At 38.9% G+C, this 72,089-nt stretch overlaps 2 protein-coding genes across 13 annotated transcripts; both read left to right on the top strand.

Moving 5' to 3' along the window:
- The first annotated feature begins 23,009 nt into the window (after positions 1–23,009).
- Positions 23,010–29,566, top strand: LOC104610967 (putative CRM domain-containing protein At3g25440, chloroplastic). 7 transcript variants are annotated; one of them, XM_010277839.3, is made up of 6 exons: positions 23,010–23,680; positions 23,778–23,997; positions 24,654–24,874; positions 26,134–26,449; positions 27,873–28,280; positions 28,727–29,566. In XM_010277839.3, exons 3-6 carry the CDS (start codon positions 24,663–24,665, stop codon positions 29,273–29,275), a joined length of 1,485 nt encoding a protein of 494 aa, XP_010276141.1. In that variant the 5' UTR covers positions 23,010–23,680; positions 23,778–23,997; positions 24,654–24,662; the 3' UTR covers positions 29,276–29,566. The 7 variants fall into 7 exon arrangements, with proteins under 7 accessions (XP_010276141.1, XP_010276140.1, XP_088748187.1 ...); XM_088892059.1 differs by having other exon boundaries at positions 23,012–23,680; positions 26,156–26,449; XM_010277838.3 differs by lacking the exon at positions 23,778–23,997.
- Positions 29,567–43,957: 14,391 nt separating this feature from the next.
- Positions 43,958–60,383, top strand: LOC104610968 (phosphatidylinositol-glycan biosynthesis class X-like protein). Of its 6 annotated transcripts, none has more exons than XM_088891273.1 (6): positions 43,958–44,827; positions 45,228–45,349; positions 55,612–55,732; positions 58,711–59,104; positions 59,185–59,351; positions 60,073–60,383. In XM_088891273.1, exons 3-6 carry the CDS (start codon positions 55,619–55,621, stop codon positions 60,346–60,348), a joined length of 951 nt encoding a protein of 316 aa, XP_088747399.1. In that variant the 5' UTR covers positions 43,958–44,827; positions 45,228–45,349; positions 55,612–55,618; the 3' UTR covers positions 60,349–60,383. The 6 variants fall into 6 exon arrangements, with proteins under 6 accessions (XP_088747399.1, XP_088747400.1, XP_088747398.1 ...); XM_088891274.1 differs by lacking the exon at positions 45,228–45,349 and having other exon boundaries at positions 43,958–44,571; positions 44,664–44,827; positions 55,267–55,732; XM_088891272.1 differs by lacking the exon at positions 45,228–45,349 and having other exon boundaries at positions 43,958–44,571; positions 44,664–44,827.
- Positions 60,384–72,089: the final 11,706 nt, after the last annotated feature.

A 72,089-nucleotide genomic window follows, 5' to 3' on the forward strand; every position in this document is an offset into this window, starting at 1 on the left:
TGTACTTGCTCTAGAATGACCAGTTGACATGGGCTCGCCGCAGGGCACTGACTAACATGATGAGACAGGCTTGCACAGATGGAACATGTTGGGCAAGATGACAAGGTTGGGAATGGGCTAAATTGTTGACGACATGGAAGGACTTGGTCAAGTCTTTGGGCCATCCCATTGATCTTGTCCAGTTGTCGAGACACATGGTTCCAATCTATTTGTGGCTTAGGTTGGAAGTAGTTTCTCATTCCACAAACTCCGGCTATTGAATTTTTTTATTATTTTATTATTTTTTAAATTTTTTATTTTCCCCTTTTTTAAATTTAAATTCAAATTTAGATTTTGAAATTTAAATTCCTGAAATTTAAATTCAAATTTGAATTTTTTAAATTTTTTTAAAAAATGCAAGCAATTCAACCACACAACTTAGGGCTGACTTGGGGTTTCCTAAACTAGTGGTCCAACCAACGTGAATCCTCTTAGGTTCACTTGGAATTACACCACTTCCTTTGGTTAGCCAGGTAAGAGGTGAGGATGTGGGAGGCTCCCCTTGCTCTCGCAAGGATGTAATTAAGTAACCATAAAACCCGCTTAGGTTTAGCCATTTAACATCTTTCCTTAGACACCAACCGTCGGTTATGGAAAGTAATCACAAGTTTCCCTAAGATTCAGCACACTTTTGAACCAAATGTGAGGCTCCCTAAAGGATATTGCTATCCAAATTTTAAATTAGGGTTTAGGGTGAACCGCACGTGAAGGGTGGTGGTTTTTGGGCCAAGGAAGGGTGATGAAATCCCCACCTTATCTTATTTAAGTTGGATTTTCCTTAAATGGATTAATGGAAAGAAAACAAAATAAACAAAGCAAATGCAACTAATTACAATCCATGAACAATTATTTCTAATATGCAATTCAGCAATTTAACAAAAAATAATAAAACAAACTAAGCAAAAGAAGCAATTAAAATAAAAAGAAAACTTAACACATTCACAACTAACAAAATAATTTCAGCAATTAAATAAACCTATATGATGCATGCGCTAGCATATCAAACCCTAAATGTTGGAATGCAAATGCAAAACTTTTAAAATATTAATTAATTTTTTTCTTTTTATTCTTTATATACTTTTTATTTTTTTTATTTTTATTTTTTTTATTTTTATTTTTTTTTTGAAATTTGAAATTCAAATTCAAATTCAAAATCGAATTAAAATTTAAACTTAAATTAAGATTTGAAATTTAAACTCAAATTCGAAAATTTGAACAATTTCCTATTTAACAATTGATTATTCAATTAAATAACTAATTAAGGAGAAACTAAATAAAGCAACAAATAATTATTGCAAACAGAAAATAAAAATTTAATTGTGCTAAAAAAATTAACAACTACCAAAATAAATTCTAAAAAATATAAATCGGATCTAAAAAAATTAACAACTACAAAAAATACAAAAAAAAGAAAGATTATGCTGCAATAAAAAAATAAAATAGAATAAACAAAATTTTTTATCTAAAAATAAAAAAAACAAACCTAATAAAACAAAAATTCGAACAAGAAATTAAAATAAAGAAAAAAAAAGATCTAGAAACAAAATGAAAGAAAAATAATACTAAAAAATATAAATCGGATCTAAAAAAATTAATTAAAAATTCAAAAATCACTATTCTACCAGAAAAAGAGAGTTCAAAAATAAAATGGGACGACTACACCTAAAACGCAATCCAATTAATTCTTCTCCTCTTTTCTTCCATAGTTCGGCAATGCTCCGGTACCCCACCTTTCGCTATTACGTCCTGCAAAATCAAAGAGAAACAATAATTAAAATAAGATTATAGATTAAGTAATCAAATGAAAATAAAAAAATATAATGAAAAAGATCCGAACAAAGAAAATAAAAAAAATTTCTCCGTTGCTTCCCCAGCAACGGTGCCAAAAACTTTGTGTAGCCGGAAGCGTGCCGTTAACCACTTCGGAACATCAGTTTTAATATTTATAAATTTCTTCATTTCTCATAACAATTACAAACGTAGTAAATGGTAAGAATGGGTTGTATCCACAGGGAAGCAAGGGAAAAATCGCTACAAACTTTAGCCCGAATAAAAGAACACAAAGGGAAGTTGCAAAATCACAAAACTTTAATTAATTAAATTGGAATTCATTAAAAATAAAATCCGGACACTATTGAAAGTGAAAAGTGCATAAAAATAAATAAATAATAGAAATAAATAAATAAAAGAAATTAGATAAAAAAGTTTGTAATCCGATGAGAGGTAGTAGCCTCTAGATCTCTCCTTTGACCCTCGAACTCCTCGAGCTAGGCCTTCCGTCTTACTTGGCCGAATTCCAGATCTGTAAAAAAGAAACAAAGCAAAAATTAAACTGGATAAAAGTAAATTTGTAGGAATGAAAAATTAGACTGGAAATTAAAGAACAAAAGTTAAATCTAAAATTGAATTAAAATGGTTGGGATCCGATTCCAGAGGTGGCAGTAGTGGCTTTGGTGAACTGCAAGCAGGAACCCCTCCTCTTTCTAGGGCATTCTCCTCTTCCTTTACCCTTGAACTTCTCAAGATCAGCCTTCTGTCTTACCTGGGGGCAGAATCCAACCCCTCTTCAGGAGCCCTTCGGTCCTTTTTACAAAGAAGGGCGAGTACAACTGGGATTAGAGAAAAAAAGGGGGAAGGCAGCTGAGTTTTAGCAAAGATCTGGGCACCCTAGGGTTTCTATTGAAGGGTGAGGATGGTTCTAAGGGGATTCTAAGGCTGAGACGAAAAGGAGAGGGTGCCCAATATTATGTAGGGCTGAGATTTGGGCGCCCAGAAATGGATGGTGGAGATTGAGGTGCCTAGGGTTGAAAGGTGGAGATTAAAAGGAGTGGGTGATACCCTAGAGTGGATGACTGAGATAGAGAATGGAATAGAGGGCTGAGATCTAGTGGCTAGGAGCTGAATGGTGAGGATTAGAAGTTAGGTGGCGCCTAGGGTTTAAAAAGCTAAAAAGAGAGTGCCCTAGAATGAATGGTGGAGATTAGAAGGGATGGAATGAGTTAGAAGGCGCCATTGGGTTTGCTAAGGAGAGGAGAGCATGCTAATACAGATGGATGGACGCCATTCTGGGTTTCGTAGATAGGAGGCGCCCTCCTATGCTTAGTTTTTCACAAAAATACCCCCTCTCTCAGTTAGATTTCACACCAACTTCTCAAAAACTGCATTTCAGCCATGAAACTTCCCCATTTTTCCATAAGATTTGCACAGAGACCCTTAGAGGTCATAGTATTGAATTTAACTGAGAAGATGGCACATTTTGAATATTCTAAAGCTGAAAATACCCCTGAAATGATGCTCTAGAGGCATCAAACTACAGAGTTATCAACTATCCCTCGACCTGTTGCTTCCTCATCGGGTACTCAGAAGAGATCATACAGTACGAAGAAGAAACCACATTAACATTTCATCAAGGCAATTGATAGGTTGAATCATACCATCAAAGACATGACAACTGCCCTCACAATTCAAACTGAGCAAGATATGGTTAATATGTTGTATCAAGAAGTTATGGACTTACACTTAGAGGGGTTTGATACTCAAGTCCTAAATGCAGTATTTGGGTACCAAGTGGAAAATGAGAAGGAAGCAAGGATGTTCATTGCTAGGGAGAAGATCCTACAAGCCCAGATGGTATACACAATCTTAACAAAGTTTCCTAGATTTAGAAAGATGCAACACCCTATTGAGTGAGAAAGTTGTTGAGTTTCAAACTGTCTACATTGGACAAACTTAATTTCTTTGATTTTCTAGTCTTTGAAACTACTCTTTTTGATACCATATTTGAAACTACTCTTTTTGACAAATACATATTTGTTGTGTTTCGAGATAAATATGTTAGCTTCAAGATAAATATTTGTTGTGTTTCAACCACTAAAATCATGAATTCCAAATCTATAAATTCAAAGAACTTCAAACTAACAATCTGGATTAAATATTATATATATGAAATCAAAGAACTTCAAATATCCCCCATTACAGTTAGAGTGCTTTTTACTTCTTGTTTAGCTAACCCATTAGTTAACTGTGTTAACTGATCTTTGGACCCAAGTGAATCTTGTAGCTATTAGCTTGTTGCCTCCCAAGCTTCTTACTTTTCTTAGTATGTATCAATACTGCCATAATCCTAAACTTCTATTTCTATGCTTTCCCATTACCACCTTTTTCCTACCTCAATGTTCCTGGGTCCTTTTTAGGAGGTAAGGAACTAATCAGGATTTTTCTTTCCTTTTTTTTTTGTAACTAGAAGAGAAAGAGAGGTTAACAAATTTAAAATCTACATCTATAGTACACTTTTAGAAGATTTGCAGAATGAGGCTATGGTTATATAAAGAAAAGATTTGAGTATATTATATTAATGAGGATTGGTTTCTAGATGATTAGGAATGACTCTCTCTTTCTTTCTTTCAATAAATTTGTTGTATTTATTTTACTATAAAAAATAATGTTGTACAAAAGGAGTATGCCTAGAATGGTAGCACCGAATGGAAATATATATCAGCCCATGTTGTCTACCCTTATTCCATAAATCAAATTTTCATTCTTTTACATTTATCAAACAGATGCTAGGGGAATAACTCCCCAATACAGTTGTTCCCTCTGTGTTCTTTGTTTTTAATTTTTTTAACTGTAAAGTATGGTATTGTATTAGATATTCCATAAAATATATGAAAGAACCATTGTACATTGAGAGACACATCAGGGATATAAAACCACCTGTGTACATCAATCCACCAATATCTATTCTTTATGATTATACAAAAAGATTTTCCAAAACAAAAGAAAAACTATATTTTCTTCCTTTAAAGATTCGTCAACCACGAAAATAGCATTTCCATAATCCTCTTAACCACCTCTTCAACTGAGCCTTGCTTTCCTTCAAATATTCTAGTAGTTCTTTCACCCCACACTGCCCAAAACACTTCTGCAAGTATGACACCCCATGCTACTCTTCCATTCTTACTTCAACCACTCAAATCCTAGCCTCCAAGAAAAGATTTTATGTCCTCCAGAAAGCACATCTCCACTGCTAACAGATCATTTTTATCCAAATACTGTAAGAGAAATTGCAATGGATCAATAAATGGTTGACTGTCTCCCTATTTCTGTTGCATAATACACAGCCTAAATTCCCCACCTGTATACCCCTCCTTGCCAAGTTATCTCTAGTCAAAATTTTATTCCAAGCTGAGGACCAAACAAAGAATGCCACTTTGGATGGAACAATCTCAATCCATAACTTGTTGTAAAAAAAAATTTCCCAAGTCCTGTTAACTAGTTGCAAAAAAAAAAATTCACAGTGAAATTCCCTGATTTTCCCAAGTCCAAACCCTCCTATCAATCCTTTCCCTGCTCATACCTGTGTAATATAATTTTCTGCAGTAACTCAATAAAGGGTGCCACTTTGCCATTTATTTAAATTTCTTTGAAACTGAAGATTCCATACCCTGCCAGTTTTGAATCCTTTCCCTACACATACCTCTGCGCTCCTAGCCCATCTGCTTGGCTGTTGCAAATCATTTAACCCAATTATTCGATATTCTTGCTTATCCAGCCAGGTTCCTTCTCTTTGATTGGTGACTATTTATCTTGTATTTTTTGAGAAAAGGTAACTTCTATTCAAATACCAAAAAAGGGAAAGGATGTACACAAGAAGATGTACAAGATAGAACCATGTAAAAGCAAAAAGCATGAGCCTATAATGGCAATTTTGCAATTTTGTACTATAAAAAAGATCTTTTCTCAATTCAGATTTAGCTATTCTATCTGCCAACTGATTCAATTCTCTTGGGATCCATCTGAAGCTACGGTTCAAAGAAGAGGAAATGTCATGGATTTCAAAAAGAAGGTGAGGTAGCTTCCAAGGGGTTGAGTCCTGTCTTTGAAATTATTATTTCTAATGATAAACTCTTTGAAATCACATGTTTCAAATTTATGCATTATTTGGTAGATTGAGCTGATAATATATCTTTTGCTTCATGTAGATATTGGCCTTTTTTTATATATTGGTATTTTATAGGATGTTTTTGTTGATTATTCTGGACTTGATTACAAAGTATGGAGAAATGGTAGATGACTTGATTATTTTTTGCAGTCCACATCAGTCCAGAAATGGTAGACACTTGGTATCTAAAGCCTAGCCTCAAATTATTTTTCTAAACTGTAAAAAATCCCTAATCAAATTCCTACGTCTACGTTAATGAGGATAGCATAGCCTCAGATTATAGACGCGTTGTATTTTTCCAGGCTGTAAATTTAATTGGTATTTTTGGCAGCATACAATGGATCTGTGTCTATGGTGCTTGATTATGTTTTATATCAGTGTTTTATATAATGCAAAGAAAAACAAAAGGCGAAATTAAGCAATAATCCTGAAACTATTCATCACCAAAATCTCCATGGATCTTTATATGGAGGTACAAAGCCTTTTGTGGGAGGAAGAAGTCAAAAAGAAGCCATCATTTTTTCTAGGAAAGGTTCCATCTGTACATTAATAGAAAGTTTACAGACTGTTTACATGTGAATTAGAGAGAGAGTTACAAAGTTCCACTGCTTGCTAAGAGTATAAGCATTCAATGAGTATAAGTAACCTACAGCCAAAGGTTTGAAATGAAAGAACCGCAATTAACAAGAAGCATTTAATGTGAAAGAAGCAATAACAAGTAAATGAAGCTAAGACTTTGAAGCATCTAAACATAGAGCTTACAGAAACCAACAAAGTTTGAATATATACCAAAAAAAAAAAGGTTTTGTAAAACTTCTAGCTACACATATAAAGTGGTTTAACTGCTAAAAAAGACAATAACAAAAGATGTGGTGACAGAGTATAATGGTTAAATAGGATTTGATAAGAGATCCAAACTAGTCGGGATAAGCCTTTTACTGAGTTGATAAAATGTGAAAAATGATATCTGACAAACATTTCGGGTAGAAGTATTGGAATAAGGACCTACCATCTCGTTCAACAGTAGAAGCTACAAGGTGTCGATAAATATTTGATTCTTGAGCCTGCATTTTTCTACAAGGATCAACAACAGCAACAAAGCATTCCATAAAGTAAAAGTTTTAAAATTCATGGAGAAAACACTAACAGATTTTGTGGGTGACTTGCAAACTAGATATTCAGAGTACAAATAGGGCTCACCATCAAATTGTTAAAATGAAAACAATGAAAGGGTTATAATTCTCAAATTAGTGTACTAACTATAAAACAAAACTAATTATTTGGGGGCAACGTACCACATTAAAGAACCATCATTCTCCAGTAAAACATTAAAAATCACTTGAAAAGCAAAAAGTAAATAATAGGGCAAACTTACTTCACTAGAATGTGTATCAAGAACAGATCTCTTAGCCAAATGTTGACCAGAGGTGACACACCGTAGAGTAGCATAGGCACAAGTTCAAACTTCTAGGTTGAGTGATAAACTTCAAGAAAGAAAATCAATTTAGATAAGCACCCTATAATATACTGTGAGTCAACTTTCTAACCATAAAAGGGGTAATCCCATAAATCTAGATCCAATTGATGAAGCATGCACATCAGTCCACCAGAGGATCTCAACAATCAAACAATGAGTTTTGTTGCTACCAAAGATGGGGCCGAGAGAAACAAAGGAATTTCACTGATGTCTGAGGCTGATGGGTCCAACGTGTGAGTAGGAGAAGAGAACACGTCAAAGGCCTCGGGTGTTATCCCAGGGGTGGAGACTCTAGCGGTCAAGTTAATCAAGTGCTAAAGAGGGGTCGGACCAGGCTTGAGACGAGGGCTTGGAGCTTTGTCCTTTAGAACTCAGAAGAGGTCTCGAGATTCTGAGTGCGAGAGAGAAAGAGTGAGCAAGATGCCTTTACCTTGACATGAGCACCCCCTTTTATAGCTGAACTTGCCTTGTAGTGGTTGAAGGCAGTTGGAGATGTGCGGCCAGGAATACATCTGGCCAATGCCACGTGGTGCAATCTGGGGCCTGCCATGTGCACCTACATCACTTGCCCCCCACTTTCAAGGCTGTAGTGATCGAGGTAGGGCAGTGCGTTGAGCAAAGACCTCAACCTCAGCCGAAGAGAGTACTTCATAGCAATGTAGAAACGTCGAATGGTGCATTGAGTAGAGACTTCGGCTTTGTGGAAGAGAGTGCCATGCAATTGTATGGAGGTGTAGGCCTCAACTGCTGAGAACTCATCTTGGAAATTGTTTGGCAACTGCTTCCTTGTTCCCTTCTCGTCTCTTTGGAGGATCTCGATGGGCCAAGATCGCAGGACCGTGGTTGGCACAAGTGTGAGGCATCCACATTTGTTGGTCATATTCTGTATGGGTGTCATCATCATTTGGCATGGACCCGTACGTGGAACGGGTGTCAGTGTTAACCAGTCATGACCATGCACAAGACAATGTGGTGGGTCACCCAATTTGGGTCACGCTTGACCCAAAGTTCATGGGTAGACCAGCTTATTCCTTCGACATCATTTTGTCTCCCCGAGATCGATGCCATGTGTAACGTATTGGCTCGGGCTGTCAAGTTGGTGATTCTACGACTATTAGATCAAAGTGATCTAAGTCATACATTTTCCTTTAAATAGAGTTACTGGTTGGGGAGGTTCTCACCATTCACTCGATACCGCTTGTGATCTAGAGACCTCAAACACACCACCAACCAGTCAATTCCTTAAGCTTCTCTTCTTTCATTCATACATTAGGTAAAGGACTTCTGTCTTAGAACTATGTCGTACTAAGACTTTGAACCTAAGTGTTACGACCTCCCAGACTTGAGTGACACCATCAGTCCCTCTTCCACCTCGTCTAGTAGTGGGGGCGAAAGTAGTGAATCCGAGAGCTCCCCTCGGGTGCTTGGTGTCCAAGTACTGAGAGAGAGGACCACCCCTGGAGGATCCGAACGCAACCAGTGGGGTAGGAATTCTCCCGATGAAAATACTATCTCTACAAGGCCAAGGGCCAACGCCATGGGGAATGCCCCAGTGCATCCTGAAGTAGTGGAGCTGGAGGAAGCTGAAGATCCTACCTCGGCAAGATGCTGATGTGTTTCCCATGCTCCAATCTAGACAGTGAGCTTGACTTGGAGAAAGTGAGGGCTTTTTCCGAGATGTACCATATACCCTGGGGCTATAGGTTAGAGTCCACATGTCAGTGACTGGGCATGGTGGCCAACCGAAGGGGAGGTGCGTGTGCACGAGCACTACATCCACTTTGGACTTCGTTTCCCTTTACCTCCTCTCATCCCAGAAATCCTCAATTACTATAACATATCCCTTAGTTAACTTTCTCCAAACGTGATTCGGACCATAGTTGTTGTGTTGGTGATGGCTCGCCTCCGAGGTGTGTTTGTGACCATGAAAACCTTCCAGGATCTGTTTGCCTTGAGGAAGCATCCCGTTAGGGATGGCTTGTGGTACTTCTAGGGTCGACGGAGTAGGGTAGTGGACAACCCATCGTTTTTCCACAATTGGAAAAAGAAAAAGTACTTCTTCATCTCCATTCCAGAGGGATAGTCCTTCCGGTCTGACTAAGGGACGCCAGATTTGTTGTCTGAGAGGATTAGGCCATAAAATAATGAGGGGAAGTCAGCTGTGATGACTCAGATACAACTGACGGGGATGATTCACGCCAAGCCCTTAGTAGCAGAGGAAGCCTTGGTGAGGGCTGGTCTTAGCCCTGCCCCCCTCGGTATGGGCACTCCAGTTGTCAGATAGTTACATCAACTCCTTTGTTTTCTTTTTACTTCTTCTAACATGTTCTTTGTTTGTTTGCAGATGGACGGTGGCATGAAGGAATGACTGGTGCAGTTGGCATGGGCGAACAATAAGAAGGGCCCGACTAAGGGACCCTCAAAGCAACCCATTGAGGAGCAACATTGAGCAAAAGCACCATCCGATGCCAAGAGGAAGAGGGCGGCCACACCCAAATGATCAGCCAACGCCCCTCAAGCTCAGAGGGAAAAGAGGCTGGCAGTGAGGGACTGCCCCACTGAGGGAATTGTTGAAGGCTCATGGCAGTTTGGATCTCACTTGTCCAACCCCCGTAAAGACGTGTCGTTGTCGGCACGCAGACCTTTCCGCCCTAACTAGAGCGTCAGGGAGGGTGACTCCCTCAACAACCACGGCATTGGCTGAGCTCTAGTGACAGGGATGCTCCTAGTAGGGGATTGACAGTCCTAGACTCAATTCTCCGTCCAAGGGGTTCGGGACACCCTGTTGGATATGTTGGTCGAGGTAGGACTTGATCTTCTTGTGCTTACTAGTTTGCTCCTTCTTACTTTGCTTTTTTCACCTAATAAACCTTTTCTCTTTGTGTCTTTGCAAACGTCTTCCTACATCATCAACCTCTATGACAAGGTGGAGGTTCCACTACAACAGCTTCGGTCTTTGCAAGAGGAGATCGAATAGCTAAAGTGTTAACTGGCTGAGGAGTGGGTCAGCCGAGAGGCCTCAACCAAGGTGGCTCGTGGGGAGCATGACCACCAAAAGAAGATCGAGGCCGAGGTGACATCCAAGAGGGAGAAGCTGAGTGCTGCAAGAATTTCCCCTAGACAAGGCAGGGGAAAAGCTGAAGGAGGTGAAGCATAAGCTGCAAGCGGTTAGGGCTCAAGCTGTAGAGGAATACAAGGCCTCCGAGACCTACAAGGACAAGGTGGCCTGGTTTGGTGTCACTTCTTACCTAGAGAGGATTGAAGATAAAAAAAAGCTTAAGTGTTGGCCCTCCTCCTAGACTTTGACGTCAGCCAACTAGGGGTTCAGACTTCGGGCCAACAAGCGACTGAGGCAATGGGCCCAACCTAGGGTGGTGACGAGCATCCTACACAACCAGAAGCAGCTGATGAGCGTGTTGACATCGAGGCCATGTGAAGACATTTGTGCAAGGCCAGAGCTCCCTTTGTATAGCTTTTTGCTTTTTCCTTCCCTTCGTACAACTTTTTTTTTCTTTTGATACCTTTTTGTAAGGGGCTTGGCATCCCCCATCAGAGGCAGATTTTTTGTAAAGAGTTTGAATGACAAATGAACATAATGAATGAATATACTTAAGTTTTTTGCCAAATCTTTGCCTTTTTTCTTTCTTTTTCTTTGTATTTTTCTTTTTTTGTAGGGTGTCGATGCCCCCTCTCGATGAGGCATGATTTGCAAAGAACTTGTCAACTTTTACCTAGCTACTTGCGAAGGCTTTCTCGTTAAAGTAGTTAAGCTGAGGCCGACCTTTGCCGCTAAGGTCTCAGGGGCCCCTTTCTTAGCGAGAAGGAAAGGGAGGCGATTGCCTTAGCCTTGTGAAGGCTTTTCTACTAAGGCAGTTAAGTCGATGTTGACCTTTGTCGCTGAGGTCTCGGGGCCTCTTTTCCTTATCGAGGAGGAAAGGGAGGCGATTGCTTTAGCCGGCCTGGCCTATTCTTTGTTTGGGACTTAGGGAACGGACTCGCGCACAGCCGAAGCCCAACGGATGGTGCATGTCCAAGGTCGCGGAGTGCCTTTACCTTAGTGGAATAGCACTACTCATTAAGTGTGTTTGTTCATCTTGTTTTGTCTTAGGTGATGGACCAATTTTAGCTCTTTTGACTTGCGTAGAGACTTACTTATTTTGAGGGTCTCCGAGGCTGGGGCCGATGTCATAGGCTGATGCCTTAGCCAAGGTCTCAAAAATTCTTGCCTTAGATAAAAGGCGAATAAGCATATGACTCTCTAAGAGTCGTGTGCCTTGGGCGGCTGTCCAGTCCAAGCGTATAACCTTAGTAAAGGTTGTGTGTTGTGAACAGTCATGCGGCTGAGGGGTCTTGGCGATTGGATGAAGCCAAAACATTTACAACAAAGATTCAAACCAAGGTGAGGGGAACTTGCATACTTTATTAGCAAAACTTTCACTAGCCATTTTACATCATTGATAGTACATCCAGAGGTTCTCGAAGTTCAAAGTAGGGGTGGATTCAAGCCGAGATGAGCCAAATACTTGGCTATTCAAGCTCAACTCATTGAAATTGAGTTAGGCTTGAGCTCGAGCTCGAGTTTGAGCTTGATTCGAGCTAGAGATTTGAGTTCAAGCTTGGCTCAGTTCAAAGCTCGCAAGTTCGAACTCGATTCCAAGGTAAGTTTTTCTTCTAAAAAAGTAAAAAGTATGCATATAAAAATATTTTTTATTTTACATACAAAAAATTAAGAATTATAAAAATCATTTATTATTATACATATAAAAAATAAAAAATATACATATAAATGATATTTTTATTTTACATAAAAAATAAGAATTAAAAAAATTATTTACCATTATACATAAAAAATAAAAATTATATATAAAATATTAATATATAATAAAAATTATTTATTATATATATTTATATATTTACATGTACATGTACATTTATGTATGTATGTATGTATGTATGTATGTATGTATGCATGTATGTATGTATGTATGTATGTATGTATGTATGTATGTATGTATGTATGTATGTATGTATGTATGTATGTATGTATGTATGTATGTATGTATGTATACATATAATAAAAAATCATTCATTTATTATACTAGACTCACAAGCCTCACGAGTCGAGCTTCATTAGGCTCGAGCTCGGCTCGATTAGCAAACGAGCCTATATATAAGGCTCGAATAGCTTGTGGCCATCCCTAGTTTTAGGTACGAGGTACTGGCCTTCCACTCATATACTCCAATCGAAAGGTGTTAGGGCCAACCACTTGCTTAACTCTGTAGGGCCCTTCCCAATTGGGGCCAAGTTTTCCAACACTGATCTCGAGTACCATGAGTTTCCTGAGGAGAAGGTCGCCTTCCTGAAGAAAGGGTTAGGGCCCATCATATGGATGGTCGAACCAGGCTAGATGGCTGGGTGAATTTTCAAAAATTTCCTAATCCTTTTGGAAATCAAATTTCCTATGTTTCGAAAAACTGCATTTTTCAGGATCGGTCTTGCACTGAACTGCACCAGATTTTAAACCAACCAAAGAGGGAGATGTGTGCCTAATATGGATACCACAAATAGTCTTAAAACCAGTCTCCATTAAAAATGGCGTAGTGTATACTTGAAGTCGGTTCAAAAACATAATTTTCAGTAAAACTGCAATCCAACTGCTTGGATGGAACTAGGGTGGTGAGAACGAAATTCCTCTGAATTTTTCTTGAAAAAATCAGAAGAAAACTGATCTATATCAGTTCCAAAATAGCTAAGGTTGAACTAGGATAAAAACTGGGAGACAGGGATTGATCAAACATTGCCTGACAGGGAATGACCTCTCCCTTGGATCCCGAGAATTAAAACTCAGGGAATGACCTCTCCCCTGACAGGGAATGGTCTCTCCCTTGACAGGGATAGTGTGACACTCTCTGTTCTGATGGATCCCGAGAATTAAAACATTTTCTAAACATTTTTCATAAAACAATAATGTACATTTATTCATTTATAGCCTTAGCAGGATAAACTCCACAAGTCTATCCAATAGCTGAGAATATTCTAAATTAAGAACGGTCTTATAAGTGTCTAGTTTAAGGAGTAATTTTACAAAAACATACCAATATCAACATGAAACTATAATGTACATTTATTCATTTACAGTTTTTAATTTTATGCTTTCTCACCTCACAGCAAATAGCTGAACTCACTCCATAAGATTATCTAATACTTGTTGGAAAATTAACTATTGCCGAAATTAAATAAAATCTATACATTGAATTGCTTTTATCACTGTTTTTAATGCTTTCCTTTATGGAAAATGTACCTTAATTCCGAAGGTTCTTGATACCTAGGAAGGGTCACTTTACCAAGAATAAAATGGCCTGAACATGATGAAATGATGTTGCATGAGAACTCCTTTTTATCTTACTCCTCCTTATTCATCTTGTCCCTCTTCCAAGCCTACCCTTCGCAAAAATCTTTGTGTGCTTCTTTTGGTTTTTGTTGTTCCGTAATTTCCTATCTCACAACAAAGAGGGGCAATTATCAACACCCGATTTTTGCTCGGTCCATCGCCTGAACCTCCAATTTACCTCAAACACCCAATCAGACACTCCCATTCTCTCTAAAACACTTAAAAACCCAAGAAACTTGAATTTCACCCCAAGAGCCCTCAAATCCACCGTTTAACTTATTTGATACCAATCCGATGGTCCCAATCAACCTCCATTTACACCTCAACCACTAAATTAGACACAACTGTCAGAACCAAAAGCTCCCATGACACCTACCCATGAAATTTGAACTCAAGATTCCTTCGTTCACCCATCCATCAAACAAAGATTTTATTTTGACCCTTCTTGCACCCACAACCCATATCCACTTGATCTGTACACATCTAAACCAATAAAACCTTGCCAATCACCCCAAAATGCCAGAAAACCCCTACATATGAAATTTCAACCTAAAATACCCCCGTTTACCCTTCAATTTCACTAAGATTCTATTTCAAGATCACATATTGACCGGATTCCAAATCCGCCCGATCCAGACCCATTTGGCCCAATCTAACCTTACCAATCACCTCAGACTACCTAGAAATCCTACCCTGTAAAATTTCATCCAAAATGGACCTTTTTTCCCCTCAATCACATAAAGATTATGTTTTAAGACCAAAATTAACCGAATCGAACCCTTTCCAAATCTGCTAAATTCAGGCCCATTTGGGCCAATCTAATCCTATCAATCAACCCAGAATACCCAAAAACTCCACCTTGCCAAATTTCAACCAAACATACCCTCATTTACCCTTCCATTTAAAAAGATCTCATCTCAGCCAATCTTACCAACCCATGCACACAAATCTACTCTCTGTGGTCAAACCCTAATTTAACTACCCTTCGACACGATTTGACCAGACTTTTCTAAAATTACAAAAATGCCCCAAAGATTCCACAAAATTATGAAATTCCCCTGCCTCAATTACAAAGACCCCCCTGTACTTTGTTTTGCGACAAAGACTCCCTTCCGTTAACCTTCCATTGAAGTCTGCTGTTGTAATATTTTTTAATCCCCATACTACCCTTGTAATAACTATTCGGACAATTGGGAGAAACATACTGTTCATCTTCCCCAACCTCATGATATACGAACAACAATGGTTGTAATCCCCTCTACCTCAAATTCCTTTACATTTTTCTCTCCCTCAATCTCTCTTCTTCCCCTTCCCCTTTCTTCTTCCCACCTTCCTTTGTTTTCCATTCCTCTCAGCCATAGCTTTTCTCTCATCCATGCTTTTCTCAAACAAAACCCTCATTATGACATCTGTCAGGTTCTCTCTATCTACTCTCAAATTTTCAGAGCTTTACATTGATCGTTTATTTTTTTTTCTTCCCTTTCTGTTATTGTAGGAGAGGCGTGCCTTTCTATTTAGTCAAGAGGACAAAGCGATTCTATGCAAAGAGTGTGACCTTCCCATTAACATGGCCAACGAATACACCAAAAAAACACAACAGGTTTCTCCTAACCGGCATGAAGCTTTCACCTTCCTCATCTCTCTATTCCACTACCAACTCATCCATCAATGATGTCTATAATTCTGTGAAGCTTTGCTTGAAAAAGAAATCGGTGCCTCTTTGTTCTAGGGCGGATGTTCATCCTACACCGCTAGTAGTTGAGAAACTATTACCTCCACCACCGCCACCACCACCAACAACTACTGCTACTATTACAACTTATAAGTTTGATGATCATCCGACAAGCGGGGGGGGGGATCGACTAGTAGCATATCAGAGTACTTGATAAAGATGTCGTCGAAATGGCAAGTCGAGGACTTTCTTGACTCCTACTCTGCTCCCCATGGTTTTTGTAAGGTTTGCGTTGTGTGCCATTTTTCTTTCCCCTCCAGAAGACCCAACAAGGTAAAAGAGAAAATAAATGAAATCTAAACCTTTTTTTTTGTTGATTGTCAGTTTCATTTCAGGGTGATGATCTATCTCCATTTCAAATTCAGGACATGGATCTCGAAAACAATTGGAGATTCGTTGCTCAAGGTATGATGATCTAGGTACCTCAAGTGCCATAAGCCTCAACTACTCCTTACTACCTACCCAATGAAATCAGCTTTGAAAATGGATTTAAGAAGCTAAAGGAGGCAAGCGATCAAAAGTCTGTTGCAAACAAATGGTGGAGAGACAACGGTGGTTTTACAGTCCCCCAAATTTGCCCACTGTCCTGCAAGAGATCTACACCTTTCCGGTAGAAATATCTATCAAATAATATAGTTTAATATATTGTTGCGCCATTTTGATGATCTCCTGAGTCCTGATGTTTCAAATTTCACTCCACTTTCTTGTTTCTTTTTTCCCTCCCCCTTGTGAAACTAGGTTAGATCCTCTGTTCCACTGCGTTTAGTGTGCTCTGTACCATGTGGGTTTATTTAGTTTCCCCTCTTTTCTTTGGATTTGGAATGGAACTTTGTAAATATCAACATGGAACAACTTTTCATCCCTTTATTAATTCCTTTATGTTTTGTTCGTGAGTATGAATCATGAATAAACACTTCTCACAGAGAGAAAAAAAAGGATGGGGCTTTGTTCCATGCTTGATCTAGTGAGCAATATTGATAGAGGGAATGCAAGTACGTTCTTTCAGTTGTAGTTCCAGGAATAGAAGGTGATGCAAGTGCACACGACCTGGACCTATGGCACGCACGCACGTGGCAGATGGTGGCATGTAGGACGGACCCAATGAGGGCGTTGTAGGGTAGAGGTTGGTTTGCAGCCCAAAACCAATGACATAGGCACATGCAGCAATCCCGAATGCCTATGCCCCTCAAGGCAGGACTGTGTCGTGGCTGTCCGCACCCACCTACCTCCAGGCGACCTCAAGTATAAATAGGGGCAACCTTCTCAAGGTAAATATCTAGAATCTAGACCAAAGAACTTTGAGAACTCTCCAGTTTCCTTGGGGCCTCGTCTGAGTGTTCTCCCCTCAGGCCTCGTCCACCTTGATCTAAGCCTGAACTAACTTGACCATCGGAGTCTTTGCCTCGGGTACTCACCCGAGGATTCTGATGTTCTCTCTTTTTTACTCATTGCAAGACAAGCCTACCAACTGTCGGCTAACCTAGGCCAAGGACTACTCAGCCATACCTCGGCTTAGGAGCAAATTGACAGTGTTTCCCCTAACCCACTCTAAGCCACAACAATTGGTGTCGTCTATGAGAACGTTGCTAAGACATCCCTTAACTTAACTCCCTCTAAGAAACTCAAGCAGTAACCCCTAAGCTTTAGCCGACATGGTAAGAAACACTAGGAACACTCAGAACTTGGTCACTATGGACCAGCTCCAAACAGTCCTCGATTGGCTTGACAACCTCGCATAGAGGACGAACGAGGTGGGGCACCCAGCAGGAGGCTGCCCTGAAGGCAACCGCCCCACTGGAAGCCTAGGACATTATGGCGAGCACGCATCTCCAAACCTGTTGGCTATCAGCCCACTCGGATCCAATAGGGCTGACCCCTAGAGTTCAATAGCATCCGACCTGCTAGCTAGCCACCGAGGAGCTCCCGACTCCTTAACCGAAGAGGGGGTGAATCAACTAAGTCTTGTGACCATATCTGAGACCAAGGACACCATTGTTGTCATCGAGAGAGCCCCGGGGACGAGAGTTGGCGGTCAGCCCACGACAGCCCCCCTTCGGGGGCTAAGGGCTAATGTCGCGCCTTTCTCTTTTGTGCCTTGGATCTCCGAGAACTCCTAAACAACAGGCAGGCTAGAAGAAGTGGACGCACAACCCCATCAGAGTACTCGGTGAACTGGGCTGGCGCGTACCATGTTTGGGAATGCCAGGATGAAGCCTGGGCCCCCATTGACCAAAAGATCGTCGACCTATAGGCGTAGCTCGATGCAGTCAAGGATGAACTTCGGCAAGTTAAGGACAGCCAAGGTGACACCTCGGCAAGCCAGAACCTCTCCTCCATCAGTAGGGCTATTTCATAAATAAATTCAAACTAACCAAACGACCAATCTGGCCCAACCCAACCCGATTTGGTTGGTTTTTCTTCACCACCAGTTGGTTTCAGGTTGGAAAGATGGGTAAACCGATAATTCGGCATGAAAACCAAAACCGAACCAAGTTATCTATAAACATATTCTCATTGAAATATTATATATAATATGTTTATTTCAATTTTAAATATATATATATATATATGCATATATTTTTGTTTTAAATATATATATATATTTATAAAATGTATATTCCAGTTTTAAATATATTTCCAGAAAATATATTCTAAAATATTATATATAATATGTATATTTTCTAAATATATATATAAAGCTGAAGTATATATTTCGGAAATGTATATATTTAAACCAAAACCGACCCAAACTGGCCAGGTCAGTTCTGCTTAATAAAGGGTTGATTTTGGTTTAATCCTTAGGTAACCTGACCAAGTCAAGTCAGTTGAAAAAAACTAGTAAACCGACCCAACCCGACCTGTAAGCAGCCCTATCCATTAGGACGGATGCCTTCACCGACACCATCACAACGGAACCCCTTCCACCTCACTTCAAAGCTCCTGTGCTAGAGATGTATGATGGTACCACGGATTCAGATGATCACCTAGAAAGCTTTCAGCTGCTCATGCTTCTTTATGGATATTTTGACACCCTGATGTTCCAGGCTTTCCAAGCGAACTTCAAGGGGGCAGCCCACTGATGGTTCTTTGGGCTCCCGCCTTGCTCCATTAGCTTGTAGAAGTAGTTCGCCAACCTTTTTCTCACCCGCTTCGTCAACAACTAACAATTCCAGAAGAGTGTTGTCTTGCTCATGGCCATCCAGCAGAAGCATGGCAAGACTCTGTGGTCCTACATCAACCATTTCAAGAAAGAAGAGCTTAAAATCCGAGACCTTGATCTCATGGTCTCCATGCACGCGACAATCCACAGCCTCCTACCCGGGTTGGCCCTCAAGCGCTCCGTTGCAAAGACACTACCCAAAACCAAAGCGGAATTTTTGAAAAAGGTTCAGAAGTACATCGCTTCCGAGGAGGCCTCGACGGCGAGAGCCATGGAGAGGCCAACCACAACCATAGGGGCATAGAGAAGAAGAAGAAGAACGGAGTCGGCCGCAGTAACGACAGCAATAGCAAGGATACTGACAAGAAGTCATCGACCCCATCCTATGACAAATACACACCACTCAACTCAACCCGAGCGCATATCCTCATGTAGGTTGGGAAGGAGGAGTATGTGAAGTGGCTTGGGAAGATGAAGAGGAACCCCAAGAGGGGTAACCCAAGTAAATACTAAAAATACCACCATGGAGTCGGGCGATCTGCCATAGCTATCTAAAAGAATGCGTTGAAAGCGACGTCACCACCTTGCTCCTACAATAAACATAGCGGGCAAGAGTAATAGACGTCCTCACCAAGGGCTCGGCCTCGGATGAAGCCTCGACTACAGCCTAGAAGAAGTAAGAAGCACTCAGCTCTCCAGCAAACAAGTTTAGTGGATTTTTTTTGTAACGAGGAAAGCAAGTTTCTCTCACCTCGACTCAAGTCCTTAATGTATATGTTCTCATCTTGATTGAGTGGCTGGCCATAGCAATAACCTTCACCAAGGTTACACGCTCAGGTTGGACGTTGGTCCAAGGCACACGACCCTAGGAGGCCATACACCTAGTCACCATGTCCTCCTCGGTTGAATGACCAGCTGTGGCCCACAACCTCTATCTAGATTACACGCCCGGACTGGACGTTGGCCCAAGACATACGATCCACAAAAGGTCACACACTTGTTCACCCTTTTTAGCAAAGGACCTAAGGGACCTCGGCTGTAGTTAACATAGTGGCCTTTGATATTGGCCTCGGCCTCGGAAGATCCTCCTGTTGAGCAAGTTCTTATCTAGGTTGAAGATCCTGCATTGGCCCTCCGCTTAACATAAGTCACAGCAAAACAGACATGCTAAAGAAAATGATGCCACCTTGCAAAGACAAGGGCACTCTATAGTGCTGGTCGGGCGATCAGGCCTCGACTATGCACGAGCCCATGTGTTGCATCCCTGAGGAAAGTTTAGCTAGAAGAGGCCTTGCACCCTCGGCGACGAAGCTTGGCCCCGACCTAACTACCTTGGCAGGGATGAGGAACAAGCCAGGAGAGATAAGGCGTTCACCTTCCTTTCCTTCTTGCTAAGGAAAGGGGCCTCGTGTCCTTGGTGGCGAAGATCAGCCTCGCCCTGGTTCACTTGAGTTCTTAAATGAGTGGCTCAATGAGCGACAGATTTTTGCAACTTGCGACCTCTCAGAAGGGGGGACTGGCCCTTACACGCATAAAAGGAATAAAGAATACAAGCACAAAAAGGCATAAGATATGCAAAAATTATGCTTCAAGTTGCCCTCCAAATCTTGGCGTTCCCTTCGGATGGCGCAGGTCGCTCCCTGATAGGGTGACCCTCTGGCGGACACACCGCCTTGGCTTGGAACCTCCTCATTGCCTCTTGCCAGCCTCGTGCCCCTCCTCGACCAAATATCTCTCCTCGGATTGGAGCCTCATCACCTTGGACACTTGCAACCTTCCATCCACTGCCTGCAACCTCCGACTGCTCTTTGCTTCGACCGATGCAGTAAAAGAGGAACAAAGAACTCCAAGTGACAAAGCGAGTACTTACCTTGGCCATCCTTACGGACAGTATGGCCCATGTATCCTCTTGGCTGAGGTGCCCTCTTGGTTGGCGCCTCCCCTCCTTGAAGCCCATTTCTCGGACTGGCCCTCACTCGGCGCCCATCCCCGAACTGGCCCTCACCCGACGTCCTCTTCAACAACTTAGGGCCAAGGTGCCCTCTTACTCAATGCCTCCCCTCCTCGGAGCCCATTTCCGAACTAGCCCTCGCTCCGTTCTTGTCCCCGAATTGGCCTTCGCTCAGCGTTCTCTTTAGCAACTTAGGGTCGAGGTGCCCTCTCACCTGATGCCTCCCCTCCTTGGAGCCCGTTTCCTGGATTGGCCCTTGCCCAGTGCTTATCCCTGAACTGCCCCTCACCTAACATCCTCTTTAGCAACTTAGGGCTGAGGTGCCCTCTTGCCCGATGCCTCCTCTCCTCAGAGTCCATTTCTCAAACTAGCCCTCGCCCGATGTCCTCTTCAGCGGCTTGGCCTTCTCGAAGTAGAACCTTCCTACCAAAGTGAGCGGAGCTGAGGCCAACCCACACCGCAGTTTCCTCCTCCACTAGGAGCTTGGCTTGGGTCTTCCCCAATCCGACCTAAACGACCAGCCCTCGGTACAAGACGCAAAGAAATACTTCATCCATCTCATGCACGGACAACACTCGACATCGAAACTCATCTCGTGCATGGCTACGACATGACCACCCATCGTGCATACTCTACACGATGGTGACCGGCTAGGGTTGACAGCTGGCCAATGCATTGACTTGTTAGCTCGTCCGTGAAGCACACGACTAGGGGGCACATACACCTCGTACCCACACAAAACACGGTACCGAGCCCTCTAAAGCCGAAGCTAACGCCTTTGCGCTTTTCGTCCCTCTACAGTTCTCTGAAGAAGCGAAGTCAACAAAGTAGCCGCCACAGAGACAGCAGGAGCCCCATGAAGCCAAGGATGACGTCCACATGCTTACGGGCCGAGCTACCTCCAACGGAGCCTAAGCCAGAGCAAACGTCTCCACGCTCTTGAAGTGGGCTATCCTAGCACCTTCAAAGCCGAAGCCGAGATCCTTGTCAAGGAAAGCCACTAGTGCCTCCCAACAAGAATTACACTCTCTTCAGCCGAAGCCAAGGTCCGCAGCTAAGACCTCCACCATGGCCTTGAGAGTGGAGGGTAAATGATGCTAGCATACACAACCCGGACCTATGGCACGCACGGATGTGGCAGATGATGACGCACAGGATGGACCCAACGAGGGTGTGCGCAGGGCAGAGGTCGGCGTGCTGCCCGGAACCAATGACGCAAGCTTATGTGGCGACCCCAAATGGCCACACCCCTGAAGGCAGGACCGCATCCTGGCCACCGTGCCTGCCTACCTCCAGAAAACCTCAAGTATAAATAGGGGGCAACCTTTTCAAGGTAAACATTTAGAATCTAGACCTAAGAACTTTGAGAACTCTCCAATTTCCTTGGGGCCTTGTTTGAGTGTTCTCACCTTAGGCCTCGTCCACCTTGAGCTAAGCCTGAAGTAACTTGATCGTCGGAGTCTCTACCTCGGGTACTCACCCGAGGCCTCTGACGTTCTCTCTTCTTTACTCCTCACAAGACAACCCTACCAACCCTCAGCCAACCTAGGCCTCGGACTACTCAGCCATACCTCAGTTCAGGAGCAAATTGACAATGTTGCCCCTAGACCACTCTAGGCTGTGACAGAAGGCAATAAAGTGGAACTCTTTTTGAGCTCTATGATGGATTTAGAGAGAGAGAGAGATTCCTTCAACCAAATTTTATGGAATATGTTTCATTCGTTGATTCTTGTGAAGGGAGTTGTACCAACTACCAACCATCGTCGTAAGTAGAACTGGCAATTGGGTTGGGCGAGTCGGATTTGGGTTGGGTCAAGGTACTTCGGGTTGATTTCAGGTTAGGTTGAATTTTGGGTCGGGTTGAATTTCAGGTTGGGTTGTCAAATGCTAGACCCTAACCCTAAATGTTCAGGTTAGGGGTGACCCATGGGTCAATTCGGGTCATCCCAAAAAAGAATTGAAATTTAAAAAAATAAAGAAAAATTACATGAAAAATGTCAAAATTAAAAGAATTAACCTTAAAATTCCAAATAAAAAAATAAAAAACTTGAACATTTAACAATTTAAAGAGTAAAAAATAAAAAGTAAAGAATAAATAGAAAAAAAATTAAAGAGTGGAAACTTCTAACAATGCATAAATAATCCCAATTAGACTTGACAATCGGGTCAGCGGGTTCGGGTAGCTAAATATGAGACCCTAACCCTGTTTTTTTCGGGTTGGGTTGGGTCAAGTTCATGAGTTGGGTCAACTTTTTGCCAAGTCTAGTCGTAAGGAATTCTTAAAATGAGAATTTTGTTTGCATTTTTTTTCTCCACTCGCTAGTTAGGGAAGAGGGAAAGGGAGGAGGGCAGGCCACTATAGGCTCTCTCTCTTCATGTATCATCATTGATCATTTATTCATTCATTCAATATTGCGGCATCCCCCTCTAATTTTCAACTCTTGTTTGGTGGAGAGGAACGGAAAATAGAGGAAAGCGGGAAAAAGAAAGGGGAGGAGAGAAAGGGGAAGAGGAAGAAGAGAGATAGGGAAATAGAGAGAGGGAGAGAAAGAGAAACGTGAAGGAATTTGAGGCAGAGGAGGTTACAGCCGCTGCGTATGTAATGTTGGAGAAGATTGACAGTATTTTTTTCCAATTGTCCAAATAGTTATTAGAAGGATAATATGAGGATTAAAAAATATTACAACCGCAGACTTCAACGGAAGACTAACGGAAGGGGTCTTCGTCTCACGGTTATAGGGTCTCTGTAATTTGCCCTAAATTCAACCTAAACTCTTCTCTTATCTCCCCTGTTCGAAAGAAACCGGCGAGCGGCGGCGATCTCCTCCCAAACCTCTGACCATTCTCTCTCCTTCTCTCTTCCTTCTCTCTTCCTTCTTCTTTCCTCTTCTTCTTCCACCGAACCATTCTAATCGCCATTTTTTACTGTTCATCGCCTTTGATCTAGAGAACCAGCGGCAGTCAACTTCAGGCCAACATACGACTCCAGTAAGTTTCGTTCTCACCAGTATATCCCCTTATTAATTTTCGGGTATCTTTCTTTTCTTTTTTATCTGACTGCCGGTTATTGGGAATGACGGTGAAGTTCCGCTGAGCCCTTTTCCGTGAGTTTTACCTTGTGCCGGAGTGGACAATGCAACCTCTGTAACCGGGTTTTAGGGACGATAGCAGGATTACCGCCTAAGGGTTTCGAATGGATTTATTTTAGTTGTTCATTTTTCTTTTTTATTTGGTGATGTTGATGATAATGGCTCTATCGCTCATGTTGATCATTGCAATTGCCGTGATTTGAGATCGATCTGAAGGTAAAGTCCGCCATGCTCTGTTTATGGGTGATTAATTTAATGTATTGTTTTATTAAAAGTTTGTTTGGTTCAAACTCTCGGACCAGGGATAGTTATTTTGATTTGTTATCCAACAAAATTAGATTTGGAAAAGATAGCTCCCCGGTCAATAAGATTTTGCTCAAGAAGTAAAATAAGTAAATAAAAAAGGAGAATAAAATCAATAGCAGAATCGAAGATTCGACCCTCCATCCACTAGAGAAGAAAGGGGATAAAAAAATAAAATAAATAAAAATATAATCAGGGTGAATTCTCCTCGGATGCTTATTTTTTTTTATTTTAATTTGTTTTGGGTTATTGAATACTTATTTGTATTTGTGATTGCCCCTGTTTCAAATTCCATATGGGCCCCACTTTTGGATTCAGGAAGCCTAGCACTTTTTTTTTTTCTCATCCAAGTCTTATGTAAATTGGGTTTTGGAGTTACTATTAAAACAAAACATTTTAAAAATCATCACCTCCATTTTCTAGCTCAAATGGCAAGTGAACCGGTTTTTCGACAGTTAGACCGTCACTTATCAATCCATACTCCAGCCTTCAAATGGCAAATTACTTTCTTGAGCCGCAGGCATCATTTGGTTTCTAAAACCCCAGTAAACTCTACATCTCTCATCCAGGAACTAGCTATGGCTCTATTGTCCCTCCGGCTTCGTGGATCATTATTCCTCTCATCGTCTCTTTTCAGCCACCGTCGTCTCTCTCGTCCAGACATGACTATATTCGAGGGTTGCTATTACAATCATTGGCTTATCACCATGGAGTTGCCCAATGATTCCAAACCTACTCCTGAAGTGATGGCCGAGACCTATGTTCAAGCCCCAGCAAAAGTTATTGGGAGGTATGTCTCTCTCTCTCTCTTATTTTGGTGCCTGGTGGTCTGAACTCCGAACTGGGTTTCTAGATATTCACATTATTGCTACGAAGATCTTTTATGCCATGACACATCGTGTTTCCTTTTTAATTGTTGTTACAGAATCGCTCTCTAACTATAAACTTTCACATGTAATTTCTTCTTGAAGCTGTCAACCAAAATCCTTCTTACAGTTTATTGCGAATTTTGAACAACAAGATATCTATTTGATTTAAACTGTACTGTTTGAGGTAGTCTGGACTGATCTGCTTATTACGTGGATTTCCTCCTATGCCCATTATGTATTTTTGTATTTTGGTCCATGCTACACGAATTCGTGGGCTGAAGCATTGGTTGTATGCCTCTAACGATAGACTCCTTGCCAACTTGTAGATTACACATGGCATAATTACAGGGGATATGTGCTCACTACCTGCCTAATCCTAACAAACCATTTTGAAAGAACAAAAAGACCCATCCAAACCCCCTTAGATCAGCATTTCACTGCCTATAACCAATGCAAACCAAAACAGCCTCACCAACCACAAGAAAACACCAAAAGGATTGCATACAGCAAGACGATTGCTGGAATTGTCATCATCAGTTACCTTTCTCTCAAAAAAAAAAAAAAGATAATTGCCATCATTCAGTGAAATGACACCCATTCCATACTCCACATGCTCCCAATGAAAACAACTCATGCTTCATATCTTCCTCTTGTATGCATTTTCTTCAGAAGTAGGTAATTTTTTCCTAGTTCTCTTTGCTCTTTCAATCAGCTAAGTTCATTTGTTTGTGTTATTTCTTCTATTTTTGAAGACATCTATTCTAATGAGTTCCTATTAGATCTGCCTAATGGGGAATGCTAATATTGTGCCTAACCATTGAGAATACCATCTGTGCATGCATCTTGGGCAGTTGTTTTGGAATATTGTGTGGATTCCACATGGATCTGACGTGGCTTACTAATTGTTGAAATTAATGATAATATTCTTGATCAACTGATGAAGATGCATGTGTGCATGTGATGTGCATTCCTCTTTATTAAATTTGTTTAATTTTGATAAACTTTTATATCTCTGTTTTGCTCCAAGTTTCAAATTCTCATCCTCTTTTAGTTATAATAAGATTTGGGTTTGAAAAGTTTATTTATATGTTTTTGGAATTCTTCTTTTCTTTTTTTATTATTTTAGTTTTATTTTTCAAAATTAATGTACAGAAACAAAGAGAATCTCATGTTGCAATAGTTTGAATGATGTTTTATGCAAGGTCTTCTATCAAAACCATGGTCTTTGGTCATCCTATGAGAACAGAAGATTTTCCTGTGTTGGACATCGTTGCATTCATTCAGGTAAGCTGAACATGGATAAAGAAGTTGTAGGGCCTAAAGAGCATTGCGAAGCTGGGGCAATTGTTGATGGTAATAGTAATGCAAAAGTGAAGAGGAAAAAGCTGAAGGGAAAAAGAGCAGTTGTAAGATGGCTCAAATACTTCAGATGGAAGAAAAAGAAAGAGTATGAACGGATGACAGTAGAAGAAAAGATTCTGTATAAATTAGGAAAGGTGAGATTTCAGTCCATAAGTCTTTTCATAATTTGTATAAAGAGGAAATCTAAAGTACCAGTTGGGTAGGTTATAGAAGTTACATCCTATCAATGGCAGGATTGATGTGGCATACACAGCTATGATACCCCGAAGATACCTGTTCATGCTTAGCATACCATATCAGACATGACACTGGATACTATATAAACAGTTTTAGATGTACTCTGTAGCATTAATACTTTTAAAATATATAAAGTGTAAATTAACAAATTATACTATAAAAATCTGTAAATGTTAGGTATTTAATTTATTTTTTCAAGATATTAGTCTTGAGAAATGACATTTAGCTTTAAAAACCAGATAGAAAAAGCATGATACAAGCATATTAAATGGGATTTCCATACCTATATCTGTTTCTGTCAGTTTAAGACATGCCAACTTGGAGAATTGCATGTTTGTATGTGTCAGTATCTGTGTCCATGTCTGGTTATGATTGGCGCACAGGTGTAAAAGCCCCATTCCTTGGAAGTCCTCATATCAGATGGAGCCCAGGCCCCATTCAAGAAATCATACAATTGGACATCAACTAGTTCTTGTGGTGAGGATCATATTTTAACTACTTGTCTTACACACTAGAATTAATAATCTATAAATCATATAGGTTTATGGATTCAGAAAAAAAGAGGAAAACTAGCAGAAAAGAGATAGATTAAGGAAGAATAGAAAATAGAATTGAGGGAGAATGGCAACCATGGAGCACATTACAAATATATCCCTGAATTCCCATCTGCCAATGCATAAAGAAACAGTAATAAAAGAATTATCCGACTCTCTATTACACACTTGTAAACCTGCCAACAGTCACTCTTATTGAGTATTTAGGGATATTATACTTTTCAATTATGTCATGTAATTAAGGTCTTAATGGATATTATTGTCTTTTATTGTGAGCATTATTAATCGCCACTTGAATTTACAGTCCAACATGGTCTGTACTTGAAAAGTCCATAGATAAAAGCAGGGACTAAAACAGAAGTTCAATGATTGAATAAGGGAAAATAGAATGAGATAAAAAGAGAGAAGGAAGAAAAATGGAGACAGAAGAACCAACTTTTGGTGCATGTGCAGTCCTTTTCTATTTATTTGTAATGCTGAAAAGTGTAGAAAAATATATAATTATACCCCTGTTGCCAATAACAAATGAATACAACTACTAAAAAGTAAAAACACCTCTCAAAACTCCCTTGGTGAATTATGAGTGCATCTGCAAGGTGTTCTTCAGAGGTAAAAAAGGAAGACATACTTCTATAGGCATAACTTTCCCATCTAAAATGTTTATCAGCAGTGTTTAATATTTACTTACAAGTCGAGTAATAATTTCTTATGATATTGCTTTTTTTGTAACATCTATATGATCTTTTGACTGGGGTAATGGTACTAGGCTCAAAAGAAAGAGGCTAGACTCATGGAAGCTCTAAAAAAGATCGAACCCCAGGAGTCATCGGAAGCAACCCATGATCCAGAAATATTAACACCAGAGGAACACTTCTATTTCTTAAAGATGGGTCTTAAATGCAAGAATTATGTACCCATTGGAAGGCGTGGAATCTTCCAAGGTGTAATCCTTAACATGCATTTACATTGGAAAAAGCACCAGACTCTGAAAGTGATAGTGAAGACATTTACACCAGAGGAGGTGAAAGAGATTGCAGCTGAGCTGGCAAGATTAAGTGGAGGAATTGTGCTTGACATACATGAAGAGAACACAATAATCATGTATAGAGGGAAGAACTACTCACAACCACCAACAGAGATAATGTCACCTAGGATCACTCTCTCTCGGAAGAAGGTACTAATTTCATCCTTACTAGTTAGGCTGCAAGTCTGCAATTTAAATTAATGGATTACATGTTCTTTGAAGAGTTTGAATGCATTATTAGATATAAATTACTTGAAGTTAAAAGTATTTCAGATTATGCATCAAATTTTACTAAACTCGACAAAGTCTTGTCCCAACTATTTGGTTATGAATCAATTTTACCATTCCATTCTATGATGACACGTCCTTTGTTAGAAATTTGAGTGCTTAGATATGCATTGGATGATATGTATAATTGTAAGAGGTAAATGTGAATGGTGGAGTAGTTCTACTTCCACCAAAATCTTCTCTAAGTTTATTTGAACCATGGAGTGGAAAACTAAATGTCTTATTGATGGTAAGCATGGATTTCTGGTGATCTTAGTTCCATCACTGATTATTTTGGTCTAATGCTTTTGTTGTCCTACAATCTGCAGGCTTTGGACAAGTCCAAATATAGAGATGGTCTCCGTGCGGTTCGAAAGTTCATTCCAAGGCTTCAACAAGACCTGGAGTTACTTCAAGTAAAGGCCAGAATGAATCATGAGAATGGAACTGATGTTGTAAATGAAAGCATTGGGACCGTGATTGACAAAAATAACCATGAACCCACTTCAGACTGGCAGCCAGAGAGTTCAGATAAATTGAGAGAATTACTGGATGGAAATGATGACTTCTCTGAGGATGATTCCTCGATGGAATCTGATAAAATGTCAGATTCTGAAGCTTTGTCAGATATTTTTGAGACTGATTCGGACGAACAGGCGGATGAGGAGGCAGAACGTTCTCTATACTTGGATGAATTTGATAAATTTCCGATAGAAAGCAATGGAGAACCAGAGGATTTTGAGGATCACCTGCGTCAAATTTCTTTGAACTCCAGGAAAGATGATTCATTGGGGAAGGATGAAGGATTGCCAGACCTTGATGAGGTTGACAGGATATTCTTGCGTGCAGGATCATTGTTAAGAAAAAAGAGGAAATAGACAAACAGCTAAACTAGGAAATGATAATGTTATAATCTTGAAAATCAGCTTATTTATTAATTTTATTTTTTCTATGGTCAATGTATCACCATTACCATTACACAAGCCTTATCCCAAGTTCTCAACTTTTTGGGGTTGACTTTCTTATTTTTGAATGTTGGATAATTTCTAAAACTCCATAATGCCGTTATATTGTATTATGGAACTATTTATCCTTGTATTTTTATGGTATAACCGATGATTGTGCTCTTCAACGAGCTTATTTAGCACCGGCGAAACGGCTTTAACTAATCCACTCTATGAAAAGCCTTCATTTTCTACTTCCTAGTTATCTCTACTTTGTGAAATTGGTTTACACACTAGTAGAACTCGTATGTTTAGAGGCACTTGGCCCTAGGTGGTCAGAAAAAAATGCCTCTATAAGATATTAAAGAAGGCAGATTTAATGGATTATTTTAAAGGCACTTTTTAATGCCTCAAATTGTAATTTTGTCTATATATTTTTGGCGGACTAAAAAAAGTAGTCACTGATTTAGCTTGGTGCTCAAACACCATTGTGCGCACAAGCCAAATATCCTCTCGACGAATGACTATTCATTTTCTCGCTACAAGCAAACCAGGTTTGTTCTTTTCTTTCTTCCCCCTCTCTTTTCTATCTTTTCTTCCCCATTTCTTCTATTTTTTCCCCTTCCCTCTTCTATTCCTTCTCTCTGCATTTCCTAGAGAGATCTACTGATACTATCCCCTTTTCCTCAGGATTCCAAAGTTTAGCACCTGATAAGGTTGGAGTCAGCTATACAAAAGGAAATAATCTTGCTGAGATTAAGTTCATTCAACCTGGTATTTGGATCATTCGGCAGCGTGGAATTAAGGTGAGAGTAATTTCAATCCATTTCTTATATCATTCATGCATATAAGTTGATTCCATTATTAATTTCTGTCCATAATATCCTAGTTGAACTCAACTCTGTTTGTTGAATGATTGGAGTATCTAAAGCATTTGAAGCCTTTGAAGCATTTAAAGCATCTTCAGTGGTAAAACCCCTATTGTGGGAAGAATCTGCTCAGCCTAGTTAGAAGTGTTTGGAGCGTTTGTATTGTGGATAATTTTTTAGTTTCTTTTATCTCTATGTGACAAAGCTTATTACATTTTGGAATTAATTAGGGTTTTGATCTTAGCGTCTGAAAGACTTGGCTTTGTTTGAACACATATTTTCTACGACCGGGTAAACCTTTTCTCTTTACTTGAACCCTCTTTCTCCTTTCTTTTTATCTAAACCGCTAATTAGGCTACTGAAAGCCACACATTTTGAAATTAGTGGATAATGCAACAACAATGGATTACTGATTACAAATCTCTATTTCATTAAATGGAACTTTTATTTCTACTAGCAAAAAATTATTTAAGATTTTTGGTGATAGCAAATAAGGTAAGAATTACTAATTGCCCTAATTGAAATTAAAGTTATTCATTCAATGAAGAGAATATGCACCTTTTTCCACTTATGATATGACTAGGAGTTGGTCTGTGGTGGCATCAACTTAAATAAGAAGATCAATAACTGATATACCATGGATCAGCTTTGGACTTATCAGGGAAATGGGGGAGCAGCTCTGGACTAGCTCCGGACTAGCTCCGTAGACATGTAGAATTTGTATTTTCCAAAGCGGTTATAAATATTGTGCTTTTGACCTATGTATTTCTGAGAATAAAATTTCTACTAATTATTGATAAAAAAGGAGTTTATTATCTTAGAGAGTTTGATTATAAAGATCAATTTAATACATATAGCAGAACCAATTGATTCACTAGTCCGAGAAATTGGACTTCATCACTCCTTAGTGATGTAGTTAAATAGATGGGTGACAGTTGGTACAAGGTATCTTAAACTAAGACCATATGGAAAACAAATTTTTATAACAATTTAGTTGAGCACTTTGGGGATTTTTTTCAGGCTGAAAGACTTTACCATGAGTGATGAGTCTAGAACAAAACCCTTTTTGAGGCCATTAATCAAAAGTTGAGATCGCTAATATAATTAAGACATTACTTCAATCCAGTATGCTGTAAAGGGATGATATACAGGGTCTAGACACTGTTGTGTAGATTGTCTTGATGGGTAACGACAGTGTCTAGATTCCCATCACTCTTGGACGTATCCAAGGGCAGAGCTTGGGGCCATGCTCCTCCTTTGTACCCATTGGTGGTTGTAGCCTTGTAAGAGGTTCTACCCATCCTAATACAAGGGGTTCTCACATATTCTTTTTAAGGTTTATACAGTGCCTCCTCCCATAAAAAATTAAATGAATCAGTGAATCAGTGAATGAAGAATCCTGTCTTTCCAGTCCTTGTCATATCACTAGAGGCTTTATTGCATGAGTCCTTGAAGTATTTGTTTTCTGTCGTTTGTTTCCCAGTTGGATTTTTCAGTTTGAGTAAAAAAGCTATTAATGCAACGGTGCCTTTTTGTCTCTTAGAACAAACAGAATTGCACTTAAAGTATTTGTTTGCCATCAAATTACTAGAATGTGGTTTCTGTATAGCAGAACTTGTATGATTTCATAGTTTGGGCATGACAGGGCTGGTCCATGTTTTACTTCTCTGTTTCTTTTGTTTGCTTCTGTTGCTTGCATGGGAACATAGTCATATACAACTTATACAGATTTTCTTAAATAGGTTTTAATTTTACTATAGAAAAAAGGACATAAAACTGTAGGCGGGGTCCCTGTCAATGCTGGTTGGCTCATGCTCACCAACTTTTTGCAAGCCTTGCAAGCTCTCTCTGATGATAGGATGTTGTTTCCAATGTGAGGCTTCTAGTTATTTGTAGCCTGATGATGGCCATCAGTAGCCTTGCAAGCCTACTAATGCAGTAGGCTTAATTGCTACTGTTCTTGGTGACAAATTCTTTTGGTGGATTGGTCCTGCCAGAGCCATTATTCTAGCAATTTATACATTTACAAATTGGTCTAGAATTGTTCTGGAAAATGCAGGTCTCTCTCTTTCTCGAACTGTTTTGGAACTCTTTCTGTGTGCATGTGTGTCTGTGTTTATTGTGTGTGAGGAGTTAAGACAAACACAAAGACATATAATGCTTCTCCAAAATTAAATCCTACTATAAGGTTCTTAATAATTCCACAATAACTTATTTAATTTCCCTTCTTGATTTTCTTCTCCTTTGTGTGAGTAACTTGTTTTTCTTATTCAACTTTCCTACAAGAATGAATCTTTCTCAAAGAGCTTCCACTAGATTTTTCATTTTGAAGTTGGGAAACAACAATTTTCAACTTTTCCTATACAAAAATTTTCAAGAATGATTTCTCATGCATCTTACCAAATTGTTTCTTTACTATGATTAGTGAGTTTTAATGTGAGAAAATATGTGATTGATATTAACTGATTAATTAATGTGATGATTTTTTATTTAGAATGAAATCAGCATGGTTAGGAGATTGATTTTCAAAAATGAAGCGAATACAAATTAACTTTTGTATTAGTGAGTTTTAATGTGGGAATTAATCTTCTGCAAGAATGAATCTTTCTCAAAGAGCTTCCACTAGATTTTTCATTTTGAAGTTGGGACTATCCATTTTTCAACTTTTCTTATACACAAATTTTCAAGAATGATCTCTCATGTATCTTATCAAATTGTTTCTTTACTATGAGTAGTGAGTTTTAATGTGAGAAAATATGTGATTGATATTAATGGTGAAAATGCATACATTAGAATTGGGCACTAGTCATCAAATAACTACTTTAGTTAGTAGATAGTACAACACAGAGGAAGCACAAAAATCAGTGCAAAGCTTACATGGAAGGAGGGACATTGTGTTTACAAATTGCTGAACTTGATTAATCCTCAGCAGCCTTGTTTGCCTTTCTATATGTACTTTGCCCATCTAAAGCCTAATGAATAGGAACCCACCAAATTAATTTCCAAGTGAGTCAATAGTAACTGAGTATATAATCTCTTTTTGGCATGATCTTTCAGTTAGGAGAACTCCCAAAGTTCTGCATTCTTGACCTATTACAACCACCTTCTTTCTTCCCAACTGAACAGGTCTTTGACTGATTTTGTCATAACCCAGTAAAATCCAATAGCCCTGAGGAAGTGGTCCCACACTCTAGTGGAGATAGGACAGTGGATACACAGGTGGTCTGTGGATTCTGGCAAAAGACCACAGAGACCACACACCAGAAAATCCAAACTTGGGACATAGGATGCTTTCTTCAAATGGTTAAAAACCTATTTCCTAAGCTAAATTAAAGAATGATATTGATGAATGAACAAAATTGGGACTACAGGGGAATTCGAAATGATAGGGAAATTGATTAAGATTGTGGTGTATTTTGAGTTCAGCCATTATAGAAGGTAGCTTAGTCATAATAGTAATGAGTTACCGCCCTTCTAATTGTAGCTTATGGACTATTAGAGTCTACCTTCTAATCAAATATATATAATTTAGGTTAATTGGAACCCCAGCAAGATAGAAAGCTCCAAGGTTGACATAGGCTCCAATATGCTACCATCCACATCCTCTAGTAACACACATGAGGGGAGTCCCAAAATCTTTGTCCAAGATTGAATATTATTCTAGAGCTAAAAAACTTATCTGAAAGAACCCCCTTGATCGGATCATCGTGGCATTAACAGGTGCACTAATCGTTCAAGTAATAAAGTAATGAGTGAAGTATCGTTCCCACAAGGATTTAGGAAACAATTACTAATACTAAATTGGTCAATTCTTATCTGATCAACAACAAATCAACATTTTATTCAAAATCTAAAAATCCTAAACTAAAATCCATCTAAATTATTGGTTCAATTGTTTTCAATTCAGGTTAGAAGAGTAAGCAGTTAATGTTAATATCAGAATTCAGCAATCAATCAAATTGAATCATTCAAATAGATTGTGATTGAGCCTTGGTTTGGTGAAACCCCAAGGTCATGAACAGTTTCTTTCAAGTGCATGTTCATCCTATGCATGAGTGATGATCCCCATATCTCTATCAAGAATCTAATCACATGCATACATTTCTTCAAACACTTCTAAGGTATCAATTCAAATCTGAATTGATCACCAACTGAATTGTGTATGTTATCTCTAACCTTTCATCCAATTCAGTTCTTGAATAGTAGATTTGAATTCTTAGAGTCTTTCTCAAGCACTCTAAGAATTCCAAGTTTAGATCAATTCGGCCAATCTGAAAATTTGCAGATCTGAATTATCTTTCAAGCAATTCAGATTTTGCAATCTCAAATCTGAGAATTCAGATCTGAGTTTTGAAAGTTTAATTGGCCGGATTGATCTACAATTAACCCCTATTCAAGAAACTTCAAGAACAATTGACACATATTCGAATGAATCAAAAAGAAATTGATTGTTGATTTGAAATTTTACAAACTTAATTACATCAAGAAATAATGGAAGAGGGAGAAAGAAAAAAAAATTACAATAAGGAAGCTGAATTCGATTTAAAGGAAAATGAAACTAGAATGAAATTATTACAATAAATCTCTGAATCAAAAACCCCAAATTTCGAATTCACCTTTCTCTTCTTGCTAGTTTGACTTGAACTCCTTCAGCCCTTCTTCTTCTCCTCCTTGCGCCTAGCCATTCTTGAACTTTATAGAGTTCTCTCTCGAAAGCTTTCTAAGGGTTGCCGCCCCTAGCTCTTTGGGCTGTACTTAGTCTCTCTCTTAGCACATGATAGCTATACTCTAGGCTGCTCTTTTGGGTTGAGAATGGGCTTCTTCTGTTGGGCCGAATTTTACTCTTTATTAGGCTTTTTTTCCTTGGGTTTTTTCAAGGAATCAACTTGTATTTTTTGGGCCGAAGTGTGCTCTCTTGCTTCCATAACCGGGCTTGGCTGAATTTGGTATTTTTGGACATTCTTTTCTCACATTTTGCCTTCTTTTTCTTGGATTAATTACCCCTAAAATCTTTTCTTAGCATTAAGCTAAATTAGGGCAAAATTAAATAAAATCGGCATAATAATCCATGCAAAGACCTCATAAATTATAGATAAATTGTATGTCCATAACAATAAGACTCCTGACGTTGCCCATGCACTCATTGAAGAAATGGCAGTCAATAACTATCAATGACATTCTGAAAGAACCCGAACTAAGAAGCAACATGGCCTGCATGATGTTGATACTTATACGACACTATCTGCACAAATAGGAGCACTTAGTTAGAAAATAGATGAAATGCAGATAGCTGCCATGCATGTGCAACCTCTTACTTATGAATTGTGTGGGGGAGGCCACATCAGTATTGACTGCCAAGTTGGCAATCAGTTCAGGCCATCTACTGAACAAGTCGACTATGTCAACAATTTGTCAAGACAATAAGGTTACCGGAGTCACCATACCTTTCACCCTGGATGGAGGGGACATCCAAACCAGTCCTAGCCAAGTCAGCATACTTCCAAGCCTTTCCACCAGACTTATCATCAGCCCGTACCAAAGTCCAATTTGGAGGAGCTAATGACAAAATTTATAGTAAGTGTGGAAACCAGGTTCCATAACTAGGAAGCCTCAATCAAGAACCTAGAAAACCAAGTGGGGCAATTGGCACAATTAATCTCTTCTAGACTGTCGGGAATTCTTGCAAGCAATACTGAAATGAATCTAGGAGACACAATTAATCTCTTCCAAACTGTCGGGAACTCTTCCAAGCAACACAAATGAATTCACGAGACAATTAATCTCTTCCAGATTGCCGGGAACTCTTCTAAGCAACAATGAAGTGAATCCACGAGAGCAGGTACAAGCTATTACCTTAAGGAGTGGAAAAGAGCTGCCCGAGGTAGAAAAGAAGAATAGAACTGTTGTTCCAAATGAGAAAAATGAACTCATCCTGACTAGAACTGTCACCGGATAATGTGTATGTATTGACTAGAAGGTTAAATGAAGCCACTCGGAAGGACCATTTCCCTCTCCCATTTATGGACCAAATGTTAGAGAGGCTAGCCGGGCATGAGTATTATTGTTTCTTGGATGGATATTCGGAGAATAACCAGATCCTAATTGCACTAGAAGACCAAGAAAATACCACTTTTACTTGCCCGTATGGTACTTTTGCATACCGAAGGATGCCCTTTAGGTTTTGCAATGCCCCAGTAACCTTTCAACGATGTATGATGTTTATATTTTCTGATATGGTTGAAAAATTTATCAAGATCTTTATGGATGATTTTTTAGTTTTTGGTTCTTCGTTTGATGCATGCTTCTGGAACAGGTGCTTAAGAGATGCGAAGAAACACAACTTGTGTTGAATTGGAAAAGTGTCATTTTATGGTGCAAGAAGGCATAGTGTTTGGACACAAGATTTCTCAAAAAGGTATAGAAATCAACAAGGCCAAGGTGGAGGCAATTGAAAAATTGCCACCCCCATCATATGTCCGTTCCGTAAGAAGTTTCTTAGGGCATGTCGGATTCTATAGGAGGTTCATTAAGGATTTCTCAAAAATTGCCAAGCCACTATCTACATTGCTTCAGATAGAAGTACCTTTTGAATTTTCAACTGAATGCCTTTGTGCTTTCAACACCTTGAAAGACATTGATCCATGCACCTATCATGGTAGCACCAGATTGGACACTCCCATTTGAATTAATGTGTGATGCGAGTGATTCTGCTGTAAGAGTTGTTTTGGGACAGAGTGAACAAACATTTTCAGCCAATTTACTATGCTAGCAGAACCTTGAGTGGACTCCAATTCAATTACATCACCACAGAAAAGGAGCTGCTAGCGGTAATCTTTGCACTTGATAAAGTTCGTTCATATCTGATATATATATTTTTTTGTCAATAACACTTTCATTAATTCATCAATAGAAGATTTACAATAGGAAAACAAATACGCTTATCTTCCAAGAGCAACAAAGAACCTCAAGAAAAGGAAAAAAAAGAAAGAGAAAAGAAAGAAAACACACTAAAGTTACAGCTTGGCCAAAAAAAGTGAATCCCTTTCTGCCCCTTGTTTAGTTAAACTGTCAGTTAGGGAATTAGTCGATCTTTTAACCCAACGTATCTTAACTTCCATCTCCCACACTAGCCACTTGAATGTCCTCCTCTCATTATTGTACTTCCATAAGCCATTGTGATCTTTAATCAGCCACCATATCACCACCTCTGAATCTCCTTCAATTAAGAGTTTTCTGATGTTCAACTCCTTAGCTTTTTGGACTTCTTCCATAACTGCAAAGATCTCAGCTCTAAGAGAGTCACCCACTCCAATTAGGCCTGAGAACATGGCAGAAATGACCCCATTTTCATCCCTAAAAACACCCCTAATCCTCGATTGTCCTGGATTTCCCTTGCTACACCCATCAAAGTTTAGTTTCACGAATCCACTAGATGGAGGGGTCCAAGCCACACTCATTACTGACTTAGTTTGTGTGCAACTTGCAATTTCACCCCACTTCCTCAACATGTCATCCATAGTGTAATCTGTGAAAAGCTCCAAAGATTTCAGCCACTGTACCGCCCTAATATGAATGATAGCCCTCAGATCTACTGTTCCTCTCTAAGCTTCTGAGAATATCCTAGAGTTTCTTTCTTCCCAAAGTGTCCAACATACTGCAGCCCTTAATCCTCTCCACATTGTCATTCCCCTTTTTATCCGCCACCTGAAAAAAGAAGGGGAAAAAAGCCCTTGCAAGTTTGATGGGGGGTTCCAACTACAACCAAATAGGGACAAAGCCCATTCCCAAACTGATATCGCAAAATGGCAAGACACCAGTAGATGAAAACTAGTCTCCCCATCCGCTTTACAAAGAATACACCACTGAGATGACAAACAAGTATTGGATCTCTTCTTTTGGAGTAAATCACCAGTGTTGATTCTTTCCAGATAGGCTTCCCAACAAAAACTACCAACCCTAGGAGGTATTGCTCTACACCAAACCTCATCAACAAGAAAAGGAGGGAAGGTAGGACTGGTGGACTGACTTAAGACTTTGAAAAAAGAAGCACAAGTAAAAATGCCATTGGGAGGTGTCCAAATTCTAGAATCCGCCCTAGTGGGGTCCAAGACAACGTTATCAAGAATTGCAATAAGGCTCAAAATAATGTCAAAGTCTGAGTCCCTCAAATCCCTTCTTAGACCCAAGTTCCACCCAATCCCAGAAATGGAAGAGGACGGGGTGGTAAAAGACGAGATTGGCTCATTTTTCAAATCAGAAAGAGCAAACAAAGAAGGAAATTGATCATTTAGAGGGGCATTCTCCACCCAGGTTTGTTCCCAAAATTTTATGGAGTTACCGGAATTCAAATCATACCTGATATTAGGGGAGAAAACTAGTAGTAGGTCATGAATGGCTTTCAAAGGAGAATTGCTTGTGGTCCTAGCTCTGATTCCAGCATCCCATCCATTATGCTCCAACCCATGAATACTTGCCACTATTCTAGCCCAAAGCTTCTCCTTCTCTAAGGGGAATCTCCACAACCACTTTCCCAACAGAGTCATATTCTTTCTCCTAATATTCCCAAGCCCCAAGTCACCACATGCCTTATTCCTACAAACTATCTCCCAGCTCACTCTATGATCACTCTTTTCCTCTTTCGGTTCCCACAAGAAATCTCCCATTAACTTCTCCAATCTATTAGCAACATTCACTGGGATTTTAAACACGGACAAGAAAAAGATAGGTAAATTAGCAAGCGTGGCCTTAATAAGAGTAATTCTCCCACCAAGAGAGAGGTAGTTTTTTTTCCATGACATCAATCTTTTTTCGAACCTTTCCACCACCGGATTCCAAAAGCTCTCTCTCATGGGATTATCCCCTAAAGGCAACCCTAAGTAGTTCAAAGGCCAACCCGAGCTTCTCCTTCTCTAAGGGGAATCTCCACAACCACTTTCCCAACAGAGTCATATTCCTTCTTCTAATATTCCCAAGCCCCAAGTCACCACATGTCTTATTCCTACAAACTATCTCCCAGTTCACTCTATGATCCCTCTTTTCCTCTTCCGGTTCCCACAAGAAATCTCCCATTAACTTCTCCAATCTATTAGCAACCTTCACTGGGATTTTAAACACGGACAAAAAAAAGATAGGTAAATTAGCAAGCGTGGCCTTAATAAGAGTAATTCTCCCACCAAGAGAGAGGTAGTTTTTTTTCCATGACATTAGTCTTTTTTCGAACATTTCCACCACTGGGTTCCAAAAGCTCTTTCTCATGGGATTATCCCCTAAAGGCAACCCTAAGTAGTTCGAAGACCAACCCGAGACTTCACACCCCAACACTTCAGTACTCTCCCTGATCTCTCCCTCCTCCAAATTCACCCCCACAACACAATTTTTCCCTAGGTTAACTTTCAAGTTGGATATTTGCTCAAACAGTTGTATCACCGACTTCAAATTCCTAATAAAGCTCACATTACCGCCTTCACAAAACATAATCGTGTCGTCAGCAAACTGCAAGTGAGTAAGAGGGGTTTCCGCCCTTCCAACTCTCTGGCCTCTAATGAACCTTCTAGAATCTGCTCTATGAATCAATTTCCCCAAAACCTCCGCAATTAGAATGAACAAGAAAGGAGAAAGGGGGTCTCCTTGTCTTATACCTCTATTGGCTAGAAAGAAGTCTACCACTGCCCCATTCACTAGCACTGGTCCAATCAGCCTCTAGGGTCTCCTCTGGATGCCCAGCAGTAGAATACGCCAACCAAGGGAGGTTGCGTTGTGCCTCAACCGGACACTCCACTCTTCGACTTTGGAACTGGGGGAGTAGTGTTCGAATTTCGAAATTTCAAGAACAAGTTCCTTAGCTGAAGAATAGAGAACCCTTCCTCGTCGCAACACTGCTGAGCATCAGAGTGGCCTAGACCTCAAAGCCTAACACCTTTATTGGTACAACACAACCGAGCATCAGAGAGGCCTAGACCTCAGAGCCCGACACCTTCATTGGTATAGCACAACCGAGAATCTAAGAGGCCTAGACCTCGGAGCTCGGCCCCTTCCTCGGCACAGCACCATCGGACATCAGGAAGACTCAGACAAAGCTTAGAAACCCTCCTCGGCATGGCACTATCGAGCATCAGAGAGACTCAGACGAAACTCGAATCAACACCTCGGTGCTCGGATCTGAGCTATGCATGACACCGCGCAATACCTCGACCGAGCACTCCCCCCCCTCCTCGGCTCCAGAACTGGGGTAGTGGTGTTCAGATTCCAAAGTTAGGATTTTGGGAGTTCTGCACCCAATGATTGAAGGACTCCTCAACCACACTCCACATTGCCTAGATCCTAAGTCATGGCAAGCACCGAGTAACACCAAATGGACCAAACTTCAACTTGAAAGTTCATCAACCGAGGAACGCTTCATTCTTCGACTTCAGAACTAGGGGAGTGGTGTTTGGGTCATGGCTGAACTGATCCTAGGAGACAAGTGGCCGCCTAGTCATTGCTCGGTCAGCCCAGCCACGTCGGCATAGCTCGACTGAGCTACGCTATTACTATGGCCCCTCATCCTAGCCCCTCAACTACATTGCTCACACATCATATGGATAAGCACAACCGCGGATAAGAGAGAGGAGGACAACCCCACTGGGGAATAGGACCCTATCCCAAGAACCTTGGTGGTCAACCTCATCCGGGCAACCCCGGAAGCCTAATCCAACCCGGACATGGGTCTTCAGCTATAAAAAGGTGAGGTAAGGGATTCAACTTCTGACACCCACACTGTTGCTCGGCCCGACCATCCACCACCTCATACTGACTTGAGCATTGTAGTGCCTACCGGGGAAAACACTTCGGGCCTCTGACATCTCCTTTCTTGATTACAGGTCTTGAAGCGCGGCTTCGTCCTTGTAGCTCAACACTGCCCTGTTGGCAAGGACTATCTAATTGCTCTCCTCAATTCGTACACCACCTCAGATTGAGCAGCATCAATTCTACTCCATCGTAAACAAGATACACATGTAAATAAATAAAATATAAATTATTAAGAAAAAGGGAAGACTAACCCTAAAAGATAACATGAACGATCCCTTAGCATGATGATACAGAATGATGAGAACAATTGGTCGGGGAAGAACACAGACCATCAGCCATGAACACGGACCATCATTTTCCTCTATTTTCCATTCATGAAAAAGGATCTCATACCGGCGGAATTCATTCGGTTTTCCCTCCAATATTTCGATGATTTCTCACTATTTTACTGCAAATATTTTCATCCTCCATTGTCCATACCTATTTTTCTAGTTTCGACCTCCCCAATCTACCACATAGATTTAATTTCGCTTGTTGGTTTAACAGAGACAACGACAACAAGTTTCATATAGTCCGAAAGCATAATCCCATAATCTCGGATGAAAGTTAATTCTGGCCTACCCTATTGCAGCATCTGTGTCAAGGCCTATATTCGATCTAGGTAAGTTCTCCCTGATCTGCAAATTTCGTTCTTTTATTTTGTTGTACTTTAAGTTTCTCCTTCCTAATTCCTAATTTCCAATTATCTCCATAATAGGATTATCCTTCCCTTCTACCATCGCTGTTGTGCTTCAAACAACGATGTGTTTCTTTTGTTTTATTTTCTCTTCATTACATTTAAGATAAGTGGGTGAGAAAATTATCACGTTTGATAACTGGTAATTCATCTATGCATGTTAGTTCTTCTAATGAATTCGGTAATACTTATAATTTTTTTTTCTTTAGTTGTTGAATTGTTTAGATGAAATATTTGTTATATTCAATTCTGGTGGTTGGATTGAATAGCCCGAGGATTTAGTCACCTGAAACGGGTACGGTGGAGTTGTTCAATATTAACGATCTAGGATCTTAGAGGTGCCTGTTAGTGTGGGATTCTAATTCATCGAAATCTGCTCCACCATAAACATGATACACATGTAAACAAGTAAAATAAATAAATTATTAAGGAAAAGAGAAGAGTGATCTTGAAGATAACATGAATAATCCCTTAGCGTGATGGTAGCATTCGATTTTTGCTCAGTTGCTTGTCATCTGAACTTCCAATTCATCTCAAACCTTCGATTAGACCATTTCGATCCTTTTGAAACACTAAAAAATACAAAAATCTCAATTTTCACCCTCAAAGCCCCCAAATCCATCGTTAAACATGCCCGATACCTATTCAATAGCCTCGATCAACCCCCGCTTACACCACAACCATTAGATCAGACACAACCACCAGACCCCAAACCCCCCAAAATACCTACCTATGAAATTTTAGCTTAAAATTTCTCTATTTACCCTTCCATCAAACAAAGATTCCATTTTGACTATTCTCGTTAGCCTAAACACTTGAAACCCAGATTTCCTTGATCTTGACACATCCGAAACGATCAAACCATGCCATTAAAGTCCAGATAAATCAAAACACTTGCCCATAAAGTTTCACCCCCAGATTCCCCATTTGCTCTTCCATCAAGCCAAGATTCTATTCCGAAACATCTTGTTGACCCAAACTCCTACGATCTTGACCCTCTAAGCCTGATAAAACTTCATAGTCAGAACCCAGGAACCCCCAGATACCAACTTGTGAAATCTCAACCCAAATCCGTTTACCCTTCAATTGCACCAAGATTCCATTTTAAGGCTCTAAATTGACTAGATTTCAAGTCTATCCGATCTGGGCCTAGTTGGCACAATCCAGCCTTACTAGACCTATTCATGGGCCAGGCTTTTACTCTTCATAAAGAGGATTTTGTTAGGCCCGGGCCCGAGCCCAAAGCCCAGAAAGATGGTAAAGAGAAAGACTCACTACCGGTGATTGTGTTCGCCACTGCTGAGTTTGCGTCTGAGAGAGAGAGAGGACTCACCACCGTTGTCGGTGCCTGTGTTCGCCGCCTCGCTGGTGCCTAAGTTTGCATCTGAGATTCAGAGAGAAGTGAGAAGAGTAATGAGAGAGAGAGGACTCACCGCCAGAGTTCACCGGTTGCGCCAGTGAGTGTTCGCCGGTTTTGTCTGCTTGAGAGTGTGAAGTTGCATCGGTGAGTGTTCGACTGCTGAGAAGAGAAAACTGAGGTTTGGCTAGAAAGAGATGAATGAGAAGAGATGGGTTAGGATATTTAGGGTTTTTGGTTTTACCTAAAAGTTGGGCTGGGCCGAGCTTTTCTAACAAATTCCGAGCCTGGCCCATAAGTCAGGCTCAAGCTTTTAGGCCTGAAGTTAAGCCCGCATGCTCAAATCTATGTTCGACCCGTTGGGCTACCCAACCCATGAACTAAGCCTTACCAATCACCTCAGACTACCAAAAAATCCTGCCCTAAGAAGTTTCATCTAAAGCAAACCTATTTTCCCTTTGATGACACTTAGATTCCGTTCCGAAGCTCCAGATTAGCCGAATCAAACAATTTTTAGATCTGCTCGATCCAGGCCCAATTAGGCCAAGATGACCCCACCAATCATCGTAGATTACCGAAAGACCACACCCTCTGAAATTTCAGCCAAAAATACCATCACTTACCTCTCCATCTAAAAAGACTCTGTTTCAGTCAATCTCGTTAGCCCATTCACACAAAACCCTTCTTCGCCGTCAAACCCATCTCAACCTTCCATTTTTTGACCTAAAACCACCCACTACTGGACCAGAACCCCGATTCAACCCACTGGACCCGCTTTGACCCAGTTGTCGAAAATCACCAAAATACCCCAATATTCTCCAAAATTACAAAATTACCCCTGCCTCCCAATTAAATTCAATCTTATCTTTTCATTCGCCCTGATCCGAAGAATTCGAATGGGGGAGGAAAAAGGAGAGAGGGCGCTGTTCATCGTCTCTGATCTCCGTCGAACAGAGTAGTGGCGGGTGAGTCTCCCACTCTTCGGTTTCTTTCATTCTTTTGTCTCATTCTTCTCCTTATCCCTTTCCACACTTCTCTCCGGTCGTCATCTCTCCTTTCATCTTCCCACCGGCGGGAGTGGAAGAGTGCAGCGGCGGATCTGAATCCGACGACATTCTCGTTCTCAGAAGACCCCTCTCCTCTCCGATTTTTATTTCACAATCTCTCTTTCTCCTTCATTATGTTTCCTTCCCCATCATTTCCCGCCTCTCCTTCGTCACCTCTAGTCTCCTCAACTCGTTCCCCAAGCCCTGTTTGATCTATTGAGTTAGCAGAACCAACCGTAGTAGAGTCTACCTGGATCTATCTTCTCACAGTCTCCAACGAGATCTCCACCTCAAGAGATTACTTCTGAACTATCCCACTGAGTTCCTATCCATAAGCATCACTGTTTGCAGCATCTAAAGGAGAGAGAGGTTAAGAACGATGTGGTACCGTCTCCTTTGTTCCGTCGACTAATTCCAGGCTCAGACATAATTAGGTAAACCTTGTTATCCCCCACTTTGTAGTTAATCTCCTTTTAGTTCCTTTTTTTTTTCACAGTAGAGTCTACCTGGATCTATCTTCTCACAGTCTCCAACGAGATCTCCACCTCAAGAGATTACTTCTGAACTATCCCACTGAGTTCCTATCCATAAGCATCACTGTTTGCAGCATCTAAAGGAGAGAGAGGTTAAGAACGATGTGGTACCGTCTCCTTTGTTCCGTCGACTAATTCCAGGCTCAGACATAATTAGGTAAACCTTGTTATCCCCCACTTTGTAGTTAATCTCCTTTTAGTTCCTTTTTTTTTTCCTATTTGTTTTCTTGCATTTTGCGCGATTAGGATTTGAGGGAGAATTAGAGGGTTGACGGAACTCGGTGAAACTGGTTCTATAAGCTCTCGGTGCCTACCCAAACCTGTCGTTCTTGTTCTCTCTCGAGATTTTGGTTGCCTCTGTTGTTTTCTGCAATTGATCTTCTTCCCTTATGATTACAGTTGCTAGCCTGCCTCTGTTTGTTGGTTTTAGTTTTCTTTCTTCTTGAGGATTAGAATGTGTTGATGGAGAAGTTTAATTCATTTTAATTACACATCTTATAATCGTATAGCCTGGCTTGCTGAAATTGCAACTGTTTTTTTTTTTTTTTTGTGTTTAGGAGGAGCTACACAAGACGGGGTAGCTCGGCCCAAGTGTCACAAGAAAAAACACGAATAGAACTTAAATCCCTAGGGATAGAGGGAGAGCAAAAACTGAGAGTGATGAGAGGAAAAGAAAGAGGTTGGTTTGCCATCGGTCCGTAGCTTGATTGGCCTCTCTATAAACGTGGTTGTGGGTGACTCTACATTCCAAATCTCTAGCCAGCTTCAAACACTCCTGGATTCAATCTCCACGAGCAGTCTACTTTGTTCTTTAAACATGAAATCACAAGAAGAGACTCTCCCTTAATGAAGATGGGGAGATCCCTATAGTTAAAAGCAATGTTATGGGTCTCCCACGCAGCCCAAGCCTCCGTTACATTAATTGAGGAATTCCTGATAAAATAAGATTTGGTCTCAAGAACACTCCCCTATTGATTTCTTGCAATGCAGCCAATTGTGCAATCACCTTTATCATTTCTAAATGCATCAAAGTTTATTTTGATAGAATTCCCTTTTGGAGCTTTCCATTTGATTGGCTTCCAATATTTAGTCCGAATAGTATTGGAGTTAGAACAATTGTTAACATTGTGATTAAAATATAGAGACAAAGCTCTATCAATAAATAATGACTGAAGGGTGGCAACAATGGTTATGGAAGGTTTTTCATTTCTATTCTTCCAAATCTGCCACAAGATAAAACAGGATTTCACAAGGATCGTAGAATCAGTCTGATTGGAAAGTAAGTCATCCTCCCTAGAATCAGTCATTTTCATTGGAGTATCTTAATATTTGGGTTTAAGATACTCCCTATTTGTTTAGCAATAGTACAACTTTTAAAGATATGATCTGTCTTCAATTCCATCGCAAAAGCTGCAACCAACATCAATGGAGAGACTTAAAGACCTCAAGAAGGTTTTAGAAGGTGGCCTAGAATTAAGCAACAGGTATAAAAAAAAGTTTTGATTTTAAGCCCCCAAATCTTGTTGACCTGAAGGTTAAGATCACTCTGATCCTTATGCATGATAATAGCTTCTTTGTAGGCCGATTTAACAGTAAAATGTCCTTTGGGATTCAACCTCCAAATCATTTGAGTCAGAGGGGATAAAGATGGTTCTAATGCCATTCCAAATATTGAGGGGAACTAAGTTACAAATCTTATTTTCCTCCTAAATATGTCTTCATGATTAATAACACCACTCACTAGCAACTCCTCATGCTCAATTTCAACCCTTGAAGGGTCTTTATTCAATATTCCTTCAATTGGAGTCGAGTACAACCAGTTTATCTTTCCAAAACTTAATATTTTTTTCCACTGCCAACAATCCAACCCATACCTCTTTTGAGTAAGTCTTTGGAGTTCAAAACTCCCTTCCAAGCCCAAGAAATTCCATTTTTAGGTTTAGTATTCCAAAAAGATTCATTTCAAATAGATGAGGATGTTATAGTTCAGACGATGGTCAATAGATCAAATCAGGGGGGAAGGGAAAGTGTCAATTACTAAGAGTAGTCCAGTTATAATATATATATATATATATATATATAATAAATTGATTAAAAGATTAAAATAAATAAATAATAAGGTGGAAAAAAAAATTGATAAACAAGAAAAATAATAAAATAATGGGGAGGTTTTCTTTCATGTTGGTTTACTTTTTGGTATGCTTTATTATTATTTTGCTCGATTAATTGCAATTCTTTTAATTATGCTTGTTTGAGTTTCTATGTGGGCCCCACCTATTGGACCTAGGAGAGGGGTGCCTAATCCCTTCCCTCTCCCATCCGAGTCTTTCTCGGACTGGTGTAGTCAGTGCCTTGGGTTTTGGAGTCATTATCGAACCAAAATAGTTTTGATGCCATTCTCGGAGGTCTCATCACCTCCATTTCGATAATTGATGGGTGACAACTCCATTTCTGTCTAAGTGAGCTGTTTTCCTGACTTTCACATGTGATGAGGCAGAATGATGAGAATAATTGGCTAGGAAAGACAAATTAACCCAATAAAAAGGAAAAAAACAAATAAATAAATAAATAAACTTAGTAAAGTTATAAAGTGGATAGGCTATTTCGGTGGGTTTAGAGATACGTAGGTGACAAAGGAGAAACAAGCTATTGAAAGGGAAACACTAATAAAAAATTGAAATAAAAATAATAAAAAAGATAAAAACATAAACAGTAAAATAGAAAATAAAAAAATAAAAAAATCATAATAAATATTGTATTTTTATAAAATCAATATGTAGATAGGGATCCATAAGAGAATAACAAAAAAAAAATAAATAGTTAATAAAATTAAGTAAAAATGACAATAAAAAAATGTAAAAATAATAACAATAAATCAAAAACAAAAAGACAATAATAAATAAAAATTGCTAAATATATTTTTGTATTGGCTTGTTCTTGTAACTAGTCAATGACCCCGTACGGGGAATTAGTAATATTAAATTTATATTATAGAATCAATTCTGTTAAATTTATATTTATTAATATTTTAAATAATTATTAAAATTTCAAGAAAAAATAGTTTCTCAATAACTATTAGAATACTGATAGTTTTCGTTTGTTATGATACATAGAGGGTTAAGGATTAGTTGAGATTTATAGAATGTAGGGGCATTTTTTGCATTTTTTTAGGAATGAATTGAAAATGGTGGTAGTGGATTGTGGGCTTTAGCAACAACTTCTCAGAAAATGCCATGTGTTTAGCTTTTTAGAAAAATGAGAATGCCATGTATTTGGATGGTGGGGAGTTGTAGCTTGATAGTGGGTTGTGGGCTTTAGTAGGAATTTCTCAAAAATTGCCACATGTCTATCTTTCTAGAAAATGAGAAGGCCACTTGTCTAAATGGTGGTAGTGGACTATGGGCTTTAACAACTTCTCAGAAAATGCCATGTGTCTAAATTTGAAAAAGCCACATGTTTGAATGACCCCGTTCTAAGTACAGGAATCAATAATTTTAAATTTACATTATGGAGTCAATAATGTTAAATTTATATTTATTAATATTTTAAATAATTATTAAAATTTGAAAAAGTATTTATTTCAAAAAATAACTTTTCAATAATTATTAGAATATGGATAGTTTTCTTTTGTCATGATATGTAGAGGGTTAATGATTAATTTAGATTGATAGAATGTAAGCAGAAGTGGTTATGGATAACCACTTTTTGCATTTTCTGCATTTTTTAGGAATTGATTGAAAATGTTGGTAGTGGGTTGTGGGCTTTAGCAACAATTTCTCAAAAAATGCCATGTGTCTAGCTTTCAAAAAAATGAGAAGGCCAAATGTCTAAATGGTGGGGGGTTGTAGCCTCGTAGTGGGTTGTGGGTTTTAATAGGAATTTTTTAGAAAATTGCCATGTATCTAGCTTTCTAGAAAATGAGAAGGTCACTTGTCTGACTGTTGGTAGTGGGTTGTGGGCTTTCACAGCAACTTCTCAGACAATGCCATGTGTCTAAATTGAAAAAGCCACGTGTTTGAATGGTGGGTGACTATAGCCTAAAAACCTTTCTTTATATAAATTTGCTCTTTCTTCACTTTAAATAATTGTTTATTTGTGTTTTAAGTTCCCATGTGGGCCTTACCTATTAAACCTGAGAGAAGGGGTTGAGATCACATCTCTGCCCCACTGCGTGTCGCCCCACAAATGCCCCACACAACGTGTAACTACCACATGTCCAGTTGCATGTGGTGGGGTGTTCCTATGTGCAGGGCTAACGGGACAGCCGTTAGCTCATCCCGTTAGCCCCAAAACGAGCTCAAACCTTCTTTCTCCCATATTCCCGCCCCCTCAACCTCAAATCAACATTTTAAAAAACAACTCGGAAATTGAACTGTTTTGGCCATCGTTTTCTAGGTCGACAGTTCGATAGTCCAGTTTGAACAAAAGGGTTGCTCTGACAAATAAATTAAAAAAATAAAAAATGGTCAAAATCCATTGAACGGGTCGACCGCCCAGGTCAACGGAACCAATTGCCTAGATAGTTCCTGGGCCGAATAGTCCGACCGTCTGGGTCAATAGCGGTTCGGTAATCTTGCCTTAAATGGTGTCTTGACCCCATTCTACTCCCCTCCGCCCAAGTTCAGATCAAGCTCCATTTCCGGCAACAGTGATCGCTCTAACCAGTTCATCGTTACCATGTACACCCCAACCCTTGCTAGTGTCAGAGATGGAGTTGGTTCCAAGCTTGGGTGGAGGAGAGTAGAACAGTGTCAGACATGATTTGAGGTTCAGGGGGCAGGAATAGGGAAGCAAGGTTTTCGAACTGCCATTGACCTAAACGGTCAGACCATTCAACCCGGGAACCATCAAGGCAACAAGTTCCATTTTACCCCAAACCCGGTATTTGGCCAAAAACCGCTAAAAAAGTCAACAACCCGTTGACCCGGACAGTTGAACCATCGACCTATTTAACAATTTTTTACCATTTTTTACTTTTAATTATTTTTTATTTTTTCAATTTATTTATCAGAATTGGCCATCCATTCAAACTGGACGGTTGGACTGTCAACTTGGAGGCCGGTGGCCAAGTCAATTTTGTTTTCAGGTCATTTTTTAAAACGTTGTATGAGAGAAAAGAAGTTTGGGCTCGTTAGCTCATCCCTTTAGCCCCACACGCGGGAATGGCCCACCCCACCGCGTGTGACTGGACATGTGGCAGTTGCATGTTGTGTGTGGCGACAGGTGATGGGGCGGAGATGCCAACTTGAAGGGGTTAGGCAAATAGGCACCCTTCTGTCATTGAGCCTTACCTATTGGACCCATCCCCACCTCCCCTGTTCTATCGTCACCGTTGCAACTAGGTGCAGTGGCCGATTAGATCGATTCTTCACTCCCAAACTCTTACCAACTTCCTTTGATAACCTTACCATTTTCATCGTCCCTTAGTAAATCCCTCCTTACTATCTCCTTTTCCCTTCTCAGAACCCCCAATCGAACATAAGTCACCTGCATTCTCTCATCCCTTCGCTGTCATCATCGATCGAACAAAGCTGTAGTAGCAAAGTTCAATCTTGGAAGTTAGTTTCCTTTCCACCAAACTGTCGTTCACATCATCGATCATTGCCATTCGCAGTCGGTAACCACTGGCTGAAACAAATCGGGATCGACCCTATTCCTCTTTGTGTCGTTTGCAACTTGGTGTATCGTCTGCAAATCTGTGACTAATCAAGATCTACCCGAGCTCCTTCCACCAAGCCCAAGTTTGCAACTTGGCGTATCGTCTCCGTCTCTCTCTCAACTTTAAAGTGGTTTACGTCCAGAACAGCCTCTGATTGCAACAGACTCTAGTCTCCCCACTAAGGCAGAAATCCCCTTAGGTGAGTACTATTTACGTTGTTTTTTTTTTTTATTTTTTTAGTTTGTATGTCCTCTTGTTTCACCTCATTTTTCATCCTTTGCGGATTGGATAGTGGGCTATGGGCTTTAATAGCAACTTCTCATAAAATGCCATGTGTCTAAATTTGAAAAAGCCACATGAAACAAGAGGACATACAAACTTAAAAAAAAAAAAAGCGTAAATAGTATTCACCTAAGGGGATTTCCGCCTTAATGGGGAAACTAGAGTCTGTTGCGATCAGAGGCTGTTCTGGACGTAGACCACTTTAAAGTTGAGAGGGAGACGGAGACGATACACCAAGTTGCAAACTTGGGCTTGGTGGAAGGAGATAGGGTAGATCTTGATTAGTCACAGATTTGCAGACGATACACCAAGTTGCAAACAACACAAAGAGGAACAAGGTTGATCCCGATTTGTTTTAGCCAGTGGTTATCGATTGCAAATGGCAATGATCGACGATGTGAACGACAGTTTGGTGGAAAGGAAACTAACTTCCAAGATTGAACTTTGCTACTATGACCAACTTTGTTCGATCAATGATGATGACGAAGGGATGAGAGAATGCAGGTGACATGTGTTCGGTTGGGGGTTCTGAGAAGGGAAAAGGAGAGATAGTAAGGAGGGATTTAGTAAGGGACGATGAAAATGGTGGGGTTATCAAAGGAAGTTGCTAAGAGTTTGGGAGTGAAGAGTCGATCTAATCGGTCACTGCACCTAGTTGCAACGGCGATGATAGAACATGGGAGGTGGGGATGGGTCCAATAGGTAAGGCTCAATGACAGAAGGGTGCCTATTTGCCTAACCCCTTCGAGTTGGCATCTTCGCCCCATCACCTGTCGCCACACAACATGCGACTGCCACATGTCCAGTCACACGCGGTGGGGTGGGCCGTTCCCACGTGTGGGGCTAAAGGAACGAGCCAACGAGCCCAAACTTCTTTTCTCTCGTACAACATTATAAAAAACGACCTGAAAACAAAATTGATTTGGCCACCGGTTTCCAAGTTGACGGTCCAACCGTCCAGTTTGAATGGATGGCCAATTTTGATAAATAAATTGAAAAAATAATTAAAAGTAAAAATTGGTAAAAAATCATTAAATGGTTTGATTGTTCGGGTCAACGGGTTGTTGACTTTTTTAGCGGTTTTTGGCTAAATACCGGGTTTGGGGTAAAATGGAACTTGTTGCCTTGATGGTTCCCGGGTTGAATGGTCTGACCGTTTAGGTCAATGGCAGTTCGAAAACCTTGCTTCCCTATTCCTGCCCCCTGAACCTCAAATCATGTCTGACACCGTTCTACTCTCCTCCACCCAAGCTTGGAACCAACTCCATCTCTGGCACTAGCGAGGGTTGGGGTGTACATGGTAACGATGAACTGGTTGGAGCGATCACTGTTGCCGGAAATGGAGCTTGATCTGAACTTGGGCGGAGGGAAGTAGAATGGGGTCAAGACACGATTTAAGGCAAGATTACTGAACCGCTATTGACCCAGACGGTCGGACTATTCGGCCCAGGAACTGTCTAGGCAACTGGTTCCGTTGACCTGGGCGGTCGACCCGTTCAATGGATTTTGACCATTTTTTATTTTTTTAATTTATTTGTCAGAGCAACCCTTTTGTTCAAATCGAACTATTGGACTGTCGACATAGAAAACGATGGCTAAAACAGTTCTATTTCCGAGTTGTTTTTTAAAACATTGATTTGAGGTTGAGGGGGCGAGAATATGGGAGAAAGGAGGTTAGAGCTCGTTTTGGGGTTAACGGCTATCCCGTTAGCCCTGCACGTAGGAACACCCCACCACGTGCGACTGGGCATGTGGCAGTTGCACGTTGTGTGGGGCGACAGGCAGTGGGGCAGAGATGTGATCTCAACCCCTTCTCTCAGGTCTAATAGGTAACGCCCACATGGGAACTCAAAGCACAAATAAACAATTATTTAAAGTAAAGAAAGAGCAAATCTAATATATATAAGGTTTTTAGGCTATAGTCACCCACCATTCAGACATGTGGCTTTTTCAAATTTAGACACATGGCATTGTATGAGAAGTTGCTGTAAAAGCCCACAACCCACTACCAACATTCAAACAAGTGTCCTTCTCATTTTCTAGAAAGCTAGATGTGGCAATTTTTTGAAAAATTCCTATTAAAACCCACAACCCACTACGAGGCTACAACCCCCCACCATTTAGACATATGGTCTTCTCATTTTTCTGAAAGCTAGACACATGGCATTTTTTGAGATGTTGCTGCTAAAGCCTACAACCCTACCAACATTTTCAATCAATTCCTAAAAAAATGCAGAAAATGCAAAAGGTGGTTACCAACAACCACTTCTGCTTACATTCTATCAATCTCAATTAATCATTAACCCTCTACATATCATAACAAAAGAAAACTATCCATATTCTAATAATTATTGGAAAGTTATTTTTTGAAATAAATATTTTTTCAAATTTTAATAATTATTTAAAATATTAATAAATATAAATTTAACATTATTGACTCCATAATGTAAATTTAAAATTACTGATTCCCGTACTTAGAACAGGGTCATTCAAACATGTGGCTTTTTCAAATTTAGACACGGCATTTTTTGAGAAGTTGTTAAAGCCCATAGCCCACTACCACCATTTAGACAAGTGGCCTTCTCATTTTCTAAAAAAGGAACAACCTCTGATCGCAACAGACTCTAGTCTCCCCATTAAGGCGAAAATCCCCTTAGGTGAGTACTATTTACGTTTTTTTTTTTTAGTTTGTATGCCTCTTGTTTCACCTCATTTTTCATCCTTTGCTGATTGGATAATCGAAATCTAGGGAAGAACTGATGGAATTGGCGATGAGGTTCAATCGAGCCTGTTCCTGTGAATTCTCGACTAACCCGATCTCGTCATCATCTCTCTCACTGCGTTAATTCCTTTGAGTCTACTGTGGTTCTTAGTTTTTCCATGGTCGGTTGCTTTTTTACTAATTAGATAGTAGTCTTGTTAACTTAATTCGAATCATGTTTATGCTGATTTGAAGATTGAACCTGAAACAGGTGGACAATTGATGAGGTTTAGATAATTGTTTCTTATTTCCAAAATATAGATAAAATAAAGAAAAGGGAATAGAGGGATGACGAAGATGGAATATTAGAGTAGGGGTCGTCTCTGTGCTTGCAGGTTTGGGCTGCGAAAATTGAGGGACCTAGAGGGGTAGAATAGCTTAAACATAAAAATATAAAAAAATAAAAAAAATTGGAAAAATAGACCTGTTCATGGGCCGGGCTCGGGCTGGGCTTTTACTCCTCATTAACAGGATTTTTTTAGGCCCAAGCCTGAGCTCGGCTTGCCCAACGGGCCTACAACTTGGGCCTGAGCCCAACCCTCATAAAAAGCTCGAAGCCCGGGCCCAAGCCCGAAGCCCAACCTAACAAAAAGATTGATTTTTTTTCACTTTTATTAAAGATTGCATCGTGAGTTCACCTGAGTTCGGCAGTGAGAATGAGTTTGCCGGAGTTCACTAGTGAGATTGAGAACATTGAGAAGTGAGAAGATGGAACAGGGAGAGAGAGAGAGAACTCACCGTCGGAGTTCACTGGTTGCGTTGGTGTTCACTAGTGAGATTGAGAACATTGAGAAGAGAGAGAGAGAGAGAGCTCACTGTCGGAGTTCATTGGTGGCACCGGTGCTGAGTTTGCCTCTGAGAGGGTTCGTCGGTTCTTGAGAAGCTGAAACTTGAGGGTGAGAATGAGATGAGTGAGAAATGAGAAAGGTTAGTCGATTTAGGATTATTAGGGTTTAAAGGGGATATAAAAGTCGGGCCGGGCTTTTTTGATAAATCCAGCGCCCGGCCTGGAAATAAATTGAGTCGGGCTTTTAGGCCCGAGGTCAAGCTCACGGGCTAAAAATCTTGTTCAAGCCCGTCCGGGGGATAGGTTGGGCCAAGCCAGCCCGCCGGGCTACCTGGCCCATGAATAGGTCAAGTAAAAAATATCAAGTAGAAGGAGAAATAAATAGCACAATAAAAATTAGGCAAAAATGAAACAAGGAAAATAAGCTAGTAAAAGGAGAAACAATAATAAAAAATTCAAAAATCAAAAATATATAAAATCAAAAAGTTAGAAAATAAAAAAAAATAAATAAATAAAAGTAATCCCTTAAAATGACTATATAAATTGGGTTCCATAAGAGGGAACACAAACAAATGATAAAAAAATAATAAATAAAAATAAAAGTATTGTAAAAATAAAAAATAATATATAATAATAATTAGGGGAATTCTCTTATGTCAATTTGTTCTTAACTGGTTTTGTCTTCCTATGTTATTGATGCCTTTAGTTAATAAAATGATTATATGTTCGTGATTGTGCTTGTTTGGGATCCCATGTGGGCTCCAACAATTGGACCCGGGAGAAGGGTGTCTAATCCCTTCCCTCTTCCATCCAAGTCTTTCCCGGATTGGTTTAGTTAGTGCCTTGGGCTACTGGACTCGCTATGAATGAAAATTAGTTTTAATGCAATTCCCAGAGGTCCCATCACCTCCACTTCTTAAACTGATGGGTGGCGACTCCAATCAGCCCAAGTGAGCCGTTTTTCAATACTCACAGACCGGTGACTCCACTAGAGAGTTCTTGGACCATAAATGGGCCCACATAGGGCCTGTTTGGCTTGATTGTTTTCTTTGTATATATTCATATGAAATTTTCCGACGGTGATTTGCAAAGCTACAATCACCTCAGCTAAAGAAGGTTCTCTCTCCCCCAACAAATCACCTCAGCTAAAGAAGGTTCTCTCTCCCCCAACAAATCTCGTTCAAAGGGACATCGTTATCACAGTTGTATCGCATGGTGATGACTGAGAAACTGTTGGTGAGCGAAAATGGCGGAAAGAGATGGACACGGATAGTGAATGTTTAAGTAAATCATTACCGAGGATGGGTGGAGGTTCAGGATGGAAGGGCTTTTGCACCCATGAATGCCCTTTCTTATTTTAATTAACAATCAGAAAGACTTAATCTTGCCCAAAAGAACTTTCATTTTTCAGAATTAGTGCCATTAAATTGCCCTTTTTATTTGGTGTTTAAGGCACTTCATGGAAACCCAGTACCATGTTCGAGTTTATATTTATTCGATTATCAGCATTCAGTCCTTCATGCTTCTAGCTGGCACTGCAGCCTTTGTTCATAGTTCTTCGTTTTCAAGTGAGGTCAGTTACAGATTTTCCTTTATTTCTTTCCATTTAATGTTTTTCCTTTTATCTGGCAGTTACTTGGATTATTTCAGTTACCTTGTTCATGGCATTTCTTTCTATGCATTGACTACATATTTTTCATAGTGATCAACTACGTTCTGTTTATTTGATTCCCTAATCTTAAGATAAGATTTCTTATGGTAATGATAAAATTATCAGTTACTCTAGTATCAACATATCAGACTATATCAGTGTTTAAGGATTAACTTTAGCAGTTCTAAGCTCCACATACCAGGTTTTTCTCTAGAAGAAAACAATTAGATTAGAAGATTAAGGATAACTTCCAGTAATGTTTAAAAACCATTCCAAACATAGCCCAGAAAGCTGGTTGGGTATGGGACTAAATCGTTTGCCCAGTAAAATGATCAAAACCATAAAAAACATAGGAGCAGGTTCATTATCTGGTGTTAACCTGTCCAACCATTATCAAGGAGAAGTTGAAAGCAATGATTTCTAGTATTGTGGCTAATGGATTTAGATGACTATACCAACTGATTGGCACCCCAATTCGTACATTCTCTACTTTGTTGCAGCAGAGACCCGGGATCTATTTCCGTTGCCTCCAAGGTTGGGATAGTTTTAATGGGATGGGGGATGGGCTACCCTGTTGTGTAGCACACTGTCAAATTGCTTGGAATAAAAAAAATGTAGATGACTAAGGAATCTAATATGTGTCCTGTATGGAAAGTGATCATAGCATCAATCTCCTCTAGGTATGATAATGCTTTTTTTAAATCATGCTACTTTTTAATTATTAATGCTTCTCTTGGCACTAATTTTTGGTGATTCTTATTCATTTTCAGAAATTCTTATTCCGAACCTTGTCTAAGTAGTACAACTTGGTTTTATTTAGTCTATTTTAAGTTCAAATACTCAATTAATGTTTATTGCTTGGGTCTTTTTCTTTCATTATTCACTTTCTTTCTCTTTTTAGAAATCTGAAATATATCTCAGCCCTAAAGCCTCTTGTTGTCTGGTTGTCCAGCTCCATTAGCTTGTAAGTGTGGAGTAGTGTTTCTTTTTTTATTAGAAATTGGAAGAAAGAATGGGAGAGTGGTTACAAATTTACAATATTCTAAAGATGTGCCCTATGCCCCATATTGGTAGACTAGATTCAGCCTAGCTACCCCCTAACCACATTTTGATGTCAAATGAAACTAGTTATTTCAATAATTAAGGATGCCATTCTGAAGTCTTTCTTTTGGTGCTTTGACATGATTCCTAGTTTGTTGTTCTGAGGGGTGCAATGTCAACTAAGTATATGCTTAAGACAGATCAACACTGATACTTATTCTAATGTCTAGAAATCCTGGCTTGAGGATCAACACTGGTTTCTTTGTGTCTGAGTTGTAATACCCAATTTTTTAGTTCAATTTTCAGATTTTGGTCTCAAGGGTGTGGCTTGTAACTGCTTTAATCTCTTGTTAATAAATCTATTAATTTGTTAAAAAAAAAGCAAGACTGATACTTATTCAAGTAGATATTAAACCTCTTAAGTCTCTACTCTATGTTCTTGATTTGATTTTTAGTTCTTGGAGTGAAGCCGTAATTTTGGTTATGGTTCTTTTGCACAAGTCTCCAAATGTTCTTTATTGTTGTTTGCATGGTTGAATCTAGGGGTGTACAATCTGTTGGTTGAGTTAGAACCAAAGGCCTAATCGACTATTCAGTTTGACCATTTTCTCCAATCGAACCAAACCGAACTAGAGCTCAGAACCAAACCAACCCTAACCAAATTCGGTTGGGCCCTCATTCCACATAAATGATAAATAATGATTTTGATTAATAAGTGTTATTAATTAAAAGTTAGAATGGCGCCAAAGCCCATTGGCTTTAATTATTTAGCTATTATTAATTAAAATCTAGAATAGGCCCAAAGCCCTATGCCAATGGAGAATTAGCAAATTGACCATTATTCACAAACAATTAATAACTAGCTTAGGTTTTAATTAACTATTATTAATTAAAAGTTAGAGTGGGCCTAACAACCAATGGGGAATTGCCAAGTTGACCATTAGGAAATATAATAATTAATTACCATAAAGTATTAAATAGAACAACAAATATTTAATATACTTAATTAAATAATAACAGTAATTCGGTTTTCATTTTGGTTTGGTTAAAAATCTCAGCCAAACTGAACCTAAACCAAATTTCTATAAAAAACAAAAACTGAACTGAACCAATGCCAGAATTAACCAAACTGAACTAGCTTATTCGGTTCAGTTTGGTTTGGTTCGATTTTTTGTTTATCAATCGAATTTGAACACCCTGGTTGAATTGTTCAAAAAGCTAATGTTAAGCCCTTGTTTGTGATCTTTCAATCCCACACCCCAAAGTTTCAGTCTCTGTTAGCCAAGCCATTCCCTTCATCACCCAGTTGAAACACTTTAACTAGCTGAATTTTCCAGCAATTGTGATTCCTTAAGTCTCATCTTTTTTCAACCCTCTTAACATCCAACAAATAGTAAGCTTTAGATTGCTTAGTCCAATATTTCTTGTCTTTTTTCCTATGCATTCAGATTATTATGTTTTTCCGTCACAAATTACAGGCAAAAACCTCCAGAAAATGCAATTAAAGGGAATTCTTGAAAAAAGTAAACCAAATTTGCATATTCCAAACTCTAACTTAGTATATCACCCATACAATCCCTACCATTACATGTCTCTTATGGCATGACAGCTGCTAATATATTGGTAGGCCATCTTTACAATCTACACAATGGAATCACAAGTATGTGTAATTTTGTGTTAGCTTTAATTCATCACCAGGAAAAAAAACACCCCTAAATTGTCCAAAAGCCTCCAGTGTTGCAATGCTTATCATTTTTCTCTTTGTCATCTTACATAATTTTAGGCCTAACTGTTACTTTATTAGTGTCTTTATTTTCTATCTCTTATGCCTTGTTCTCCCCTATGCATATTAATTTCAGGTAGGCAAGTGTAATTTGGATTCTGATTATGACAACCACCCTAAACGTGTCTCTGCGCCATGCTCATGGAAATTTCTTATGGAATCTTACTTTGAGAAACATGATAGCCTCATGGATTCAGATATCCAAGCTTTCTTTGTACATGAACTTCACCCTGCCACCTGTGAAGTAATTCAACAAAATCTGAATTCTTTGCTTAGAATGTCAGTCCTGCATCGAAACTTGATTGGAGAAGGTTCTCATCGTCATCTATTTTCCTTCTTAAAATTTAATGTTCTGTCAGAGGCTACATTTGAGCTACCTGCACACTTTTGTGAGGCTATAATTATTGAAAGATTACCTCATGGAATCTTTGCGGACCCATTTGAGCTACAACATCTTATTGAACGTGGTGGTAATGGACTTCCCTTTATTCTTGGAGCAAGATCTTTGAGTTTTGTCATGTCAAGATTTTAGTTGAAATGTTTGTTGCAGTGTTTGTTGATGCCGCTGTTTTTGGAGACACTAATCTGGAATTACCTTCAGTCTTATCCAACCGATCAATTGTTGAGGTTCATGTGGATATTGGTAACAATTTTTTAGCAACTAATAAGGAAGGGGTAGAAATTAAATTGGAGCTCCCATTACATGCACGATATCCTGTAAGTTTGAATCTCACATATGAGTAGGAAATAAAATTATCATATCTTGATATGCTAAGAGTTCACATCACTAGATAAATAATGGAATCAATTTTCCAGCCAATAGGTAATATGCAACTAATCCAAAGAATGTAACTACTGATTAAAGAAAAAAAACTGGACGGTTATACTAATAACCAATACTCTTTGATGGTCTAGAGTCCCTAATTTCTAATTTCCATGTTATCTGATATTTTCTGGAAGCATGCATACTGATAAAATTGCATGAATCAAGGAGAAATTTGCTTGCATGAGAATTCTAGTTGATCCCTAATTTCTAATTTGTTTGCATGAATCAACTGTTCTTTATCAAGAATATGCGACTCATTTTAATTTTTGGCTTTCCTAACCGTCTTTCAAATCATTTATCTCAGCATCCTCAATCCACCTATACTTTATTAGTCTGTAAAAATGAATAAATGATAATTCACATTAAAAGTACCATCCACCATATCGTTAATATAAAAAATAATTATTGAGAAGTTATGGTCTTTTGAAATATGTTATGTATTATTTCCTTAAAGACATGTAAGGCAAGATAATGTCGATCCATGCAATCATTTAAAATTTCTTCTCTGAGTACAATTTTGTTGGTTGTATTTGTATTTGTTTCAGTTTTGTTTGTCTCGTATAAGTTAAAAGATGTGTTATGGTTCTATTTTTTATTTTTTTTTTCTTGCAGCCCCTTGATGGAAGTGGTTATTCAGAAGTTGAGATCAATAAACCAAACTTGTTCGTGCATTGTAGCGTGAATGAACCACTGCAACAACAGGATTGTTTATGGTTGTTAATAGATGAGAGCACTCAACTCAAGACTAGCACAATTGTTTGGAGAATACCTTCTGGAAATGAGAAGCATGTCAAAGTTGTATCTCTTGTTACCTTTACTGTGGCCTTATTGTCCACCCTATTAATTGTGTTAACATCCATATATTCTTCCCATGTTAATAAATACTAAAAGTCAATTTATGCTCAATTAAGACAATTAAGACACTTCTCAGTGTGGGCTCATATCTAGGCATTTTTATGCTACCATATCATATCATAGGAATGGGGATAAACATTACCCTAGCTAATTTAAGCCTGACCATCTAGTGGATATGCTTTGGTTAAGGGAAACAATGTTTCCATGAAATGTTAAACAATGGATATGGCACTATTTACCCCATATATTTGGGGTAAGGATTATAGAGGTGTAAACGGATTGAATTTGAATTAGATCAGGCAATATCTGAATTTGAATCTGATTAGAAAATCTAATATTCGAATTTGATTTGTTATTTGACGGATATTAAAAATTAATATTTGAATTTGAGTTTGATTAAATATTTAAAGATTCCATTCCATTTGATTCGAATTTGATTAATTAATTATTTTAGATAACTAATAAATATATAAAATAAATATTTTATTGATATAAAGTATATAATATATAAATTATTTATATAATTTAATTATTATATATATAATATTTTATATATTATATATAAGAATTAAATAATCAGTCGAATTCGGATATTTATCAAATTGAATCAAGTTATATTTGAATTCGAATCTGATGAATTATTGGGTAAGAATAGGATATCCGAATTTGACCGGTTAGATATTTGGATTATCTGAATTCGATTCGATTATGTTGAATATCAAATTTCAAATCGGATTTTTGAATGTTATTGACACTTCTAAGGGCTTAGATTGAGGATGATATTGCCATAACAAATCTATATATAAATAATGACACAAGATGGTACCACCAAACACGCAAACAACAGAAGAAAAGTTGCAAAACTGAAGGATTTACATTCACTACCAAAGGCATTTATGAATTCATCAATTGGAGTTAGGATGCAATGGCAGGGGTAAAAGCCTGTCAATTACAAAGAAATCACAAAGACAATTACGCGGAGAAGGCCAAAGGTGATGATTTCCATCTGGTTTGGGACTTAGGCTGGTGATGCATTTGTAGATTTAGAATTATAGTAATAAAAAGTGGCAAATGTGCCTTTAATAATCTGTGTTTGATCAAATCCACGGTCCGTTTGTCTCTAGACCTGATCATGGGCTGGGCTTCTAGCTGGGTCCATTCAAATTACGACAAAAGCTAAGTTGGATCCCAGCCCATGACCAGGTCTATTTGTCTATTTTGCACTACATATATGTATTTATACTTCTAAAAAACTAAGCCTAAAAGTTTTTAAATACGCCTAAACCCAAGCGTAGTGTCAAATAGATGAGGCTATGATAGAGATAGACTTGTGAGGCGACTGACTACAATAGTGCGTCCATTAAAACAATATGCCAAAATAAGATTCATCTAACCAACCTCAAAGATCAAGTTTGAGATTATGCAATTTGGTAGGAGGGTTTAAAACACTTCATTTTGGAGAAATTCAATAGGGATGGTTGAAGGAGTAGAATATGGGTTTGAAATCTAGATTTCCTGCTCACGTAATGGTCCTCACTAGGGGTCCTCACTAGGGGTGCAATCTAGATCTCACTCAGTACATCAACCACTAAAGTAAATTAGAAGGGGGAGAGGGGATCTCCTTGTGTAAGACCCATTTTAGCTAGAAAAAAGTCCCTAGCTACTCCATTCACCAAGATGGAGAAGTGACAGGAAGAAATACATCCCTTTACCCATCTACACAATCTTTCACCAAAACCCCTATGAGTGAGGACCTCTAAAAGGAAATCCCAATCAACAATATCATAAGCCTTTTTTAAATCCAACTTGCACACCAACCCCTTTTGAGAAAATTGCATGGTTCACTTCTACTCGTTCAAAGTTTTTTTTTTTTTTCCAAACTGTCCAACAACTCTTTATTTCCTAACCTCCACTCCAAGTCCCCCTAAAATTTTTCTTGAACTTCTTAGACAAGCATAAAGTGTCTTGAAATGGTTTACAAAAGCTTGTGCTATCTCCTCATCCCTTGTAAAAATTTGTCCATTCCATTCCAACTTTAAGACAACATTTTTCCTTCTTCTACCATTGGCTAACAAATGAAAGAAATTGGTGTTTCTATCCCCTTCCCTGAGCCATTTGCATCTAGATTTTTGTCTCCAGGTGATCTTTTTTTTCAACAATTGTAACGTCTTGTAGAAATGAAACCCCTTCCACCTAAAATCCACTTGGTCCTCCTTCTACCAATCTTTTACCTTAAGTATGATATCCGGGTGTAGTAGCCACATATTCTCAAATCTGAAATGACAAGGGCCACCTCCCACCCTTCTTGGGATAAGCTAATTGGACAATGGTCTAAAACAGGCCTTGGCAATGCTATGACAACTAATCTCCTTCATTCCATTTCCCAATCAGTAGTGAATAGAAATCTATCAAGTTTGCAACAAGTAGGGAATTCTTGAAAATTTGACCAAATAAAGTTTGTCTGTTGAAAAAGTGGGTCCTCAACTCAAATGTCTCTACAAATGGATTGAATTTTCTCATACTAGAGGTTATCTGATCACTCAAATTTTTTGTTTCAATAAAAAATCAAATTACATTAAAATCCCCACCTAAGCACCAAAGGGCCCTTCCAAAGTCCTCTATTGGATGTAAGTTCCTCCCATAAACCCTCCCTTTCCCATAAGAGGTAGGACCATAAACATTAGTTAAAACCCATTCCCAACCATCAATCTTTCTTTTCAACTTTAAGGATACCAAGTATTTTCCAATTAACTCCTTACCACATTCCACCTCTACATTTTTCCATAGTATAATAATTCCCCCAAAAGCTCCCCAAGATTGTGCATAGGCCTAACTCAAATCCCTAGCTGACCAAATACTCTGCACCCACCTCCTGTCTACCTCAGGTAGCTTAGATTATAAAATTAACACTATGTCTAGCTTTTCTCTCTTCAACATATCCCTGATCACTCCTCTCTTTCGTGAACTCCCCAAACCTCTTACATTCCAGCTTAATAACTTCATAGTCACAATTCAAAAACAAACCCTTCCAGAAGACCTTCTCGCAATTTCTTCCTCTCCCTTCTACCCATGCTCTCCTTATCATAATCCACCTCACATTTGAGTCTTTCCACCTCACTAAGTTTCTTTTTTCTCTTCTTTACAATCTCTTCTCCCCTCTTCCTAAACCCTACTGGTTTTGCTTTCCCCTCTATTTTCTTATTAAGACTTTTCTCTTTCTTCCCCCTTTCCTTTTTCTAAAGAGATGGTTACTTTTCCTGCTTTCTCCAACTTCTCCCTCGTCTTAGATTCACAGTGTCACTCTCCTCAACTCTCTCTATCTAACCCGTTTGTTCCTCTTCCACACCAAGTCTAACCAACTCCAAAATGACCTCCCAAATGCTGTTTCCAAGCTCCTTATACTCTTGTTCAACTAACAACCCATCAACATGTGTTTCTTGCACCTTATCACATGAAGTAGCAGACTGCATGGTTGGGCTAGTCTCACATGTGAACACGACACACAAAGGATTGGAAGAGATATTAGTATTTACAAAAATCAAATCAAGAACATTACCTTGTAGGGGGTAAGGATAGTCCAGAGAGTTTGATATATTCTCACCTCTGCCACTTGGGCTTATGCCGAAAGTAGCACTTTCAAAACTATCCCCCAAAGTATTATGTGGGGATACTATGTGATGTGTATCTATGCTTCTAAATATTGGGTTGGCATCAGAGGATCTTTGCATATCCTATAAATGGTCTTGGTTTGGATGAGATTCTCCCCTACTCTCTATCTTGGTTTTTACCTCACCTAAACTAGTATCATCTCTTCCCATACCTTTACAAGTTTGAATTGAATATCCAACTTATGGGGTAGGTTTCTCCTCATCAAAATTAGTTTCAAGGCATTGAATTCATCCTCTCCTAACCAAGAATGGCATTTACTTTGGATACTACCCTAAATGGAAGCTCCAATGCTCTCCTCCCCTTCAAATATCTCCTCATCCAAACTTATCCACCCAGAATCTAGTTATTGTTCCCTATCTTTGCTTCTATTATACCTAGGGTTTGGTTTCTCCAGATTGGTTGAATACGAAAATAGTCTTGGAGCCCGTGCGAGCATCATCTTAGATATTGTAGTCTTCTTCTAAGTAGTTGAGAGAGCATTGATGTTAGAAGATGATACACCAACGTTATGGTCTCCTAACTCATGACTCTCCTTCCTCACATGATCACTTAAGTTATCACATGTTCTAACTTTTGGGGTTGGGCCCAATAGACTAGTTTTAACGTAACTCAAGCCACTGTTATTTATAACTCAAACTCGATCTTAGGCCTATCCAATCAAAGGCCTAATTAGTGCTCTTTCTTCTTTACTCCCATCTGACCCTTGCATACAACACCTGTTTAAATTTGAAATTTCCTTGCTTTCACCACTTGAATATGTAACCACCTGCGCATATGTTTTAGTTTTGCAAAGATTCATTTGCTTCTTTATATTACCATCAATAGAAGGAAACTGGGTCATGTCTTTCCATTTGCCAAACCCCTCATTTCCCATATTTTTGAAACTTTTCCCCAAGGTTGCCTCGAGACCAGCTCCTGGCTACATCGTCTTCTTCTTCCCCTAGCCTCCCAACTCTCCATCATCGTGCTTCAATAAAGGTGGTTATCCAAGCCATGAACTCCTATCCACTTGTGAATATTTCTATAGATCTTGGAATGAGTTTTGATTTCGCTCTAATCAGCCTAATTTGCATAGCTTGAGGTTTGAAGCCTCATAACTAAGGGAAAATCTATTATGCGGGAAAGATATGGTATCGAAAGAGTTTTGACCAATCAAAACCCACCCATGAATTTTGATAAATAACACCTCATTGGCTACCACGTTTATGATTCCATTTGATTGGTTAAAAATATTTCAGATATCATATCTTTTCCATATCATAGTTGAACCCCATAACTAACTAATACAATTTTTTCTAACACTTTCATCTCAATGAAACTCGTGGGTTCTAGTCTTTTCATTACAAATTAGGGACCAATTTTCTACCATCACCAGGCCTTGCATTGTTACAACCGAAACTATTACAAAGTCAGGATTACATGCTCGAAGAACTACCAATGCCTTCTATTCATCAAAAGGGAAAATTTGTAGTTCTTCAAAATCTTTCAAAACCTCTTTAATTTCTTCACCTAGACTTTTCCAATCTATAACTTTCTTGTTTACTGAAATCACCAAATTCTTCCCCCAGTCTTTCTTAGATTTGTTTACCCACCACATCTTCAATGAACCTAGTCTTGCATCGTTCCAGACATCATCTAATGAATCATAATCCTTCTCCTTTGTATCCTGCCTTTCTACATCAGTTACCAACATTTCATACTATTCCTAAAACTCTTGATTTGCTTTTTAAATACTCTTCTTTTCACTCACAGCCACTAAGAAATCCTATAATGCATGTGCTACTTTATCCCAACCCGAAACCTCTTTTCCTTCAGGGAAACACGTGAATTGTTTCATTCCCTCTCCGTAAAACTCATAGATGCCCACAAACCTACCTTTTCTTGTTTGTGTCGTTCGTTTATCTCCCTCTAAGAAGCCTTGGAACCACAAAACTGCATCTCCTTCAAGGATCAATAAGGCTTTTTGCAATTCCACTATCTTCAAAGCTGCCCCTCTTCTGGTCTAGACTTCTTCCAAAACAAATCTCTTTGCCTCCATCTTCACAACTCTTCTCCATCTTTGTACTGGTGCAAATGTCCTTCTCTAGTCTTCTAACATTGAAGGAGTTTTCCAACAAAGGAGGTTTGGTATAGTCCTGTACCTCCAAAAATACAAGCTTTTTGTTGAGAGATTGCACTCCAAAAAAATCAATTCTCTAGAGTTGCAAAGAAAAAGGCCAAAGCTTTTCCTTTCACCCCATTTTTATAGTCTCTACTTGGGTTTTGGTGATACAATCACACATCTCTTAATATCTTGTCCTTTTGTGTCTCTTATTTGGTCTTGCTTCTCTTCTCTCTACTTGGCTTTTCGCTATTCAGCTTCACCAATAGAAAGCGAGTGATGTTGCGAAGATAGCCGATTGAACTAGAATCGATAGTAGTAGTGGATTGTTGAACCGAGTTCTGAGTTTGAGCATTGGAATTGGAGGGGGATGCCATGGCTCTGATACCAAGTTGAAGATATAATATTGAACTAAACTGGAAGAAATAACAGAGAACTAAACTGGTATGAATGGTTTGATGATAAAATTCATCAACCTTGAGTTTATTTATAGAAGAGGAGTTTGAGATAGAGTACAACATTGCTTCTTATCAAGATAAAGATAAATAGAGGAGTTATAGATCACCACAGTTACAAGTAAGGTTAATCTCTAAGATAAGGGTAAGGTGAACTTAATCACTTAGTGTGATAAGGTTTCACACGTGGACATGATAATCTCTACCTAGTAGAAGAAATTTCCTAAATGAAGAACAAAAAAAAGAAACAACAAAATGTTGCTTAAAAATCAGATATTCACTCTTACCATTCTAGCAACAAATGCCCTACAATTTAATGTTCCCATTTCTTTGGGTATTGAAATAAATCTCCAATAGAAAGTGTATGTCAGTGAGAAAGACTAAAAGTATAGATTTTATCACGCAATTTAACAATTTAACTGTCACATGCTAAAGAAGAAAATGATGTTATTTGTTTCAAAACTATAAGTGAAAGCAAAATGATGTAAAAAAGAAGAAAAACTGAAGGCACCTAGGATCCAAAAGAGTCAAATTAAACAAGATCAATTGTGAGGTGGTAGGCTGAAAAAATGAAGAACGTACTGAACTGCATACATGGAAAAGGCACTACACTCACCTCTTGTATAGTTCATTTAGAATGCAAAAGCATTCAACAATCAACCCCGTTGGAAAAGGCAATGTGGTCTTTGTGTTTGGGATGCTTACTAGCTTCTAATTAAGGAAACCTTTGTAATTTTATCACTTAATATAAAGTTAAGATAGAGAGATGTGAGATGAGCAACAGAATTTTCGGACCCCATATATTCTCCCTCATCCCCTTCTCTCTTCTTCCCTTCATATATTCTATTTTTCCCCACTATTCTTTTGCAAATATTTCACAACTTGGTATAGAGCACTAAGAGTCCTAATGGTCAACCTGCAACCCATGACTAAGGTGATACATGTTGGTGCACCCTATGCTTAGATGAATTTTGGTTTGATTTATTTGGTGATTGGGGGTAGTTTCATTTTTTTTTTTTTTGTAACTTTCAAAATGGAAAATACTGAAAATTAGAAATTTGAATATTCTGTCTCATCCAATGAATTGGGATCTTAATTTTCCAAGACGTAACAGTTAAAGCATCTCCTTACTATATTAAAGGAATGAAACACAAATAGTACAAAATGAAGAAAATGGAAGACCTGTATAACAATCTACCTACTTTTACATATATATCAGGCTCCTCCTGGAACCATCCCCCATAAATTCTATCTTTTAAGAGCATTATCACTTCTTGGAGTCCAATTAATTGTGACATTAAATTCTGTTCAGAATCAATAAGAATGAGGGCAATCTTATCACTATTGTTTAATTTGTAATGAGAGGTAGTGTGGTTATTTCATGCACATATATATCTCAAAATATTTAAGTTAAAGAAGTTGGGCATGCACCTCAAGACTATGTTTACACATAATTCCAATCTTCTCTTATTGTTCTTTCTTCTTCTACTTTGTACTAATTTTTCATTTCAGACTCATTTTTTCTTCTCCTTTTTTATTAAAGAAAATCTCATACTAATAAAGCCAGAACAAAATTCTTGAGAAATGAATGCCAAAGAACCTAAGATGCACAGATGTACATCCAGACAAAGATACAGACTTGGGAAATGGGTATCCAAGTGGAAAATATAACTTGGTCTCCAACATATATAATTTCAAAACGGTTCATGCTGTTAAATTTTGAAAGCAACAATGCCCTATGCCTGTAGTTTCCAACTCATCAATCATAGTGCGCCTCCCTCCCACTCTCCCCTTCTCTCTCCCTCTCCATAGATATTGCCATGGCTTAGTTCAACGGGGAGTTGTATCATGTTTGTGCCTTGAATTCTTTGTGGTGACCCACTTCACGAATCCTCTCCAAAATAATATGAAAAAAACCTGAAGGAAAATTACATAGTGGTTTGTGGTGGGCCTTGGGCGGTATGGATTCAATCCATATCCACCTTATAGGTCCGAACTGAATACGAAGAGTTGTCTATTTTGGGGTTTTTCTCTTTTATATAATTGGTCTTTGTCTTGTGAGAGAAAAGAGACGACATTTGGTGTATTTGGGGTTTAGGGTTTTCTATGTGTTAGGTTGTGAGTGCACAATTCTGTATTTCTTCTTCATTGTTAACTACATAGTGTATTTTTGTTCCTCCTTTGCCTGTGGATGTAGGTTATTAGCCGAACCACGTAAATCCATGTGTTCTTTGTACTTGCTTCTCTTTATCTTTGCTTTTACTTTTATTCTGGGTGCCATTTGAATATGTTTTTCTTGGGCTTTTCGCAACAAGTTCTTACACATCATACTAATCTTCCATAGTTCAATATAAAAGCATTATTGTGTTTCCTTAACTAGCCCCATTATAAGGAATATTTTGACCCAAAAACTAGTCATTTTTATGTGCTATTTTGAATAATTAAAGATCTGAAATTTTGGGTTGTGTTGGTTCATAATGCTCATCCTACCTATCAAATTATCAAACCAATAAGAGTAGAAATTTGGGTTGTTCCTATGAATGTCTCAACAAAATTCGTACCCACCAAAAGAACTCAAATTTTAGGTTGTTCCTATGGATGTCTCAACTAATTCCTAAACAAGGTAAAGCTTGCCCAAGACTACAATATAGAAAACAGTGTAATGTATACAGAAGCATATACCATGATTTTAGTTTACTAATTGGAATTAATTTTCACTCTTTGTTGGGTCTAGTACTATTCAAAACATATCGTTTTGAAAGATTTGCTCAAGTAGTACATCCTATAATTAAGTGCAAACCTAGTTTTCTATTTATATTATCTGACCATTTCTAATATCAACAATTTTATTGTCTTTCATTATCCAAAATTATAGTGTACATTGTTTTAATCTTGCCATGTTGAGATTAGGGGCTATCCCAATTATCCACTAAAAAACCTATACCTTATCGAAATTTCTATATGGCAATCTTTTCTTACCATCTCATAATTACTTCGATGATAGTTTTCTACTAACTTGAACATATTTATCTCTAATTAGCTAATTTCAAAATGCCTGGCCTTGTATCAATTGGTAAGGGCAAAAATGAAATTTTCAGCTGAATCGCCTAGTGAGTTAACTTTCATTTTTATAGGTGACTGGTGATTTCAATCTATAATAATATTTAACTTGTCTCACAATCTCATCCCGTTGAGACTTGTTACCTTTCTAACTCAAATCTTCAAATTTAAAACCACCAAAGCCAAGATGGATGAACAGCTATCTCAACATATTCTCAAGAGTTTTCTATTCTTGTTTTCAAATATTCTTTTTATTTCTTTCCTTCCAAATGCCCCATATTAAAACCAAGGGGATTGCCCTATATCTTCTACTATACTCTAGTCCTTAAAGCATGGTATAGTGGCTGAATTTGTTTGATCCTTCAATGCTTCAGCTTGGAAAAGATATTCAAGAATGTTATCAGATCTACACCACTTAGAAAACTGAAATGCTCGCTGGGAAATGGTTATTTGTCTCTTAATTGTTTGATCCTTATATGCTAGCTTCAGTCTAGAAAATATATTCAAGAATGTTTTCAGATTAATCAGATTTAAACCAATAAGACTAATTGAAATCAATTAGTCTCTTATTTGTCTACCATAGGTTCTGGACGATTCATATGATTCAATCATGTGCCTGAAGCCCTGGTATGACGTCGACTAATCAGGTTTACTCCTGACATCAAGACTTGTTGGAGAAATTGAGGTCATGAATTTGGAGGAGAAGCTCTGAGGCATATATAAAGACATTGTCTTTAGAATGTTATTTATCCCCACTCATTTTCACTGAGTTTTCTGTTGTGTTATAGGCAAATTCATTCCTACAATACAACAAATCCTTAAGTGAGAAGCTACAACCAACAAATTTGTAGAATCTCTAGAGAAACCTTCTATAGACAATAGCATATCAGACTGAGAGAGACAATGAAAAGTACTTGATCGAAAAGCTCATGTGTCAAGCAATTTGGTTTATACCCTTTAAATAAAATTTAGAGAACTTGAAATTACTGGCCACATTGCTATTCCTCATCCAGTGTCCACCATCTAGCAGCTCCCAATCCAAGCATTACATCCTCGACCAACACTTGATCTTGTAAGGGTCATTGATTACGGTTCCTCTACAACCTTCCTCATTGGTAATTTACAAGTCACCTCCCTCTCCTCGAGTCCTTAATTGTGGTCTTTGGAATCTATGTATATGAGTTGATATAGTAGATAATTGTCTCTAATTAGGTCGATGTCGCTTTTTGTTTCCTTAATGTGCTTTTTAACGAATGTTGTTTGAGATGTAGTCAGTGTTTGATTGTTTGTAGTTGTTTTAATCTCTGCATTTAATCAAACACATTTCACATATATTTTCTTGCTCTAGTTTTAATTGATAGGTTTCTTGATCCATTTTTTTCTTTTTGAATTAATGACTGCATTTTTGGAAGAGTTTTGGTTTGAGTGTTTATCATTTCCTTGCTAAAATGCTTCTTTATCTCTTTAAATTTTGATATGTTGCTGTTTGCTTTTTGGGTTGTCGAATGTGGTGAGTGCGCTCATGGGGGGAGGGGTTACGATCAGAAAAGTTAAATTATGTTAGAATCAGGAAATTCAGAGGCTAGAAACAGCAACAGTCCTATGCAAATCACCAAGACCCAGCTCCATCATTATTTCTAGTAAATTAGGATTTCTTTGGTAACTCCTATTCCTGTAAAAACTAGCTATCCTAGTGTATTGACTGTTCACTTAATCACTTTATTCTGAATAATCTTATCATGATATCCTTTTTTTTTTAATTGATGGGAAATTAACCAGATTTAGTTTGTTAAAGACATTTTTTTTTTTTGAGAAAAGTAAAACTTTCAAAGAAAATCATCATGTCAGCCTTATTCCAACTATATGGAGTTGGCTACACAAAGGCTTATAAAGAACAAAGATTAAAGTATAAGCATCGAGTATCGTATCAGAGAATTTCGATAAGATAGGGCAGATTTGGCCCTCCATTGACATCATGATACATGGCATGTCAGAACAGCTGGATGACATCCCAACATCACCTAGGCGACCACTTGCCTTAGCCAAAATGATGGAGTCTCAACTAGTGACTTAGTGATAACTCTGTATTTTGCAGCCTTAATGGGCATCACTTTAGGGTTACCTAGGCCTTAGAATAGTCAAAATGTGACATTTTCCTAGTTAAATTCAATATTGTGACATCTAAGGGTCTGTGTGCAAATCCTAGGGAAAACTGGGGAAGTTTCAAGGCTGAAATGCAGTTTTTGGAAAACTGGTGTGAATTCCAGGTGAGAGAGGGGGTGTTTATGTGAAAAACTGAGCACAGGAGGGCGCCTCCTATCTGCCAAACCCAGATAGGCGCCACTCCCACTAAATTAGCAGAACTCTCTCTCCTCATTGAAACACTAGGAGCCTCCCCCTCATCTTTTTCTCTCTTGGCCGCCCTAGGCTATCAAATCTCCACCCTCCACTCTCTCCTAACCTCTAATCTCAACCATTCAAGCCTTAGC

The sequence above is a fragment of the Nelumbo nucifera genome, chromosome 7 (genome assembly GCF_055504915.1).
Source record: "Nelumbo nucifera cultivar China Antique chromosome 7, China Antique-T2T, whole genome shotgun sequence".
NCBI lineage: Eukaryota > Viridiplantae > Streptophyta > Magnoliopsida > Proteales > Nelumbonaceae > Nelumbo > Nelumbo nucifera.

Bases quoted from the DNA above. Each gene is read 5' to 3' on its own strand.
- LOC104610967 (XM_010277839.3), top strand. From the start codon at position 24,663: ATGGCTCTATTGTCCCTCCGGCTTCGTGGATCATTATTCCTCTCATCG. The intron at 24,875-26,133 runs GTATGTCTCTCT...ATGTTGCAATAG, and splicing joins CCAGCAAAAGTTATTGGGAG to TTTGAATGATGTTTTATGCA. The intron at 26,450-27,872 runs GTGAGATTTCAG...TAATGGTACTAG, and splicing joins TTCTGTATAAATTAGGAAAG to GCTCAAAAGAAAGAGGCTAG.
- LOC104610968 (XM_088891273.1), top strand. From the start codon at position 55,619: ATGGAAACCCAGTACCATGTTCGAGTTTATATTTATTCGATTATCAGC. The intron at 59,105-59,184 runs GTAATGGACTTC...TGTTTGTTGCAG, and splicing joins ACATCTTATTGAACGTGGTG to TGTTTGTTGATGCCGCTGTT. The intron at 59,352-60,072 runs GTAAGTTTGAAT...TTTTTCTTGCAG, and splicing joins CATTACATGCACGATATCCT to CCCCTTGATGGAAGTGGTTA.